The sequence below is a fragment of the Mus musculus genome, chromosome 11, assembly GCF_000001635.26.
Source record: "Mus musculus strain C57BL/6J chromosome 11, GRCm38.p6 C57BL/6J".
NCBI lineage: Eukaryota > Metazoa > Chordata > Mammalia > Rodentia > Muridae > Mus > Mus musculus.
The window spans coordinates 4,871,037-4,940,890 of record NC_000077.6 but is presented as its reverse complement, the minus strand read 5'-3'; the positions used below and the strand labels follow the sequence as shown (position 1 = coordinate 4,940,890).

At 47.6% G+C, this 69,854-nt stretch overlaps 3 protein-coding genes, 1 long non-coding RNA gene, 1 other non-coding gene and 1 pseudogene across 11 annotated transcripts in view; 1 reads left to right on the top strand and 5 right to left on the bottom strand.

The window, feature by feature from the left end:
* The window catches only part of Nefh (neurofilament, heavy polypeptide), a 9,311-nt gene extending 7,174 nt beyond the window's left edge, over window positions 1-2,137 (top strand). Inside the window, exon 4 of the mRNA NM_010904.3 lies at window positions 1-2,137. This exon is cut by the window's left edge and continues 525 nt beyond it. Coding sequence (NP_035034.2) covers window positions 1-1,546 — 1,546 coding nt within the window. The 3' untranslated portion in view covers window positions 1,547-2,137.
* Gm35321 overlaps window positions 1-7,049 on the bottom strand; it is a 9,396-nt gene extending 2,347 nt beyond the window's left edge. Inside the window, exon 1 of one of the 2 annotated variants that reach the window (XR_872231.3) lies at window positions 3,770-7,049. This is a non-coding gene — a long non-coding RNA (predicted gene, 35321). The remainder of the gene's footprint in view (window positions 1-3,769) is intronic. The other variant, XR_381020.2, reaches the window with a different exon arrangement.
* Window positions 7,050-12,023: 4,974 nt separating this feature from the next.
* Thoc5 (THO complex 5) lies at window positions 12,024-45,608 on the bottom strand. Of its 2 annotated transcripts, XM_006514448.2 has the most exons (21): window positions 45,513-45,608; window positions 40,985-41,100; window positions 39,596-39,739; window positions 38,692-38,805; window positions 38,459-38,556; window positions 36,650-36,796; window positions 35,136-35,250; window positions 30,132-30,264; window positions 29,421-29,456; window positions 28,033-28,110; window positions 26,581-26,621; window positions 26,270-26,369; window positions 25,294-25,402; window positions 22,666-22,767; window positions 21,062-21,158; window positions 20,400-20,514; window positions 18,866-18,969; window positions 18,665-18,752; window positions 16,028-16,143; window positions 14,655-14,845; window positions 12,024-12,216 (listed from the first exon to the last, which is right to left on the bottom strand). In XM_006514448.2, the coding sequence occupies exons 2-21, from the start codon at window positions 41,078-41,080 to the stop codon at window positions 12,153-12,155; spliced, it is 2,088 nt and encodes a 695-aa protein (XP_006514511.2). In that variant the 5' UTR covers window positions 41,081-41,100; window positions 45,513-45,608; the 3' UTR covers window positions 12,024-12,152. The 2 variants fall into 2 exon arrangements, with proteins under 2 accessions (XP_006514511.2, NP_766026.1); NM_172438.3 differs by lacking the exon at window positions 29,421-29,456 and having other exon boundaries at window positions 12,026-12,216; window positions 45,513-45,548.
* AA413626 (expressed sequence AA413626) lies at window positions 21,973-22,375 on the bottom strand (annotated as a pseudogene). The gene has a single exon (NR_102683.1). The product of NR_102683.1 is annotated as an expressed sequence AA413626 (transcript).
* A 1,081-nt stretch (window positions 45,609-46,689) lies between the features above and the next one.
* On the bottom strand, window positions 46,690-66,940 carry Nipsnap1 (nipsnap homolog 1). 4 transcript variants are annotated; one of them, NM_008698.3, is made up of 10 exons: window positions 66,788-66,940; window positions 57,396-57,523; window positions 57,120-57,165; window positions 56,775-56,869; window positions 51,941-52,011; window positions 51,654-51,794; window positions 51,327-51,358; window positions 50,905-50,999; window positions 49,405-49,488; window positions 46,690-47,771 (listed from the first exon to the last, which is right to left on the bottom strand). In NM_008698.3, the coding sequence occupies exons 1-10, from the start codon at window positions 66,883-66,885 to the stop codon at window positions 47,707-47,709; spliced, it is 855 nt and encodes a 284-aa protein (NP_032724.1). In that variant the 5' UTR covers window positions 66,886-66,940; the 3' UTR covers window positions 46,690-47,706. The 4 variants fall into 4 exon arrangements, 3 of the variants coding, with proteins under 3 accessions (NP_032724.1, XP_006514638.1, XP_006514640.1); XM_006514575.4 differs by lacking the exon at window positions 66,788-66,940 and adding an exon at window positions 57,638-63,568; XR_001779913.1 differs by lacking the exon at window positions 51,941-52,011 and having other exon boundaries at window positions 66,788-66,932.
* Window positions 49,489-49,546, bottom strand: Mir6918 (microRNA 6918). Its single transcript, NR_105883.1, has one exon. It is a non-coding gene; the product is annotated as a microRNA 6918 (primary transcript).
* Window positions 66,941-69,854: the final 2,914 nt, after the last annotated feature.

Sequence of the window (69,854 nt, the reverse complement as noted above, 5' to 3'; positions counted from 1 at the left end):
GTCACCAGCTGAGCCCAAGTCTCCAGCTACAGTGAAGTCTCCAGGTGAGGCCAAGTCACCATCTGAGGCCAAATCTCCAGCTGAAGCCAAATCTCCAGCTGAGGCCAAATCTCCAGCTGAGGCCAAATCTCCAGCTGAGGCCAAGTCACCAGCTGAAGCCAAGTCACCAGCTGAAGCCAAATCTCCAGCTACAGTGAAGTCTCCAGGTGAGGCCAAGTCACCATCTGAGGCCAAATCTCCAGCTGAAGCCAAATCTCCAGCTGAGGCCAAATCTCCAGCTGAGGCCAAATCTCCAGCTGAGGTCAAGTCACCAGGTGAGGCCAAGTCTCCAGCTGAGCCCAAGTCACCAGCTGAGGCCAAATCTCCAGCTGAGGTCAAGTCACCAGCTGAGGCCAAATCTCCAGCTGAGGTCAAGTCCCCAGGTGAGGCCAAGTCTCCAGCTGCAGTGAAGTCACCAGCTGAGGCCAAGTCTCCAGCTGCAGTCAAGTCCCCAGGTGAGGCCAAGTCCCCAGGTGAGGCCAAGTCACCAGCTGAGGCCAAATCTCCAGCTGAGGCCAAGTCACCAATTGAGGTAAAATCTCCAGAGAAGGCCAAGACCCCCGTCAAGGAAGGAGCAAAATCTCCAGCTGAGGCCAAGTCTCCTGAGAAGGCCAAGTCCCCCGTGAAGGAAGATATCAAGCCCCCAGCTGAGGCGAAATCCCCTGAGAAGGCCAAGAGCCCCGTGAAGGAAGGAGCAAAGCCTCCTGAGAAGGCCAAGCCTCTAGATGTGAAGTCTCCGGAAGCCCAGACTCCAGTACAGGAGGAAGCGAAGCACCCCACAGACATCAGACCCCCTGAGCAGGTGAAAAGTCCTGCCAAGGAGAAGGCCAAGTCCCCTGAGAAGGAAGAAGCCAAGACTTCTGAAAAGGTGGCTCCCAAGAAGGAAGAGGTGAAGTCCCCTGTGAAGGAGGAGGTAAAAGCCAAAGAACCCCCAAAGAAGGTAGAAGAAGAGAAGACACTGCCTACACCAAAGACAGAGGCGAAGGAGAGTAAGAAAGACGAAGCTCCCAAGGAGGCCCCGAAGCCCAAGGTGGAGGAGAAGAAGGAAACTCCCACGGAAAAGCCCAAGGACTCTACAGCAGAAGCCAAGAAGGAAGAGGCTGGAGAGAAGAAGAAAGCCGTGGCCTCAGAGGAGGAGACTCCTGCCAAGTTGGGTGTGAAGGAAGAAGCTAAACCCAAAGAGAAGACAGAGACAACCAAGACAGAAGCAGAAGACACCAAGGCCAAAGAACCTAGCAAACCCACAGAGACGGAAAAGCCAAAGAAAGAGGAGATGCCAGCGGCACCAGAGAAGAAAGACACCAAGGAGGAGAAGACCACAGAGTCCAGGAAGCCTGAGGAGAAGCCCAAAATGGAGGCCAAGGTCAAGGAGGATGACAAGAGCCTTTCCAAAGAGCCTAGCAAACCCAAGACAGAAAAGGCTGAAAAATCCTCTAGCACAGACCAGAAAGAAAGCCAGCCCCCAGAGAAGACCACAGAGGACAAGGCCACCAAGGGAGAGAAGTAAGAGAACAAGAGAAACACCCAGAATAGCCAAAGAAACTCAGGACGGTCCCAGTACTCAGGGGTCGGCGTAATAAATTTTATTTCTTCCTTTCCCTCCGTAAGAAGAAACACTGCTTAGATGGTGGGCCTGCCCTCACCAAACAGGAATTTCTATTAAGATTAAGTTAGCAAGAGAAGATAACCCTGAGCCTTGTCCCCCACGCCGAAAACCCTCCCCAGGTGATGGACAATTATGATAGCTTCTTGTAGCCGAACGTGATGTATGCTGAACGCTACGCGTAAAACACGCGTCTAAAAACTGCCCCCTCCTTTCCAAGTAAGTGCATTTATTTCCTGTATGTCCAACTGACAGATGACCGCAATAATGAATGAGCAGTTAGAAACGCATTATGCTTGAAATGTTGTAACCTATTCCTGAATGCCTTCTTGTTTTCCAAAGGAGTGGTCAGGCCCTTGCCCAGTACACGCTCCTGGAAGAGCTGCAGCAGGTGAGGCAGGGCGCTGGCCACTGAACCACGCCAGGGTGTACTCTCCACTGAAGTCCACTTTCAATTGCTTCCATGCAATAAAACCAAGTGCTTCTGAAATAAAACTGTGGTTGTTTTTACTTGTTCTCTTCCTCTGGGAAGGCAAGGGATGGCGGTCTAGACGTCACATCAGATCTGTGCTGGTGGCCTAGGGCATCTTCATCAGCATCACCTGGGAGCCTTATAAACTCACATACGGGGCTGGTGAGAAGGCTCAGTGGTTAAGAGCATTGGCTGTGCTTCCAGAGGTCCTGAGTTCCGGGCAACCACATTTGGCTCACAACCACCTATAAAGGGATCTGATGTCCTCTTCTGGCAGGCAGATGTATATGCAGCAGAACACTCATACATTAAATAAATTAAAAAAAAAAAAAAACAGAAAAACCCACAGACTCCTGACTGCACACCATTGACATCACAATCTGAGGGAGATGTGGGAAAGCACACACCTGGCCAGATCCCAGTTTACCCTAATGAACACTGATGCTGAGATACTGGGAACAGTGAGCTGGGGAGGATGTCGAACGGCCCATGGACTCTGCGTGTTAGATGAGAAAGTACCTGTGCATGAGGGGCCACATGTGGATAATTCATCTGTTGTGAAGACAATGGCCAGTCAACAGTCACCTAATTTACACTCACTGTGCTTCTCTGAGCATGGATTCTTTTTTTCAGTATGCACCCCACTACCACCCCTTTTTTGTGTTTTTATTTTGAGACAGTGTCTTGGTTACATACACAGGGTGACCTTGAACTCATAGTCCTGTCTCTATCACCCAAGTATCTGGAGTTACATGCACATGCCACTATGCCTAGCTCTGGAAGTGGTTTTGAAAGCTCTATGGCCCTCTTACAGGTTTCCATGACACCCTGACTGTTTAGGTCCTTGCTTGTGTGGTGGCACTGCCAGTGGCCCATTCTGTGTGCTCAACGCCCCTCCCAGGAATTGCCTCTCTGCTCCTCCCCCCACGGGTGGCTCTCAGCAGCTATCCTGTCTAATCTTCCTACTTCTGGTCAGAGGATTGGCCAGAATGGCCAGTTAGCTAAGGATGCTCTTTTCTGGGATTTTAAACTTGGGACCAGAGTGACTGGTAGGGGGATTCGAGTCAGGAGCCATGGGCAGCCATGTTTCCAGACCTATAGTAAGACAGTCTGAGACATGGTGAGATGAATAGGAACAAGATACCTAGAGAGCTATGGTGAGCATCCTGATGATCCAACCCACGGCTTTTGGCCGTTCCTCAAAGTGATAAATCCCCTTCTTTACCAAACTCTTCGGGTTATAACACTGATTTACAACAAGGAGAGCTCTAAATAATGCAGTGACTGAAAGGGGAGTTTTGGCTGAGCGGTGGTGGTGCACACCTTGAATACCAGAACTTGGGAGGCAGATCTCTGAATCTCTGGATTTGAGGCCAGCCTGGTCTATAGAGAAGTTCCAAGACAGTCAGGGCTGCATAGAGCAACGGTATCACAAAAAAGAAAAAAAAGTAATTTATGCTTGTGCTAGTGACAGAATGGCAGAATAGTGACACGTCAGGGAGTGAGCAAGCGCCTCTATCTCCATACCCCAAAATTCTGTTCTCCATCTGTCACAAAGATTGAAGTATTAAAAGAATGCCAAGACAGGTTAGGGCGGTCACCTTTAAATAAAGAAGTGTGTGTTTGACACAGACTCGTGTCTAACACGAGATTACCTCTTACTTGACTTGTTCCGAGATGACCTTGAACTCCTGCTCTCCCTGCTCTCCCTGCTTCCACCTCCTGAGGGCTGCACCGTAGGCTTGCACCTCAGCCCCTGGAAAAGAATCACTTAGTTATCAACGTAATCAATCAATGGCTGCAAACCTGATCTGTCTCACCTGGGTCAGACATCCATACGCCCTCGCACATAGCCACATCTGAACATAAAGTGAGGATCTGGAAGGCAGAAAAGCAAAGCCAGTCCTTTCTTGTAATTCTCTTGCCTCAGAGTCCCGAGTACCACGATTGCAGGCATGAGCCACCACACCTGGCTCTCCCCATCTGGCTTGCCTAGAAATGTCAGCCATTTGAATACTCCAAATTGCTTATAAAGATGACCCAGCATGTTAAGAGATAACTATATTATAGAAATGTAACATGTAATCTGTAGTCTACCTGGGCATCTTTCTTTTGAGACAGAGCCTTGTGTAGTCCAGGCTAGCTTCTAACATTATATCGTTGTAGAGAATGCCACAGCTTCTGACCTTTCTTCCTTAACTTTCCAAGGGCTGAGGTTACACGTGTGTCCCACCAACCCTGGTTTATGTAGTCCCAAGGATCAGATCCAGGGCCTGTGCTCTCGATCAACCAAACTATATCCTTAGTTCTATTTTTCAAGATGGGTTAAGATTGAGGAAGTGGAGTGGGAACCCAAAGCTGTTTGGTTTACAGATTAAATGAATTAATCAGTGATTAACTCTGAGTCACTATTAATGCATCTGGGTTGTACTACGGAAGGAAACAAAAGCCATTTAACTGAGAAAAAATCCACATTAACCAAGAGCAGGCTTAAGTGACCCCAACGCTGTATTTTGTGAGATGCTGCCAAAGTTCCAGTCTTAGGATGTGAGGGATATTTCCAGAAGATTGTGGCACCACAGGTAAGGGAAAGAGCTAGGATTTGACTCTAGAAGTAAAAAAAAAAATTACTGGAGCTAATAAAAGTCATTTTCAGATGCCAGGAGTGGTGGCGCACGCCTTTGATCCCAGCACTTGGGAGGCGGAGGCAGGCAGATTTCTGAGTTCGAGGCCAGCCTGGTCTACAAAGTGAGTTCCAGGACAGCCAGGGCTATACAGAGAAACCCTATCTCAAAAAAAAAAAAAGTCATATTCAGTAAAGCTTCAGGGTACAGATCAACACACAAAAAACCCACATATATAAACTGGGTGTGTGGCGTACACCTGTACTCTCAACATTCGAGAGGTGGGGGTCAGAGTATTAGAAGGTCAAGGTCATCTTCGCACTACAAACAAGCTGGATGGGCTGGAGAGATGGCTCAGTGGTTAAGAGAACTGAGTTCTCTTCCAGAGGTCCTGAGTTCGATTCCCAGCACCCACATAGTGGCTCACAACCATCTGTAATGGAATCTGATGCTCTTTCCTGGTGTGTCTGAAGACAGCTGCAGTGCACTCATATAATACAATAAATAAATCTTAAAAAAAAAAAAAAGAGTACTTGTTGCTGTGACCAAGAGCTCAGGTTTGATTCCCAGCACCCACAAGGGGGCTTTTAACTGTCTGTATAGCTACAGTCCCGGGTAATCAGGTAGTCCACAGGTACTAGACAGACATGTGCACAGACATATATGCACATAGAACATTCATACACATAAAATTAAATAATCAAATAATTAAAAATAAAAGTCAGAGACAGCCATCCTGGAAAAAGTGAGATTCTGTCTGAAAAAAAAAAAAAAAACAGCAGAATAATTGAGTCAATTTTGTGTCTCTTGACACTAGTGATGAATGTGGCACAGTGAACACATAGGACACTAGCAGTAAGCAATCTGAACAGAGATCTAGTTTTGTTTGTTTGTTGTTGTTTGTTTTTTTTAGATAGGGTCTCACCAGTAACCCAAGCTGGCTTGGAACCTGCTATGGAAACCAGGTTGGCCTTGAACTCAAAGAGGTCTGGTGCCTCTACCTCCTGAGTGCTGAGGCTAAAGGGCTGGGCCACCACATCTGGCTGAATGGAGAAGCTAAAAAATAATGTATAATAAATAGCATTAAAAGATCCACTTGCAGAGGCAAGCAGATCAATGTGTGAGCCAGTCTGGTCTACACAGTGTCAGTCTCCAAAAAGAAAATCCACATGAATTGAAGTTCGGGCACCTTGTATTTGTGGGTTGCAATACTTAACCTTGGTTTTTTTGTTTTTGTTTTTGTTTTTTTTTTTGAGACAGGGTCTCACAGAGGACACTTTGGTCTCACACTGCATTTACAAAACTGACACCTGCTTCCTGGCCTCTGTTCCCCAAGTGCTGGGATTCCAGTGTGCACCACCGCACCCTACTCTTTGCTTTGTTTGAACAGCAATCCTGCTAAGGGCAGATTACCAAGTCACCATGATCCCTATCAAAATTCCCATGCCCAGGCCAGGGACATGGCCTAGTGCTTGAAGGCACTCACAGCCAAGCCTGATGACCCAAGTGACCCAGGGACCATGAGGTGGAGGGAAAGAACCAAGTCTCAAAAGCTGGTCCTCCCCATAGGGCTCACAGGGACTGAACCACCAACCAAAGAGCACACAGGGCCCCTACTCATCTGTAGCAGATGTGCAGCTTGGTCTTCATGTGGGTCCTGAACAACTGGAGCAGAGGCTGTCTCTGATTCTTGCCTGCCACTGAAGAAGATGTGATGTAGAACGGGTGATCAGGATGTAAAGGGAATAAATAAATAAATTAATTAATGAAAAACATTTTTTAAATTAAAAAAAGTTGTTCTCCTACTTACAAACATAAAAACACACACGCGCGCATGCATGCACGCACATGCACAAATTCAACAAGAGTAATTAAAATTTTATTGCTGGGGCTGGAGAGATGGCTCGGTGGTTAAGAGCACTGACTGCTCTTCCAGAGGCCCTGAGTTCAATTCCCAGCAACCACATGGTAGATCACAACCATGTGTAATGGGATCCGATGCCCTCTTTTGGTGTGTCTGAAGACAGCTACAGTGTACTCACATACATAAAATAAATAAATCTAAAAAAAAAAAAAAAGAGCAGTGAGGTTAAGCATCTCAAGATGTGAAGCCCTGGAGTGTCTGGGTGGAGCCCTGGAGCGTCTGGGTGGACCAGTTCCAAGCCATCAGGACTACAGGGTGGGACCTGTCTCAACAAACAAACTATGAAGAGACAACAGTGACCAAAGCAAACCTTATAAAAGCAAACATTTATTGGGGCAAGGTTACCATTTCAGAGGCTTAGTCCATTATCATCATGGTGGGAAGCATGGCAGCGGACATGATGCTGGAGAAGGAGCTGGGAGTTCTACATCTTGACCAAAGGCAGCCAGAAGGAGACTCAAAATTCCACACTGGGCAGAGCTTAAGCATAGGAAACCTCAAAGCCCACCCCACAGTGACACACTTCCTCCAACAAGGCCACACCTCCTAATAGTGCCATTTCCTGTGGGCCAAGCATTCAAACTCGTGAGTCTATGGGGGCCATACCTATTCAAACCACCACAGTTACATATATTTACTTATTATGGTGTGTGTGTGTGTGTGTGTGTGTGTGTGTGTACATGTGCAGGCCCATGTGTGTTGCAGTGCTTGTGTCTATCGACAACCTATGGCAGTCAGTTTTCTCCTTCCACCACATGCATCCTAGGGATCAACATTTAGGTCACTAGACTTGTGCACCAGACATCTTTAACCCCTGAGCCACCTAGTCCTTGTGTGTATGCTTGGTGCATGGGTTTCCAGGCATGGGGAGGTCACAGGAAACTTTGTGGAGTTGGTTTTCTCCTTCCACCTTTGCATGGGTTCCTGGGACCCCTTTACCCATTGATCTATTTTGGTGGTCCCCAAGAGTGGGTTCTTAATCCCATTCTATCCAGTCCCATTTGGAAAAGATTCATCCCAATACCAAGGACTAGTCAAACAACCTGTCCAGGTTGAAGCAGCTGCTCACAGGTGGAAAAGGATCCAGTGGGTCACTAGGACACTAAAATGCAGTTCCTTGTGACCAGGCTTCTCTGAGTATACAGACATGAACAATAATGTTGCTGAAATGGATGGCAGCCCAGAAAAAGTGCTATCCCATATAGGCTTTAGCCGACAGCTACTGTGTAAGCCTTAGATGCAGACAGACCTCTCAGTTATAACCTGGGGCAGCTCCAGAGACACAGGAACATGGTTGGTCATTGCATCCTGAGCCAGATTCCTCTACTGTAAAAATGAAGGGAGCAGAGCTGGATGTAGTGTACAGTGTACTGTGAGGAGTCCCAGCAGACAAAGGCAGGAGAATGTCTGGTTCAAGGCCAGTAAGGCCTATATATTGAGACTTCTCAACCCACCCCAACCATGCCAAATAGAGAGTCTATGCATCCTGGCAGCAGCTGCAATTAAATAGGCCAGAAACGTGAGATTGTGATACGTTCAGGGCCTTACCTAAAGAAAAGGCTTCATGTCTGCTCTGGTCAAAGGCTGCTGAGCAGTTAGGGTGCAGACAGGGAGAGAGTTCCCGTGGAGTGTGGTGACCGCACCCTTCTCTGGAGAGGGGTTTGTTCCATCAGCATGCTCAGTGAGAATGCCCTTGAACCAACACAGGTCATTTAGATGGTAGAGAAAACAGCAGAGTGTGAGCTGTGAAGAGAGTGAGGGAGAAGCTAGGTATGGTGGTGAACACCTACAATCACAGGACTTCGGAGGCAGAGGTGGGAGGCTCAGCAGTTCAGGCTCATTTTCAACCATAGCAAGAAGAGAGATCAAGGATATGGAGGTTAGGTTTTAGAAAGACAAGCATGGTGCCCTGGCTGACTTTTTATGTCAACTTGACATGGGCTAGATGAGGGAGCTTCAGTTGAGAAAATGCTTCCAGAAGATTGGCGCTGTAGATGGGAAAGCCTGTAAGGCGTTTTCTTAGTGATTGATCTCACTAAAGGGTATGTTCGGCCCATCGTGGGTTGACGGTCCTGGGTTCTATAAGAACGCAGGCTGAGTAAGCCATGAGGAGGGAGCCAGTGAGCAGCAACACACACACACAGACACACACAGACACACACAGACACACACAGACACACACACACACACAGCACACGCCATGGCTTCTATATCAGCTCCTACCTCTAGGTTCCTACCCTGTTTGATTTGCTGCTCTGACTTCCTTTGATGATGCACAGAGATGTGGAAGTGTGTGTGAGACAAATAAGCCTTTCCTCCATAACTTGCTTTTGGTTGTCGTATCTCAACACAGCAATAAACATCCTAAGGCTGACGGGCCAGGGGCTGCATCTCAGCGGTCCTTGCGGAGCAAGCATGCTGCCCTGTGTTGGATCCCCAGTACCGAAATAAATAAAGTCAAGGAACGCGAATGGGGTTTTCTGGTTCAGGGCAAGTGCTGGCAGGGGCTGCATCTTGGGATGTGCCCTAGCTCAGAGATTATAGACAGTTCCGGTAGAAGCAGCTGTGAGGTCTTTCCCCTATCTTCCCACCCTAGGCATGGATGGCTCCGCTAAGCATCCCAAAGGGTCTGCACTGTCTTTTGTTTCTCATTTATGTTACTACCTTTCTCCATAAGGCCAAAGCTTCTTTTGTTCTGCTTGCTCTTTGAAAGGAAAAACCCTCTTCTGATGGGGACAAGCTGTACCTAGCAAGCAGAGCCTCTCCCAGCAGTGCAACAGTCCCTGCTTCTTTCTAGAGGTGAGCTTTTGAGCTAAGTCAGTTTGGCTCTGTGCCAGCCAAGACCAGGGGCCATTAAAGGAACTATTTTTAGCCTGCTTTAATCTTATTCAGCACAGGCAGTGAAACACAGGCCTGAAAGTAGCCAGACTAAGAAGATGCTAGCAGGGACAAAGTCCCAGACAACTAGGTCAGGAAAAAAGACAAGATTTTTCTGTGTGCATGGGGAAAAAAAAAGTGCTTAGATGCTCAGGCTTCGTAAGACAGCAGAGAAGGAGCTGGCTCTCCTGTGCTCTGTGTCACCAAGAAAAATGAGGGATGAGAAGGGACAAACAATTCAATGCCTTCAAAGAGCTAGGGCAAAATGCATTTGGGAGATTGTTAAAAAATATACTTCCTTGGCCCATCTTAGGTCAACTGAGTTGGAAGACTTGGTGTAAGCTTGGGATCAGCTTATGGGGAGGTAACTCCTGTGTAGTTTGAGGGCCTCTGGTTGAAGAGAGCCTGCCTCTGTGAGCCAGAGGAATGGGGCAGTGTGGGGTGAGATATGGACATTTAAGGCTACCCTAAGGTACAATTCTCCTCCCGTGGGACTTTACTTAGGCAGGTACTGGTGTTTACCAGCATCTCTTAGCAAGCATTGTTTAAAGTCAAGTGTGTAAGTGGTGGTATATGCATGAATGCGGGCGCTATGGAGGGGCCAGGTGCATTGGATCCCTGAGGCTGAGTTAGGGGTGTTGTAAGCCACCCGACATGGATGCTGGCTCTTAACCCCTGAGCCATCTCATCTTCACAGCCTCATCTTCCCCCAAATCCTCATCTTTAAGATGCTCAGCTGAAAGGACAGAAAAGGCAGTTTCCATGTGAGAGGCCCATGCTGTCACGGGTCATCTACTTATAGAGTAGATGTCTTAGTCTGTGAAGAGACACCATGGCTGAGACAACTCTTAAAAGGGAAACATTTAATTGGGGCTGACTTAGTTTCGAGGTTTAGCTTATTAGCATCCTGGGGAGAGGCATGCCATGCAGCAGACATGGTACTGGTGAAGGAGCTGAGAGTTCCACATCTTAATTCGCTAACAGGAGAGTGTTACACTAGGCCTAGTTTGAGTTTACATGAGGCCTCCAAGCCTGCCTCCCCAGTGACACACTTCCTCCAACAAGGCCACACACACCCTGCCTCAGGCATTCAAACGGGAGTCTATGGGAAGCACATTCCTATTGAAACCACCATAGATGTGTTTGCAAAGTGCTCTTGCAACGTTCTACAGGGAGAATAAGCTTGAAACAGCTTCCCCGGAACTATAATAAAAGTTATATAGTTAGCAAACTAGACTATACTTCCATAATAGACTTATTATTTATTGCTGAGATAAGCTCCCCTCAAACCTCCTGCGCAGCAGAAGGTGATATTGAATTTGTGATCCTCCTGACTCTACCTCATGCTGGGATTATATGCATGCAGCACTAAGGCTGTTTTAGGTAGTGTAGGAAATCAAACCCACAGCTTCATGAATTCTAGGCAAACACTCTAGCAACAGAGATATATCCCTAGTCTGCAGACACAGACTAATTCTTACTTTTCTGATTTTTGAGACAGCATCTCTCTACATAACCCTGGCTGTCCTAGAACTCACTATTTAGTCCATGCTGGCCTTGAACTCACAGAGATCTACCTGCCTTTGCCTCCCGAGTGCTAGGATTAAAGGCATGCTCCAAAGTGCCCTTCAATAATTGTGAAATATTTTGCACTTTGTATCTTGGTTCTCTCATTATTTGTTAGTGCTGAGGAACGACACCACCTGCATGTGCTCCACACTGAGCAATGTTCTCAGCCTTATCTTTCACTTAAGCCAAATTGTGAATTTAATACTGGTTGGGGTCAGAGAGCAGATTTTCCAGACAAACGTCCAAGGATCCTTGGGACAGGGGGGGCTCTTCTTTTTGTGAACTCACAGAGATCTGCCTGTCCCCTGAAGTCCTGGGAGTAAAGGCGCGTATCAAGTCACTGTCTCAAAGACCCTCAAGTGTTAAGGTCTCACTCTCCTATCCAAAAGGGAACCCTAATGTGCTTACCTTCTGTGGTGGTTTGTCTATGCTTCGGCCCAGGCAGTGGCACTATTAGAAGGTGTGGCCCTGTTGAAGTAGGTGTGTCATTGTGGGTGTGGACTTTAAGACCCTCATCCTAGCTGCCTAGAAGCCAGTATTCTGCTAGCAGCCTTCAGATGAAGAAGTAGACCTCTCAGCTCCTGCACAATGCCTGCCTGGATGTTGCCATGTTCCTGCCTTGATGATAATGGGCTGAACCTCTGAACCTGTAAACCCCAATTAAGTATTGTCCTTATAAGAATTACCTTGGTATGGAGTCTGTTCACAGCAGTAAAACCATAACTAAGACAGAAGTTGGTACCAGGAACTGGGCTATTGCTGTGATAGGCCTGGCAATGCTTTTGTTCGGAAGAATGTGAATGAGCAGGCTACAGCCTACATTATCGGCCACCCTTAAAAACAGCATCCAGAAATTCTTCATGCTACCATGGTCCCACCTGCTCTTCCAGACTGCCCAAGGAGCTACAAACAGAGTCCATTTGTCAGATGACATTTTAATTAGCTGGTGTCTTTGGAAAATATCAAGAACCACATGTGGCCAAAGCAAAAAGCAGATACCCAGGAGCCAGGACAGGGCTTTGGGGAATGACAAGTCGAGGGGAGTCAGCGGTGGCTGAAGAACCCTTGGGGATGGTTGTATTTAAACGGCTTCATCCTACTCGGACCCCTAGAGAAACAAGAGGGAGAGCAGTTAATAGCATGCCTTCTGGACTGATAAAATAAATTACAGTTCACTCACAAGAGAAGGTCGCGTAGCTGTCATCGGGGGAAAGTTAGAGCTGCATAGTTCAGGCCCAGGGCACGGCGAGAAAGCAGACCACACTGGTGAAGGAGTGATACCACCTTTGTAAAAGTGTCTCTATGTGCTTACAAATGTGCGAACCTGGAGGATCCCTTAATCAGACATTTTAGGGACAGTGCCCAGTGCCCAACATGTTTTGGATCATTGCTTATAACTTTATCAGCAAACACTTAATTTCTACAACTGCAAAGGAAGCAAGACAGTGCACAATAGTGCATGGCCAGGAAGCAACAGATCAGGCCATGATCTATGTTCAAACTTCCTTCCTAAGATTTTAGCAGTAATTCTGTGTCCTCAAGCAAAAACTTCACAGAGGGAATGTTACACACAGCTCCATAAAGACAAACATCTACAAAAAGGGCTCCGACAGCAGTAACCGGTGACACTCTGGGACTTGGTCTAAGGACTATGGGGACAGGGTAGTTTTTCCTCAACTTAACACAAGTCAGGGTCACATGGGAAGAAGCAAGTGGAATGAGCAAGCCATGGAGAGCAACCAGTAAACAGCATTCCTCCATGCCCTCTGTTTCAGTTTCTGCCCCTCCTTCTCTTCAAGAAAGACTAACTGTAAACCGGGATTAACCCCTTCATCCCCAAGCTGGTTTTGGTCATGGTGTTTTTAATCACAGTGAAAAAGGAACTGCAGAGAGTAGGAAAGGTAAGGAAAGTTTACTCTTCTCCAGTGGCTGAAGGGTATAAAACCTTCTTTCCCAGCCTGTACTGTGCTGACTTCTCGTCTCAGTGTCATTTTTCCATAACACAGGAAACATAAGCTGCCTGGAGGGTGAAATACAGAGACTCCCTCTCAGGTGGAAGGAAGCTGGAGCTGAGAGTTATTCACGGCATTAGCCTCCAAACAGCAGAGGGGTACACCGAGGCAGAGTGCCCAAGTCTCAGGCCAAGCGGCAGCTAGGGCCTGCCAGCTCACAGCAGCACTCTGCCCTCAGTCTCCTGATGGTCCGAACCCCAGCAATCAGCTACACTCCAGGCCACCCATCAGCTCTGATGCTAAGTCTTGCCACAGCACTGACACAGCTCAACACATAAAGAAATGAGTCTTCCAGGAACCATTTGGGAGAAACAAGCACAGGCTGTGTGGGCTCCCATCCTGCAAATGTGCGGGAGTGGGAGGAGAGGTGAGAAGAGCTGAGACTTCACACAGACCACTGCAGAGAGAAGACTCAGGCTGGCATTGGGCAGTCAGCTCTGCTTCCTGTAGCCACTTGGGGCATTTCTGGTTATTATTAACAACACCATGAACCAGGGCAGCAGAGGTGCCAGACAAGAGGGAAAATGCTGGGACACCTCCCTTTACGTTACAACTGAGAGCAAGGTGAGGAACTTTTTTGGTTTTGTTTATTCTGTAGGCAAGGTTAGCCTTGAACTCATGGCAATCCTCCTGCCTCCAGCTTCCAAGGGCTAAGATTATAGGCATCAGTTGTAACACCAGGCCTGATAGATTATAAAGATAATCCAAACACAGTTCTTCTTTACCCCCTTGTCTAAAACAGAAGGGAGACTAAGAAGTAATCTCTAGGGTTTTGAAAAGAAAAAACAAAACAAAACAAAACACATTAGGGGATGAACAGGAAAGAAGCCCTAATACCCATAAAGATGGAAAACTGGTCTGAGGCACTGCGAGCCCACACACTATAAATAGCAAGTTGCCAAGAGCATACCCTGAGCCCCAAACATGGAGCAGGAATCATCTGGGAACTTTACACAAATGACCTGAACCTACCTGGGCTCTCTACAAGGTCTCAGTCCCCCACGTCGGCCCTAGGCTCAGTGCTGGCTGCCGTGGACTGCTCGCTCCTCAGCATGCACACAGCCTGCCTTCTACAAGAGCTGGGCTTTCTTTTGTTCCCTATGCTGCCTGACTGCCCACTGTCCTGAGTCACACCAAGGGACTTAGATGCCAGCACACTCACTAGGGACAGTGGGGATGCACTACCTTAAGTGCTCGCTTGGAGACTAAAAGTAAACAGGCCCTGCTGTTTCCCACAAAAAAAAAACAATCAAAGTTCAGTCAAAGCTTTGTAGCATGGCTCAGTCAGGGCAGTCTCCTTGGTTGCTTGATCCATGGGCTGACAAGAACAGGTGAGCCAGGCTGCAGTTGCAGGGAAGTCTCAGGAAAGAGAAAACAAGTGTTTCCTGGAAATCTGGCTGCAGAATTGTCTGCCACAAAGACAGATGCCCTCTCTGTGTGCCAGGTCCTGTCCAATGAGACCTAGTCTTCTAGAGGACTGCGATCTCTGTTCACATCCTTGAGGAAAGTCACAAGAGCCCAGCCCTCTACTCACCTAAAAAGCCGCAGGCACATCTTCTCCTGGGGAAACTCCTTGGGGCCCTCGAAGCTGTCATCGTGGCTCTCGGTCTCCAGGTAGACGTCCAGCAGCACACACAGTCTCTGCAGCTGGTTGGTCAGGAGCTGGTGACTGGGCCGAGGGCCACACAACTCCTTATAGCACACGTTGACTTCACTCTCCATAGCCTGTGTGGGTGGGAAGCCAGACCCTCAGCATTTGCTTCCGCAGTATGGCCGAGCACTTTTACCTCATGGCTGAGCCTGACGGTACCACAAGATCTCCTGCTGATGCCTGCACAGGATCTGTACACAGCTGGGCTACAACCTCGTCCAGAGACCCCGTCTCCTCAAGACAATGGGCCCCTCCTGATTATCACCCACCTCGCCACCTCCAGCAAGGACCATGGACATGTAGAGGAAGACATGTTCTGTGGCCACCAAGAGACTTGTCCTTGACAGTAGCTACAGCACTCACTCTCACTACAGCACTCACTCTCACTGAATTTGAGTTTCTATAATACTTCTGAGCTTATTTACCATCACACAGAAGCCCAAGGTGACAAGAAACCTTTTGGGTGTTTTTGGAGGCAGGGTCTCACTAGGCGGCTGGCCTGGAACTTACTATGTAGACCAAGCTGGCCTTGAGATTAGAGATCTGTCTATTCTGTCTTCCCAGTGTTGCGATTAAAAGTGTGTGCCGGCACACCTTGCTGAAGGGAGTGCAGGAAACCCTAAGTGCAGGAGACCCCGAGTGGATGTGTGTTGTTGACATGAACTGGCCTATCTAGGACCCTAGCCCCAGACCCACCAAGTACAGCAAAGCCTCCCCCTGCCTGATATGAGGCCAGGAGGAATGCCAGAGCCTTCTCTTCTCATCTGTGTGTAGATGTTGATGGTGTGGACACAAAGTGTCCACCACAGCTTTCTCCTTCTGGGTAGTTACAGCCTGGAGATGGCTCCCTACAGCCTGCTCCTGTTGAGGTTGGCTAAGCCTGCCTCCTCGATCCATCTCTGTAGCCCTGCTTCCCTATGCAATCTTACGTAGTAAACATGCCGGGCCTGGGGGTGGGCTAAGGGTTCTCCAGCCGAGTCAGACACTGGACTGCAGCTGTCTGTGTGTCTGTTTTTCCCTCGTCACCCCCAGTCAGGTACTGGAGTGGTACACAGACACTGCCAGTTAACAGTGCTAACAGTACTACATGGGAAAAGCTGTGGGTCAGGGAAATTAAGCGGTGAGCACGTTCTGTAAATCCTGGTAAGGCCCTGTCCTGAAAGTGACACTGCCCACAGCCTCAGCAACTGCAGGCTTGGCCACTGCTCACCTCTCTAGGGCTCTCCCTGGTCTCCTGCCACCCACGTGGGCCTTACCCGAATATTGTCATCGTTGCTGTTGGTTTTCTCCCCTTTCCAGTTTAGACAGAGTCGGAAAACCGGTGGGATGGAGGAGTAGCCAGGGTTTAGTACCACAGCAGCCTGAAGTTTAGCTGAGAAGAAGGGAGAGGCAGACATTCAGTGATTACCCAGCATTCCATGGTGATCTCCACACGTGTCCAGAGCCAACACAAATGGCTCCTCTAACTGAAGTGCTGCTGAGTATGCTGGTATAGACTGCTTTAGGATGCAAGCTGAGCTGCCAGGTCCCCAGTGTAAGGCACAACGACTCTGGTTCCCCCAAAGAGCCTGTTCTACTTGCTGGGGTTTGTCAATGGATTAAAAACCCTGCTACTTCGAGAACGTCGTGTGTGCATGTGTGTGTATGCCTGTGTTTGGTTGCTTGCCTCCATGTATATTGGCACCAACATGCATACATCACCTTTGGGATGCAGAAGAGGGCACTGGACCCCTGGGACTGAAGTTACAGACAGTTGTGAGCTGCCATGTAGGTGCTGGGATTGACCTCAGGTCCTCAGGACGAGCAGCCTGTGCTCTTAACTACTGAGCCATCTCTACAGCCTCTTCCTTCCTCCCTCCCCACTTCCTTCCTCCCTCCCTCCCTCTCTTCCTTTCATTCCTCCCTCCCTCCCCCTCCCTGTCCTTCCTTCCTTTTCTTTCTTTCAAGAATTTGTTGTTGTTGCTGTTGAGAGTCTCACATAGCCCAAACTAGCTTCAAGTTCAATCTATAGTCAAGGATGGCCTTGAATTCCTGATCCTCCTGCTCTGACTCCCACCTAGGACTAGCGGCAAATGGTCCCAGCTCCTCATATCACATCTGTCACTGTGAGGCTCTGACAGAAACTTCTCTACCAGTAAGGAGCTGCAGAAGTACAGGACTGAGCTCAACCGGAACAGCCTGGCATCAAATCTGCTTTCATAATCGGTGAATAAACTATCTCCATATAGTAAGTTCCCCTCTGGCGACAGCCTTTGACCTTTCTTCCCCCAGGAGTGCGGGGATTAGAGCTGCACTGCACTGCACTCCACATGCTGACGTGGCTTCTGAGAATCAAGCTCAGGTCATCAGGTTTGTGCAGCAAGCGCTTTAACCTCGAGCCCTCTCCTGGCTCCCAGACGGCTTTGGATTGGTCCTTCTGATTTGGCTCATATGCATTACCCAAAGATATTTATACAAGAAGCTGGTAGCTCTGTGCTGCTGCCCAGTTGAATCTGAAGACTCGGGCTCTCGTGAGAGGTAGCTGGGTTTTGGATGAGAGGGAATTGCCTTCTAAAAGGATTAAGGGCCTTGGGACTCTGCTTAGTGTCTAGAACGCTGCTATAGAACAGAATTAGCTCCCAACTCCCTCTGGTTTCCTTTTCACCTGTGCCTTCTTCTCCACATCTCTACATTATCACCTGCCACGAGGCTGTCATCAGGTCACCTGGGACTTTCAGCCTTCAAATAGTAAAGCTAAACCAGGCATGGTATCTCATGTGCGCAATCCCAGTGCTCTGGAGGCTAAGAAAAAAGCAGATGGGGAGTTCAAGGCCAGCCTGGACTACATAATGGATTCTGGCCAGCTTGAGCTGATCTCAAGGACAAAATTAAAACAGAGTTAGACAGATCTCTGTGAGTTCCAGACCAGCTAGAGCCTCATGAGACTCTGTCTCAACGAAACAAACAAAGAAACAAACAAAGCGGGCCAGTGGGACAGCTCAGAAGGTAACAGTGCCTGCTCCCACACCTCGACCCGACTTGATCCTTAGAACCCATAAGGCTGAAGCAAAGAAGTGATTCCCTCAAGCCGTCCTCTGATATATAACTCGTGTGCATACGTGCGAGTGTGTCTTACATCTGAGTGCACACACGTACATTATAAATAAATTTAATAAAAATTGTAACAAGCAAACCCACAAACTTTTGAGCTAAATAAGCTCTTCTTTATAATGCTTCCAGCTTTGGGACATTCTGTTTAATTTATCTTTTGTGGTACTGGAAATCATCTAAGGTCTCAGGTATGCTAGGCAAGTGTTTTACCCCTGAACTATATCCCCAGCCCACAAATGCTATTACATCACTCAACCTATCAAAGAATGAAGGACATTCTCAGCCCAGTGTTTGTTGCTGTGAGGCAGGGGTAGGATAACAGCCTAACGCCTGTGCATGATGTCAGTGACCCCTGTGGAAGGCCCTGGCAGGATCAGATGTCAGAAGAGGAAGGAAGCACAGAGGTCCATGACTCCAGAGGGACTGTGGAGAAGGGAGGGTCTCTGTTATCCAGTCTTTACCATCTAAGGAACAGCTCTGCCCTTCTGTTAGCCGGATGAAGGAGAACTAAAACAAAGCAAAGCCAAGCTGAAAGCTGAGGTGGGACCAAGCTCTGATCCGGCCAGACTTTCCTCAGCTAGTGAGTGGGATAAGGCCACCACCCGGTGACCGTTGTGAGGATTTAATGACATGAAACTATGGCCATGTTACAGAACAAGTCCTCACTGAAAGGGGTGATCCCCTAGTCACTAGTGTGTGTAAATTCCATGGAGGATTCTAGGACCTTTTTGCTTTTTTCGGGCAACTTCCAGGCATGTGTGACACTTGAGAGGCTGCCTGTGATCAGCAGAGCCATCACCTACCTGTTCCCCTTTCAATTAGCGCCAGGTAGTAGAGATTGGTGTCTCCGGCCAGTCCTGCCTCCACAATGTCCTTAGTGAAGTGCAGCTCCTACAACAGGAACCAGTGTGAGCTGCTGCTCCTTTAAAGCCTCTGCACGGATGGCAGGGGCTGGGGACAGGAACCGAGAGGTGACATGATCATAGGACTACAGTTCTACCTACCATGTAATCTTCATGGGTAATTATCACCCACTTTACCAGGCGAGAAACAACCTTGGCAGGGAAGAGGTCCTGGCAATCGCTGGTGACGGGCACAATGCCATGTTCTAAGAGAGAGTAAAGCAGGGGCATTACTGGTAGAAATCGGGAGCCACAGTTGGGGACTAGCATCTGCCTGTGGCTTGCTGCAGGGCTGAGGTGGCCTCGCCACTTGTCCAGTACATCTGATGCTCAAGAAGTACCTGCTCATCACACTCCAGGGACAGAGGCATCTCAACCTGACATCCACTGCACGCAGGGCTTATGTGCCTGGGGTCAGACCCAGCATCTGCATTCATGGTGCTTTATCCTTAATGCAGACAACTGTAGCAAAGCAGAACCCTGAAGCCATGACTAGCATCAGTGTCTCTGCGGCAGGAACTGCTAATTAGATCAAACAGCCAGAGGGCTGTGATTTCTTAGCTGACCTTGACAGAAAAACCAACTGCAGTGTTCTGTGTCAGTTCCCTGCTGCTGTTCCAACAAACAAATCTGCTAACACAGGGACACTATCTGATGACAATCATCCAACCTTGACAATGCTGGCAGTGCTGAGTGGGGAGCAAGGCCTGAGCAGTGCCTCACTGGAGATCAGCATCCACATGGAACCAAAGAACTGGCTTGAAGCCAGGAAGAGGGCACCTATGTCCAGATGGGCCCTGGAAATCCAATGCCTCGCCTAACAGTGAGTCTTTCCATTTACTTACTTAATCTTATTTTTGGCTTTTTTGAGACAGGGTTTCTCTGTGTAGCCCTAGATATCCTGGAACTTGCTCTGTAGACCAGGCTCCCCTCAAACTCATAAGAGGGCTGCCTGACTCTACCTCCCGAGTGCTGGGACTAAAGGTGTGGGCCACCAACACCCAGCAGACAGTAATTCTTTAATACCAAAAAAGATCTGACACCCTCCAAAACCTTACTCCTACCCTACTAGTATCTTGTAGATACCCATCAAGTTTTTATTGAATGACCTAAAAGTCATGTGACTACTAGGTCAGTGGTTCCTCGCAATCGCCTGGGAGCTCAGAAGTGCTTAGAAGCATTTGCTCAGCAGGTCTTAGGGAAAGGATAATGGGGTGACCCTGCATAACTACAGTCAGTGAGCTGAATGTGAGCTCAGTGGATACAGGGTCCCATTGTTCCTCCTCTTAGGCTATTGGGTGCCAGCATGAATTAGACTCACTAAATACCTACCAAGTGCATATGGATCTGTGATGCATGCACCTAGGAAATGCTGCCTTGTTGAGCCTGTCAACTTGTGCCAATGGCTTTGGGGTCCTCTGGAAGGGCTGACACAGAACCGACCAGTCTGCAAGGAGCTCAGACCTGTCTGAATGGGCCTGCAGCTCTCCCCACCGGCCCTACCATCCAATGCTCAGTAAGGCCAGGAACACAGGTCTCTTTGATCTGTGATCAGGATTTACAAGTTCTGAGGAAAAGGTTTCTGTTTGTATGTTGAAGAAGTGGCTGTCAGGCCCTAGTCCCTGCCCCAGCTTACCCAGAGATGCAAACTGTTTGTGGAGAGCCAGGCGGGACTGTACCCTGGTCTTCAGCAGTTTCATGGTGGTCTCCATGTGGCTGGCGCTCTGTGAGTGGTCAGGCATCACTGTTTGCTAGTAGTGAATGACAATGAAGGATACATGTAAGAGCTCCCTTCTTCCTTCAGGGACTGCCATCTCCCCCGGGACCAGCCAGACCATGTCCTAAGACAAGTGCTGTTTGGGAATGGCAGAGTTGGCCCACTAGATCAGGTAAAATGCTAAGCCCTGGCAAAAACACAAGATTCCAGGGTTCCCATGAATCTGTGGCCAGCTTCTAAGAAAAGGCAGGCTTCGAAGGTGTCTGCCCCAGAATTCTGCCCATCCTCATTTGTAGCATCCTTGTACATAAGTCCAAGGGCAGCAAAGGCTGTAGCTGTGCCACATCTGGCATCTTTGGTTTAGATGACTACAAAGCTTCCAGGGAAGGCCAAGTCATCTCAACACTTGAAGACTAGGTAGGGTATTTTAATGCCCTGAGGCACTAAGTGAGGTCAGATCATAACCTCAAAAGAAGATGTTCTACTAGATCAAATGCTATGAAGCTCTCAGAGGCCTTTCTGTGTGTCCAGGGAGGACAGGTACAGCGTCTCAGCCAAGGAGGCAGGGTCAGAATACACACCTGGGGCTGCTCTTTGGGGAAGTGGAGGCCACCCAGCTTCTGTACCCACAAGTAGGGGTGACCTAACTCAAGTACATAGTCTCTCAAAGTCAGGATGCTGGAAAAAAAAAAAAAGCAAGACAGAATGAAACAATTTTATGAGTTGGGAACGTAGCTCAGGAACAGTGTCCTCACATCAAGACTGATGCTCATCCTGAATGCTGCATGGCCCTAGGATACAATCCTTCCTGTATCCCTACAGTCCTCCCTGCATCCCTACAGTCCTCCCTGCATCCCTACAGTCCTCCCTGCATCCCTACAGTCCACCCTGCATCCCTACAGTTCTCCCTGCATCCCTACAGTCCTCCCTGCATCCCTACAGTCCTCCCTGCATCCCTACAGTCCTCCCTGCATCCCTGCAGTCTTCCCTGCACCCAGCCTCACAAGCTGCATAAGATCGCTCCCTGGAATTCATCTCCAGTCTTTACTTCTTTTTGCCTTGGAACCTTTCTGTCATAAGACAGATCTCAAACGGCAGTATACTGACCTCCTCACTGCAATACCCACTTGCAAAACAGCTTTTAAATCTCAAACACTCAAGAGAACTAAAATGCAGACTTTTTTTTTTTTTTGGTTTTTCGAGACAGGGTTTCTCTGTGTAGCCCTGGCTGTCCTGGAACTCACTCTGTAGACCAGGCTGGCCTTGAACTCAGAAATCCGCCTGCCTCTGCCTCCCAAGTGCTGGGATTAAAGGTGCGCACCACCACCGCCTGGCCTAATGCAGATATTTTATTGTTTTCGTTTGTTTGTACTTTTATTTGAACTTTTTGCTGGATTTATTCCCGTGCCTTAAGTTTTTGTTTCTCACTGATATCTTTTCTTCTGTGCAGCATCCTCTTCTGGCTTTGGAACTCAGTTCCTTTTCTTCAAGGATCATCACTGCGTGGGGAGTTGTGCACAGGTTAATGTGGCCATGAGCTCTGTAAGGTCATCTGCACAGCTTACGCACTTTGTTCAATGACAGAGAAACTACGTCCAAATCCCGATATTCAGCATTATTCTCTGCATTTTTAAGCACGTGGAGCAAGAATTCAACACTCTTATTTTGGCCACTGACCCTGTGTCCCCTGCTTGGCCAGGGCACACCTACTGACTCCATGTTATACAGCCCAATGGCACCCATGGCTCATTTAAAGTGACATCTTTCAGACACTTTCCAGATATGTATACCCTTGATGGTGTGGACAGCCTCACAGGTCTTTGTAAAGGGAACAGGACAATTTAAACGCCTTGATTTGCATGATTTTGTAAGGTTTCTGGGTCAAGAGAACAGTGACCCATCTTCACCTCAGGTCGCTTCCATACATTTTATTATTGATATTGGTTTGCTTTTGTTTTTGCTTTTGTGGTACTAGGGATCTACCCCACCATAGTACCACAAAATCACCTCCCTAACACTAGTATCCCTACACTTCCCAAGCTTTCATCTTCCCATGGCATCCCTTTGCCTTCAATGTAAGAGCAGGAAGACGTCCCTCCAGCCCCATGGTCTCCAGCCTGGCCCAGCCTGGCCTGAGCGTACAGATGCAGCCACAGGTCAGGAGCAGCTGCACACGCTTACTCACCCAACTTTGTCAAACTGATACTGATTGGCTGGATTTGGAGTTTTTTTCCCATGATCTCCCGGATACAAGCAGCTCAAGACCGAGTCAGGAGACAGTAAGTCTCTGCAGAAGAAAAGACCGCAGTGAAAATGCCTGCCAACCTGGAGTGGACCTGGGCATTGGAGAGTGGCAATGTACCACTCAGCTCTCAGGATGTCAACCACCGTCTTTCTGTTGTTGTTGGTGGTGGTGATTTCGGGGGGAGGGGGGAGGGAGAATAAGGTTTCTCTGTGTAGCCATGGCTGTTCTGAAACTCACTCTGTAGACCAGGTTGGCCCCAAACTCAGAGATCTGCCTGCCTTTGCCTCTGAGCGCTAGGATTAAAGGTGTTCGCCACCACTCCTGCCTCTACTGACATCTTTCACTGAATGCTTCCTGTGAGTCAAAACATTTATGTGCTTCAAGCTAGTGGATTCTTCCCAAGCCTTGTGAACAGAAAGGACCATTATCCCATTTCTCAAGATACAAACTCGAAGCTTTAAAAGGGGGACACTGAAGCTCAGACCACTCTCTGATCAGAAAGAAGAACATTTTTCTTTATTTTGTGCGCATGTGTGCACGGTGGCACACAGAGGACAGTGTTTAGTAGTCACTTCTTGTGCTCTATCTTATTGAGGAAGGTCTCTCTGCTTCTGCTGGGTACGGTCTACTCCAAGCAATCCAGCTGAGGGAGAAGAGATCACAGCTGGCTGTGTACAGGTGCTCTGGGAACTGCGCTCAGGTCACTGAGCTAGGGTACCAAGTGCTTTTATCTAAGAAGCCATCTCCCTGGCCACTGAGAACAGGATCCTTTAGTATTTTGTTTTGTTTGGCTGTTTTTAAAGTGATCCCTTCCGGAATTATACTGTGGGGCTGAGTACATAAGTCAGTAACGTGCTTGCTGCACAGCACCATCGCCTGAGGTCAATGTCCACCATCCAAATAAAACCCAGGCACAGCAGCACACACCTAGAACTCCCGAGGAGGGGGACCGAAGGATCCCGGGCTTTCTGGCCAACCAGTCTAACTGAATCTGCAGGCTTCAAGTTCAGTGAGATTTGTTTCAAAGGAAAGGTGGAAGAGTGGCTAAGGAAGACCCTCATGCAGAGCCTCTGGTCTCTACACACGTGCATCTGCACACACACAGAGACACACAGACAAGTCATCTGGTGGCCAGACAATACTTTGGAGTAGGAAAACCACATGAAGTTATAATACTTCCAGAAATAATTACCGCAATAATTTTACACGAGCAGTTAAGTTTTTATAAGTGATCTGGCCATTGAGTACAGGTCCTTGGTGTATACAATCTCTCTATATTGTACATATGGAAAGATAGAACATCTGTAGGGTATGGTGTAGTAATTTGACAAACAAATTCAATAAGTAATGATCAGAGTACTTAGCATTTCTTTTGTTTTTGGTTTTCTCTGTGTAGCCCTGACTGTCCTGGAACTCACTTTGTAGACTAGGCTGGCCTCAAACTCAGAAATCCGCCTGCCTCTGCCTCCTGAGTGCTGGGATCAAAGGCGTGCGCCACCACGCCCAGCATGTACTTAGCATTTCTACCTCTCTAAAGTTACTTACTCTTTTGTAGATAGGGTCTTACTATGTATTTTAGCCTGGAACTTTCTACACAGCCCAGCTAGAACTTGAATTCAAGAATTCAAGAAGCAGGAGGATCACTGTGAATTGGATGGTCTTCATAGCAGGTTCCACGCCAGCCAAGACTACATAGTGACACCCAGAGAGAGAGAAAGAGAGAGAGAGAGAGAGAGAGAGAGAGAGAGAGACAGACAGACAGACAGAGACAGACAGACAGACAGAGTCCTAGAAGTGCTCAGAAGGAAAGACCTGGCTAAGATGTGGACCTTAGAAGAAACAAGCTCTGGGCTCCCTCTGCTGGGAACAAGGTTAACTGCACCCAGCATGCCCTAGGAAGCCCAAAACTACCAAGGCCGCAGAAGCCTGAACAGAAGAGGTAGACACCAAGTGCAGGCTCTAAAGCCAGGACCTCCTTCCATCTGGCAGAATGGCAAGAGCTAGGCAGAGCTCTACTGCAGGAGGCACCACACCTGTGCCTTCCTGAGCCTCAGGACTCCCTCTCAGGCTGACAGCAGGGCCAGGAATGCTAGGAGAGGGCAGCGATCCTCTAGGTGCAGGCTGGTGTACCCCTGTCCTTTCTGTCCGCTGTTCTTCCAATCTAGACTGCACAACAAGACTACCAATGCCGGGACTGAGCTGAGTTGGGAAACGATATCCTGGCAGCTTGGGACAAAAACAAGAAAAGGGCCAAAATGTGTCAATTTGGTCATGTCTCATACCTCATTCATGCATTTACATGCATTACTGGCTGTAAAAAGCCTGCGACTCTGCTCTAAACAGCAAATGTAATGTTATCGCTTGTTTTATCTGCTGTGTAGTAAGAAGTTTCACAAATGCAAATCAGAGAGCACTTCTAAATTTCAGTGACCATCAGGATTCCCAAACTCTGGGGACACAGTAACAGAAATCAGCATGGCAAAGGATCCTCTGATAGCCAGCAGGAGGACTAGTAACCAGGGCTCTCGGCACGCAGGCCCCTCCCACCCCCTCCTCCCATCCCCATACCCTGCACTGATGGGGGTGATCAGCTCCACGGCGGTCGTCACTTTGGCTTTCACTGTCATGATGTTGAGGTTCATGAGATAGTAGAAAGTCAGATGAAGCACACTGTTGTCTACAGGACCAGGAAGAGAAGAGCTCAGTTATGAATCAAGCACACCAGAGGGCAGGGGGGTGCTGCAAAGAGGCAAGGGGATCTCTACGTTCACAGCCACCTGGTGTACAAGCAAGTTCTAGAACAGCCAGGACTACTAAAGTCCCCATCTCAAAAGAATAATAAAAACATAGGCGGGCATGGTGGCACACGCCTTTAATCCCAGCACTTGGGAGGCAGAGGCAGGCGGATTTCTGAGTTGGAGGCCAGCCTGGTCTACAGAGTGAGTTCCAGGACAGCCAGGGCGATACAGAGAAACCCTGTCTGGAAAAAAAACAAAAAACAAAAAAAGAATAATAAAAACAAAAATGGGCTGGTGAGATGGCTTAGTGGTTAAGAGCGCCAACTGCTCTTCTGAAGGTCCTGAGTTCAAATTCCAGCAACCACATGGTGGCTCACAACCATCCATAATGAAATCTGATGCCCTCTTCTGGAGTATCTGAGGACAGCTACAGTGTACTTATATATAATAAATAAATAAATCTTAAAAAAAATTAAAAAAACAAAAACAAAAAACAAAAACAAAACACCACACCATGTAAGATGAAAAATGGACAGAGTGACAGTTCAGAGGGTAAAGTCACGTGCCACCTGATGGTCTCAGCTCAATTCCTGAGACATACAGTAGAGAATTAGTCCCCAATGTTCTCTGACTTCCATATGCCTGCTGCAGTGGTACACGCGCACACACACACACATACACATTTTTTAAAGGAGGAAAACCTGAAATAGGACACTGAAATATTAGAGTCTCTAGCTTACTAGAGCTTTGTACCAACAACTGACCAGGCTCTTAGGTACTATGGAGGTACGTGAATACAGTCAGACCTTTGCACTTCAGATCCAGCAGGACAGACAGTGGGTGCCTTTTTAGCATCTCCTTGCGCTTGTCATCCAACTGAACCCCGAGAGTGGGCCGCCGCCGCTTCTGGACAAAAGAAAAACCCAAGCATGAGTCATGTGACTCTCCCCTTTCCATCCCTACCTCCCATAGTCTCAGCACAGCTGCCTGGGACCCTCTCCCTCAGCTACCCTGCTGCCAGGTCCTTGTCCCAGCAGACACGTATTCAGCCCTCCTCCTTTTGCTTGAAAACACCAGCATGGCTGCATAATATTCCCACGACAGAAAGTGGGCTCACCGTCGTCTGCTCCTCTTCAGCATCTGAGTCGCTCTCATCATCTGAAGCCACAGAGAAGGCAATGAGAAATGAGGTCACTGCAGAGGTGCCCTGATGAGCCTCAACCTCAGGGACTGAGTGAGGGGCCATCCACATGGTCCTTTGTATGAGTTAACTAGCTACTTCTTGGCATAGAAAACACCATGGAAAGAATGACTTATAACTCCATCAGCCCTGGTTCTGTGCACGTGTGTGCTCATGTGTGTGCGTGGGTTTGCCCATATGGGCCAGATATTGTACTCCAGACGTACTCATCAGTCACCTCTCCACTTCATTTTTGTTTTTTGGAAACAGAGCCTATGTAGCCCTGACTGTCTGGAACTCACTCTATAGACCAGGCTGGCCTCAAACTCAGAGCTCTGCTTGCATCTGCCTCCTGAGTGCGCCCAGCTGTTTGTTTATTTATCTTGAGGCAGTCTTTCACAGAGCTGGACATTCCAGCTAGAGGGGCTGGCCAGCAGCTCCTGGGATCTGCCTTTCTCCCGCAGCATTGAGGGTAACAGCACACACCGTCATAGCCAGGTTTTTGTGTTTTGTTTTATTGTGTTTTGTTGATGTGGGTGCTAGGGATCAAAACTCAGGTCTTCATGTTTGTGCAGCGAGGCTTTACCTACTGAGCCACCTCCCCAGCCTCCAGGCCTGGTGTTCAAGGGTCTTTTAACTGTCATTTTTTATGGAGCATAAAGCTCTTTGTGGTTTTAAGAGCAGCGTATGGGCTGGAGAGATGGCTCAGTGGTTAAGAGCACTGACTGCTCTTCCAGAGGTCCTGAGTTCAAATCCCACCAACCACATGGTGGCTCACAACCATCTGTAATGGTCATCCAACGCCCTCTTCTGGGGTGTCTGAAGACAGCTACAGTATACTCATATACTTTAAATAAATAACTAAATGAATAAATAAATCTTTTTTTTTAAAGAGTAGTGCTGGTACAGTTAGACGGTTGCTGTGTGCATAAGACAAGACCACTCTTTCATGTAATCCACACAATGATTCTATATAAAAATATTGTCTCTCTTTTTGGGGGCAAAAGGGGAACACTGAAACATCTCAATATGTCACCCTGGAAGTTGCTTTATTGACCAATCTGGGTTCAAATCTGTGTAAATTTTCTCACCGCTACCTCCAGAATTTGGGGGTTACGGGCATTAACCTATAACTAGCTACCAGCTACCGTTTACAGGGAGTCAAACACATTACCTGCCTTCCTCAGGGTCAAAATGCTCCTGGGAGCTAGTGGGTGGCAGGGCTGAAACCCAAAGGCTGCATGTGGTGATTCTGGGAACTGAGTTCTCTTGGGCCTACCCTAAAACTGACCTAAGGCCAAGCCTCCAGCTATATTACACCAGTCCAGCTATTTCTCAAAGGACCAAGACCTCAGCAGTGACTAGTGAGTACCCCATTCACTAGGTTACCTTGGGAGTCCTCAGGGGGCTTGAAAAGAGCTTTGGCTTCGTCCACACTGCCTTCAATTGCCACGGACAGCGTCTTATCTGGAGGTGAGAAAAGGCCTCTTGGAAAAGCTTCTGGAGAGGTTGCTGAGTGCAAGCCAACTCAGCATACTCCCCCCAGCTCCGAACTGACTGAGTGGGAGGGCACGCACACTCCACACAGGGCAGACAGCACCTAAAATCGTTTCTCTATGGCTGCTTCCCTGCTAAACATCCCTGAGACTAGTGCAAAGTCCAGGAACATAGACCCGGGGTTTGTCACCCCACAGGACCCTTTCACCAGCCGTCCTGAGAAAGTCTGCACCCAGAAGCCAGCACCCATCCACATCCCAGAGATGATGGGTTACCCTCTGTAAAAAGTTCTGTGTTCTGCATGTCACCAAGCACCTGGTCTGCCTGTCCCATCTTTACTGGGCGCAGAGAAGAGCAGATAGGAACATGGGTGCTGCAGCCCAGTGGCAGACCCGAATGAATTCCTGTCCCACACATTACTGAGTTTGTGACCTGGAAGATAAACTTACTGACGTGAGGAGGCTCAGTTCCCACAGCTATAAAAGAGAGACTGGGGGCAGGAGACCAGTGCACTAGGCTGCATCCTTACATACAGTAGACTTGGCTGAGGCATGCAGCCCTGAAGAGTAGAGTTAGCATGCAGACGGCTGCGGCTCTGGTCCCAGCACCACACAAGTGAACCTACACACTCTAAAGTCTCACAACCGTATGCAGCATACTAGTAGTACAGACGTGTAGAGAAACTTAGTGTCATGAAGTAACAAACCACACTCAGGACACAGAGCACAGTCCACTTCAGGCTGACTGGAGTGAGCTTGTCTCTCAAGCACTCAGCAACAATCTGCTCCACTCTGCCTATGTGACATGAGTCGTCCGTCTCTTGGTATGTTACTGTGGAACTCTGGGATCCTACTGCGGTGAGCAAGTAAGACACTCTGGTTTCTCTGCCTTTTTCTTTCCTGATGGTAGTGGGAGATGGAACCAGGGCTTAAGCTACACCCCAGCTCCTCCTCCTCCGTCCTAAGGGTAGGAATGCCACAGATCCCGGATACCATTTGCCTGACTACATATGAAGAAGGAAGGACAACTTTTCCAACAGCCAACTACTGCTTTATAGCTGGAAACAATGGTTAAATCATCCCATCCCAACCAAGCAAGCTGGACCCCAGGTGAGCGCTCTAACTGCCTTGAGGCTCCAGTTCACCCCACATGCCAGGCTGTCACGCTACCAGAGTCACAGTCCTTACCTACAGCAGTCTTTTTAATAGGTTAGTCTGGAATTCTACAGGAAAATAGAAGTGCAAACAGTAGAACTTTAAACACAAAAGAAAGTTACTCACCCTGTCTAGGGGGCTGGGAGGAGGATTTCATATGAGCTGATGATGGCAACGGAAGAGAGCAAAGGGGGAGGAGGAGACGGAAGGACCAAGGAGACACAAGAAAAGACACAGTAATGTCCTGGTGCCATGGCTGGGACGGGGCATGCACAGGAACAGTGTATGTCTGTCTGATGCCATGGGATAAGGTGTGAACAAGGAAGAAAAGTTTAGTGCTAAGTGAGAGCTGAGCAGGCAGAGCAAAACCCTTAAAATCCTTAGCAGAGTCAAGGCTGGGCTGAGCAGCCAGGGGTCCTTCCTCTCACCTGGTGATGCTCTAAAACCACGCAGGCTGTTTCCGGCACAGGAAAGCCTGGGAGTGCTGCCTAGGACCCGAGTTCACCAAGCACCCCACCCCCAAAACACAACAGGAGGCACTGGTCCACCTGCCAAGTGTATCTGATAGAGTAAGCATGTGAGAGCCAACACAGGCTGCCCCTAGGAGCTATACAGCCAGGTTCATGAGAATCCAAAGCCGTCCATTCTGACACGTCCGTCACATTGCTCAAGCCTCAGGCGAGCTGGTGCAGCAGCCACGCTGAAGGTGCAGAGGGGAGGCAGCATCTGCCACCTGAGGGCTCTGGGCAAAGCTGGGGTGCTCTCCTGGCAGGCAGCCCTTCCTCACTATGGCTGCTTCTCCCATAGCCCCCCTCCCTGCCCAGCCCCCATACTCACCACAGGCCTGCCCGTATGCAGTGGCCTGCACAAAGAGCACATAGAGGGGAGGCGGCAGGTGCCTGGCAGTCTCATACTGTTTGTGCGCCTGGTCAAATGGCATGAACAGGTATTCTTGCACTGGCAGGGAAGCCTGCAAGCAACAGAAGGTTTTTAGCCTACCCACATGGAGGCTTTGTGACTATTGCTTTCCTTTTTTTTTTTTTGCTGAACTGGAGATTGAGTCCAGAGCCTTGAACACGTGAGGCAAACATTCTGAAACTGAGCTCTGTCACCCAGCAGCTAATATTCATTTACAAAGATGATATATAATAAACTAGTAGAACTATGGCAAGACAAAAGCTCAGTATAAAAACATGCATTTTGTAAAAGCAAGAGAGGGGCTGGAGAGATGGCTCAGAGGTTAAGAGCACTGATTACTCTTCCAAAGGTCCTGAGTTCAAATCCCAGCAACCACATGGTGGCTCACAACCATCCGTAATGAGATCTGATGCCCTCTTCTGGTGTGTCTGAAGACAGTGTACTTTTATATAATAAATAAATAATTAAAAAAATAAAAATAAAGGCAAGAGAGTGAGAAAATGAAATTATGCGATGTCACTTGCACATTTCTAATGGAATCAGAAAACATTAAGGGGGGGGCTGGAGAGATGGCTCAGAGGTTAAGAGCACTGACTGCTCTCCCGGAGGTCCTGAGTTCAATTCCGAGCAACCACATGGTGGCTCACAACCATCCGTAATGAGATCTGACCTCCTCTTCTGGAGTGTCTGAAGACAGCTTTAGTGTACTTACATAAATAATAAATAAATCTTTAAAAAAAAAAAAAAAGAAAACATTAAGGGGCTGAGAGTGTGGCTCAGTGGCAAACAAAACAAGAAAGGGGCGGAGGGAGAGCAGGAAGAAAGGAAGAGTCATGTATTGTGCTCACCATCACAAGACCCTGGTGAAATGAAAAATACAAAACAAGAAGCAGGGACATCCAGATGGGTCAGCAGGGAGAGGCACTCGCTACCAAGCCTGCTGGCCACAGGGTGGAAGGGGAAAACAGATTCCTGCAAGGTGTCCTCTGACCTCCACTTTCATGACATACACATACACACGTACAACATACACACACATACATGCACACAAACATACAAATAACAACTTTAAAGACAACCAGAACCAAATGAGAACCTCCGGACTGGCTAAGACTACGAGCAATGGCAGTTGCAAGCACTGGCAAGGACACTGACGGATCTCAAGCTCCATGCTGCTGATCTGTGTGGTCACCTTAGGAAGCAGTATGAGAGGCAGAATGCATGGCCCAGCAGTTTTGTGCCTAGGTTCACATTCCACAGAAATGGGTACGTTTGAGGACCACGTATAACAATACTCAAAGCTACATTATTTATAACAGACCCAATCTGAAAATAGCTGAAATAAAATTATTATAAACAAAAAAAACAAACAAACAAAAAAAATTGACACTCAGAGAAACACAGATAAATTTTAAAAATACCAATGGGCAGCCAGGCGTGGTGGCGCACGCCTTTAATCCCAGCACTTGGGGGGGGGGGGGCGCGGAGGCAGGTGGATTTCTGAGTTCGAGGCCAGCCTGGTCTTCAAAGTGAGTTCCAGGACAGCCAGGGCTACGCAGACAAACCCTGTCTCGAAAAACCAAAAAAAAAAAAAAAAAAAAAAAATCCAATGGGCAAAAGAAACTAGACACCAAAGACTTTATATAATTCTATTTACAAAAAGTTCAAATCCAGAGAAGGCTAGTCTATGATATTAAATCCAGAGAAGGCTAGTCTATGATATTAAATCCAGAGAAGGCTAGTCTATGATATTAAAAGCCAAAATAATGGTTACCGAGGGGCAGGAGAATATAGTGTCTGGGAGCTGGAAATAAAAAGACAGCACAGGCTAGACAGACGGCTCAGCAAGGTAAGAGCACTGTCTGTCTTCCATATGTCCCACATGGGTTACATGGTGGCTCACAACTACCTGCAACTCTAGCTCTAGGGACTCCAGCCCCTCTGGTTTCCCAGGGCACCGGGCACACGTGTGGTGCAAACGTTAATGAGGCAAACATTCACACACATAACATTTTTTTAAAAAATGAAGTTCTTTCTCTTGATTTTGAATAGTTATATAGATGTGTTCACTTAATAAACAGTCACCCGTGGGCTAGTGAGATGGCTCAGTGGGTAAGAACACTGACTGCTCTTCTGAAGGTCCTGAGTTCAAATACCAGCAACCACATGGTGGCTCACAACCATCCCTAATGAGATCTGACACCCTCTTCTGGTGTGTCTGAAAACAGCTACAGTGTACTTATGTATAATAATAAATAAATATTTTTTAAAAAGTCACCCAGCTGTACATAATGAGTTGTATGCTTTTCTATATGTAAAGTTATTGGTATTATTTTTTGGTGATGGGGAATTTGGTAATTTGGTTCTGCATACTAAGCATGCAATCTATCACTGAATTGCATCCCAAGCCTCCAACAATTAAGAATTTTAAAAATATTTTTTTTATTTTAAGCCAAGCAAGATGGCATACACTTTTAATTCTAGCTCCTAGGAGGCAGGAGAATCTCTGTGAGTTCATGCTGTATAGTAAGACCCTGTGTCAAAAAAAACCAACCAAACAAAAAACAAAAAACCCAAAACCACTAAACTGTTTTTTAATTTAAAAATGTATGCTTCTTTTGTGTACACGGATGTCTTGTCTGCATGTATGGCTGTGCACCACGGGCATTTCCAAAGACGCCAGAGGAAGGTGCTGGATCCATGGGGCTGCAGCTACAGACAACTGTGAGCCGCCATAAGGGTTCTGGAAGAGCAGCCAGTATGTTTAACTACTGAGCCATCTTTCCTGCTCCAAAACTATGGCTTTTTTTTTAGGAATCAGGTCTAGCTATGTTGCCCAGCATGGTCTCAAATTCATGGTCTCAAGTAACCCCCCTTCTTAGTTGTTGGGGCTACAAGCATACATACCCAGATTTTTTTTAAAGTAATGCATACATGTATGGATCAGAAGTGAGTTCAAGGGGCTGTGAAGATGGCTCAGTCAGTGGAGTGCTTGCTGCTCAAACATGAGGGTCTGAGTCCGGGTCCCAGCCACACATGGTGACAAGACTGTAATCCTGCACTGTGTGCTGGAGGACAGGAGAGACCTGAGGAGTCTTGGCTTGCTGGCCGGTTAGTCTAGCCAATAGGTAAGCTCCTATCTCATGAGGCTGACAGAAGACACGGGTGTCAACCTCTAACACACATGAACACATATACAGATACACACCAATAGAAGACACGGGTGTCAACCTCTAACACACATGAACACATATACAGATACACACCAATAGAAGACATGGGTGTCAACCTCTAACACACATGAACACATATACAGATACACACCACATGCAAGGATAGAAAAGAGCTGGGCTTGGAGGGGCACATCTCTATCCCAGCACTCGGGAAGCAGAGGCAGGTGGATCTCTATGAGTTTGAGGCCAGCCTGGTCTATAGAGCAAGTTCCAGGACGACCAGGGCCACACAGAGATAGCATGTCTTAAAAAAAAAAAGAGGGCTGGTGAGATGGCTCAGTGGGTAAGAGCACCCGACTGCTCTTCCGAAGGTCCAGAGTTCAAATCCCAGCAACCACATGGTGGCTCACAACCATCCTTAACGAGATCTGACTCCCTCTTCTGGAGTGTCTGAAGACAGCTACAATGTACTTACAATAAATAAATAAATCTTTAAAAAAAAAAAAAAAAAAAAAAAAAGAAAGAGAGAAAGAAAGAAAGAAAGAAAGAAAGAAAGGAAGAAAGAAAGAAAGAGAGAAAGGAAGAAAGCAAGAAAGAAAGAGAGAAAGAAAGAAAGAAAGAAAGAAAGAAAGAAAGAAAGAAAGAAAGAAAGAAAGAAGAAAAGAAAGGAAAAAAAGAAAAGAAAGGAAGGAAGGAAGGAAAAAATAAAAGATATATTCAAATTTATTTTATAAAACAAAACCTCCCAGTTAGCAAGGCAACTATTAATGGTTTGGTGTGACTACAGGCTTTTTCCTAAGCACACACAAAACTCACACACACTGCGGGGCGTGGTGGAGCACACTTTTAATCCCAGCACTTGGGGGGCAGAGGCAGGCGGATTTCTGAGTTCAAGGCCAGCCTGGTCTACAGAGTGAGTTCCAGGACAGCCAGGGCTATACAGAGAAACCCTGTCTCGAAAAACCAAAAAAACCTCACACACACACATCATCTCCATACAGACACACCAGAAGCCAAGGCACAGAAATGAAAGTGCACTGTAACTGTTTCATAACAGACCTTTCCCTCTAGTTATTCTGATCTGTGTGCCTATGCCCTGAATGACCTTTAAGCAGTAAGTACCGGACACGTAACAGCAATGCGGAGGGCCTGGAGGATCAAATGCAGCCAGGACTGCCTAGTCCCACTCCCAGTCCCTCGTCTCTGCTCTCCCTTCATCTCCCTCTCTCCCCCCTGTGTGATTATGAGATGGGATCCCACTCTGAAGACCTGACTAGTTTGGAACTCCTATGAGGTCTAGGCTAGCCTCAAGGTAAGTATGTACCAGCAATTACAGCCGTAGTTATGTAGCCTGGGTAGGACAGAGTCTACCCTTCACTCAGCGCAGGCTGCCTCAGATCCACAACCTTCCTGCTGCAGCTTCCCAGGCCCATCAGCAGCCCAGCCCCAGGTTCTCTTCTCTTCTATTATGAAGTCCTACTAGAAAAATGTGTTTTTGCTGACAACTCTAATTCCATGTCCAGAGCTGAGAGGAAGAAGTGAAGACCTTGCCAAGTCCTAGAAAAACAGATTTAAACTTCTCTCCATTCCTTTTACAAAGTTCCTCCTCATTAGCCATTTATCTTGCTTCATAAAACTATAAGAATTTAGACCAAATCTGGCATCACAAACAATAAAAAATCAGGCCACATACTCACACACATGTGTGGTGGACTCTGGCTGGTCTGTGGTGAAGCGGAGCCACACTCACCTGCATGATGCTGTTGAGGCGAGGCTGGAGGCTGCTCAGATAGTCCCTCTTCACCTCAATCTCCTTCAGGATCTTCTCCTTGTTAGACAGACATTCTCGGTACTTTTCTGCCAGCCTAAAGGGGCACATAGGGCACTGTCAGGCATGCCTTGCAGGGATAGCGCACACACCTGTTCCAGCACTGACTATGTGCCAAGTCCTTTAGTAAGCTCCATACAAGCACTATTATTCTTAGTAATTACATAAATCCTCAAATACATTGACTTAAAACTAGTTTTTAACATTTATTATATTTTTGTGGGGGTGGGGCAGGGAGAGGATTCTTGTGTTATGGCACGTGTGGAGATCAGAAAACAACTTACGCTAGTCAGTTCTCTCCTACGACCTGGTTTCCAGGGATCAAAGTCAAGTTGTAGCTAGGATGATAGCAAGCCAAGGGGAAGGAGCCAGTACACAGCATCCCTTCACTGCCTCTGCTCCAGGTAAGGACCCCAGCTTCCTGCCTGGCTTTCCTCAGTGGTGGATTGTGAGCTGAGGGTTCTAAGCTGAAATAAACCTTTTCTTCCCTAAGTTGCTTTTGATCACGGTGTTTTATCACCGCAATAGAAACACACCCTATCTAAGACAAGCAACCAAGGTATTTAGGAGCTTAAGATTTAGCTCAGTGGGTAGAGTGCTGGCCTAGCACCACATAACGATGTGATGGTGCATATCTAAATCCTAGCACTTGCTTGGCGAGCCTAATGGCCTGAGATCAACCCTGGGAACTCATGGAAGGGTGGGAGGAGAGAACAATTTTGTCAGAGTAACAAGGAAAGTAACTAATACAGTTAGTAAACAACAAAGTTTCACTGTGACATTTTTCTGAATATTTATCATTTTATCTTGTTGTTTGTCACCCTGACTGCTTTCCCCTATCTCTCCCCATTTCTTACTTCACTCTATAATGTGTGTGTGTGTGCATGCATGTGCGTGTGTGTGTGTGTGTGTGTGTGTGGATACATACACTCATCCATGAGTGCACACGCAGAGACGGCAGTCAGTCCAACTGTCCTTCTTCATTACTCTCTGCTAGTTTCTGAGGCCAGGTCTCTCACTGAACCTGGAGCTCACGCTTAGGCTGCCAACGTCGGGGATCTACTACTACACCTCAGATTCATGCCATTCCACCAGCTTTTTCACATGTACCTGGGATCCAAATTCAGAGCCAAAGCCTTGTACATACAACAAGTGCTTTATCTACTGAGCCACCCTCCCTTGCAGTGCTGGGCACTGAGTCAAGAGCCTTGGGCATGGTGGGCACACATACCACCACTGAGCCACATACCATCACCTCCAGCTTCCTACTGGTAACCTTAGCAGTCATCAGCCCACCCTGAAAGAGGTCAGTCAGGTTTGAATAATCCAGGGTGAATTAATAAGAAAGTGAGACTTGGTCCTGGAGAAAATGGCTAATCCTGGGTCATGACCAAGGACTGTCACTGTGTGGTTAACCAGGTCAGGAAGGTCACCACCTTTTCCGCTGCTCCAGCTCCCAGTCCAAACGTGCCAATGTTTGTTGGTGAGGGTCTCCCATGGTGATCTCGGCCTTGCTGATGCTTGGTGGAGCCTCTGAATAAAATTCCTCTAAGCTGACCAGATCAATTTCTTCATGCTTTGACCTATAAGCAAAATGAAGTTCTCAGGCAGCCATTTTCAGAACCCCAAGCTGTGGATTAGCAGGGGCAATGGTTCCATTGTCTATGCAGCCCCAGCCTATGGCTACTGAAAATCCTGGAATTCAATCTCAGTCAATGCTCAGTGACAGGCATTTCAGTGTGATGATAGTTATTAGTGACTTACCACAGAGTCATTTGCCCATGTTGCTCACCCTACTTATCCACAAATCAGCTGAAGGCTGGAGGAGGATGCTCAATGACCTTGCAGGCCTTTCCTAGCTGAACAGAAGTATCAGCTAAGAGACTCAGAGTCCCTGCAGCCTGGGCTTATGCCATCATGATGAAACCAAGACACGTCACCAGGAAAGATAAACCTAAGAGTCTATACATAACTTTAAAACATTTTCCCTTGGGGGCTGGAGAGATGGCTCAGCGGTTAAGAGCATTGACTGCTCTTCTGAAGGTCCTGAGTTCAAATCCCAGAAACCACATGGTGGCTCACAACCATCTGTAATGAGATCTGATGCCCTCTTCTGGTGCATCTGAAGACAGCTAAAGTGCACTTACATATAATAATAAATAAATCTTTAAAACAACAACAACAAAAAAAACATTTTCCCTGCACATGTGTAAGACAAGAAAAAGCCAGTTTGGCCGAACTAGAAGTAAGCAAAATCTAGAGGCTTTAAATTTTGCTTATTTAGAGAAAAGAATTCTCTGCAGGATTAATGGCACAAGCGCTCATGCCATGGCCACATAGGCATCACAGCTACCATAGTCAATACGCTCCTACACATGCTGGCTCACCTCTGTCCTCCTCACATTGTTCTTAGGAGATGGGGGCTTTAGCTCCATTTGAAACCTATTACGCTTTATTATTTATATTATAGTATAATTTACCTATACTCTATACTCTAGTCTTCTTCCATTTTTCATTTGTTTGTTTGGGTTTCTATTGTTTTTGTTTTTTCAAGATAAGTTTTCTCTGTTAGTCCTGGGTGTCCTAGAACTCACTCTGTAGATCAGGCTGGCCTCAAACTCACAGAGATCTGCCTGCCTCTGCCTCCCAAGTGCTGGGTTAAAAGCGTGAGCCACCACTTTTTCAAATGTGCCCAAGATTACACAGCTAGTGAGAGGCAGACCCTGTGTATTAACTGCAGAACCCACGATCCTTTTTTGTGGCCACCTGCCTGAGTTCATTATAGCCTGACTTGACCAACTTGCATTAAGCAAAGATTACAAGGAGGGAGTAACGTTCTTTTATGCTGTTTTTATACATTCTCAACCGTCATACTTTGAAAAAACAGCACTGGAGCGGGAGATGTTAGCCATCAGGCACATTATTTTTTCAATGGGGCAAGTAGGTACTGGTATTCTATGGCACAGAAGGTGAATAAATAACAATACATGTTGAGGAGAAAAACTGCTTTTACCAAGTGCTGAGCTCAAACCTCAAAAGGGGCCGAGGGGCTTCCACAGTTCTCTGTGTGGTCTGAAATGACCGCTTGAGGTTCTCTATTTGAAGTGATGTCCTGATCTCTCCCCCAAATCCTGTAATCTTGTAAGCCCGCCCATTCTCCTTCAAAGGGATGGCTCACACCCAGCCATGGAAGAACAGGCATTACCACAGACTCGTAAGTCAAAGCCCCGTCCTCCCACACTCACTTGAACTCCAGACATTTGGTGATCTCCTTCTGCAGGTGCATCACTTCGTAGAGCAGGTTCTGTAGCTGTAGGTGGTAGGCATCGACTTTCTGCTTGGCCTGAAGAGAGGATGAGGTGAGCAGGGCAACATGGGGTGGGACTGACCATCACCAAAGTCAGAGAAGGGCAAAGGGAGAGTTAAAGTGGGCAGAGGGAGGGGTGAGAGCCCATGTTATTAAGCCTTTCAACTCTACCTCGTGGGTCTGGTCTCTTCCTTTCTTTAATCTGATGTGGGCTAATCGGTTAAGCTTCTTTAGAGTCATGAAGTGCACACAGCTCTGGATCCTTCGTTCTTCAATTTCAATGGCCTGTTCACAAAGAGACCAGTAACGACGACTAACAGATGACAGCTCAGTTTTCTCCAGACCCTGGCTGCCAAGCCAACCCCATGCAGGGCCATAAGCAAAGTCTAAAGGGAGCCTGGGACAGTGAGAAATGTCATAAAGGAAGTGAAAGAGTCAGGCCAAGCATGATGGCACTCTAAGGACTTTAATCCCAGTAATGAGGAGGCACAGTTCAATGCCAGCATGGTCTACTCTGGGAGTTTCAAGGCTAGTCAGGGCTACACAGTCTCAAAGCAAGGGGCGTGGGGGGAGAAGGGAAGGAGAAAGGGAGGGAGGGAGGGCGAGCAGGCTGACTGTATAAAGCTTGGTTATAGTGCCAGAGCTATAGAATATAACTATCTTAACAACACTGGTCAATATACATGAAAATAAGTAAGACTGCTGAGAAAAAAAGTGAATTCCTCTTTAAATCACCTTAGTTTTTAGACATTGTTTAGTTTTATATCTGCCTGAGTAATGCATTTAACATCCATGATAACTTTATTTTGAGCTCTATGATTTATTTGCATATACTTCTAACACTTAGCAAAATGACTGGCATGTAAAAAATATTAAATCAATAATATCACATTATAGCTATAGGAAAAAAGATATCTTGTACTTTCATTACTATAATGGAAGATGGGGCTGTTATGGAATTAATTAACAAGTTAATAGACAGGTCTCTGGTGCTTCCGGACCCTACCCCCTAATAGCAAAAGGAGCCCCAGCCTGCAAACATGCCAGGTGTAGCATCCCTGGCCTTTCTCCTTACCAGGTCCTTGCTGCCCTTACTCTTCAGGTCCTGGATCTCGGCCATCAGCCTTTGTAGCTCCTGGCAAGTGTATTTGTACAACTCATAGTCTCTGCCAGGGTCCCGCAGGTCAACTTCAGCCTCCTCACTGTAGTATTTGCCTTCCTGTGAAGGCAAAAAGAGAGGTCCTGGGTGAGGGTCTCCCTGACAGGATCAGGGACAGTAAGAATAAAAACCTTCATTCTATAAGGACATTACAGTTGCCAGTGTATGGTCAGTCTGGGCTACACAGTGACTCCTGGCCCACTAGCGGCACAGTAAGACACTTACACACATGTGAACATAAATACACAAATGTAAAAAACACTATTAGCCAGGCATTGTGACTTATTCCTGTAATTGCAGCACTTGGGAGATGGAGACAGGGTGATGTTGACTTCAAAACAGGGCTGTCTCAAAAAACAAACAAATTAGCAATGCTGTGATCAGTGCCAAAAGAAAAAAAAAATCTCTACATTAATCTTGATTTCCTGGAACTATGGAAAATGCTGTTGTTTCATTTTTCTCTTTACTTTGTTTTGTCCATAAATTCCCATTTATGTATACAGAACTAATCCTAATGGTTTGGAGTAATCGTGCAGACAACCAGCTTCAGTCTCCAACAACACAAGAGGAACCAGCGCCCTCTTCTGGCCTCGGCAGGCACTGCACACAATGACGTTCTTAAAACGCTAGAAAGGCAAATACACACAAAAACAAACATTTTTATAAAAAATGAGCTCTGGGTTGTAAAAGAGGGCTTATTTCCTGCACTTGTTTAGAAATTACTGCTTAAAAGTTAAACAAATAAACAAGCACTAAAAGTAATGTCTCTTGATATGAGGTTCTAATTCAGGGCCTTGCAGGATCTGAAAACAGGGGTAAGGGTGGAGGAAAGAGGATCAGAAACTCAAGGTCACCCTCAGCTATACATCAAGTTCAAGGCTACCCGGGCTCTCTGAGACCCTGCTTCAACAAAAAAACAACAAACCAAAACCTCCTGCATGTTACACCACAGATCAGCTTGACAGACTCCAAGAGAAAACAAGAGAAGACCGTGCTGGTGACAGAGCTCCTGGACCACAGAACTCCTGGGGGCACGTGCCTCTGGGACCAAAGATGAGTTCTCTTGGAAGCTCTAGAGCCGTGCAGTCAGTGCATAGGCAAGCTGGGAACAGCGCGCTGGGACATGCTCTCTGTGCAATACCAATAGCCAACAGGCCAGCACCGGATGTGAACACTCATCTTTTGTACAATTGTGGGAATTCAAGTCGTCTGGTCTAGTGTGGGCACCCAGAAGTGCGTCTGTGGCACACATGCCGCTGAGCTCCTCCACACTCTCAGTCTGCAGTTTCCCAGCAGCGTGCTCACCTGCTCCGTGTCAGACCGGTTCCGTTTCCCTTCAGTTGGGGTTCCATCACTCCGGATCACTTTGGGTTTCCGTTTTTTGCTGGATTCTGATGACATTGTGCTTCCAGGTGAAAAGGCTGTTAGGAGAGAAAGCTTTTCAGGGTTTGCGACCGAGAAGCTGAGAGATGACTCAGCAATGGGAGCACTCGTTGCTTTTCCAGAGGAACCAGGTTAGACTCCCTGCATTCATCTAGAACTAAGCTCCAGGGCACCTGATGCCCTCTGACATCTGAGAATACCAATCACACATGTGGCGCACAAATATACATGTATGAAAAACATACATACACATGTAGGAAAAACATATATACACATAACATTGTACAAAAAACAATTTAAGCCGAGCTTGGTGGCGCACGCCTTTAATCTCAGCACTCGGGAGGCAGAGGCAGGCGTATTTCTGAGTTAGAGGCCAGCCTGGTCTACAAACTAAGTTCCAGGACAGCCAGGGCTACACAGAGAAACCCTGTCTCAAAAAACAAAACGAAACAAAAAAATTAAAAATACACTGTATGAAAAATTCAAAGAATTAATAAAAGTATTTTTTTTTAAAAAAGAGAGGAAGGGCTGGAGAGATGGCTCAGGGGTTAGGAGTGCTGGCTGCTCTTCCAGAGGACCTAGGTTTAATTCCCAGCATCCACATGGCAGCTCACAGCTGTCTGTAACTCCAATTCCAGAGGATCCCACACCCTCACACAGACATGAATGCAAGAAAAACACCAAGGCACATAAGATTAGAAGAAATAAATCACATGTAAAGAGACAAAAAAGAAATGTCAGCAAAAGAGCTGGTTCTTAGCAAAGACAGACAGACAAACTCATAACCAAACTAACCAAGAAAGAGAGAAGACCTAAATTAATTGACATTAGAAACAAACATACAAAGTCACATGGATGCTAATGAAATTCAGAGGCTCATTAGGGAACACTTTAAAAGGAAAATAAGCCGGGCAGTGGTGGCGCACACCTTTAATCCCAGCACTTGGGAGGCAGAGGCAGGCGGATTTCTGAGTTCGAGGCCAGCCTGGTCTATAGAGTGAGGTCCAGGACAGCCAGGGCTATACAGAGAAACCCTGTCTCAAAAAAACAAAACAAAACAAAACAAAACAAAACAAAGCAACAAACGAAAAAAAGGAAAATAAACAAAGACTTTCCAGGGTCAGGGGTTGAAAGGTTGACTCAACAGTTAAGAGCATGTACTGTTTTGCAGCAGACCTGAGTTCCTCTCCCAGCACCCACATCAGATAGCTCACAACCATAATAATAAAAAGAAAGCGAGCTTTAAGATGTTTCAGAATTCAGCTGGGTGTGATGGCGCACAGCTTTAATCTCAGCTCTCAGGAGGCAGAAGCAGGAAGATCTCTGTGAGTCTGAGGCCAATCTGGCCCACACGGTGAATTCCAGGACAGTCGGGGATATATAAAGATGCCCTATCTTAAGTCAAAACAACCAACCAAGTTCCTGCCAAGACTATGAGCTCTGCTCTTACTCATGAGCCTGGCAAAGCACTTCATAAATTTAGATTTAATTCCTGTCTGGTGTATAACCCTATTCGAAATACTTCTGACTGGCCACTGAATAGTAGACTTTGATTGAAGCACTTGATGGATATTGCATTAGTTAGGGTTCTCTAGAGTCACAGAACTTATGGATAGTCTCTAGATAGTAAAGGAATTTATTGATGACTTACAGTCGGCAGCCCAATTCCCAACAATTGTTCAGTCGCAGCTGTGAATGGAAATCCAAGGATCTAGCAGTTACTCAGTCTCACACGGCAAGCAGGCGAAGGAGCAAGAGCAAGAGCTAGACTCCCTTCTTCCAATGTCCTTATATTGTCTCCAGCAGAAGGTGTAGCCCAGATTAAAGGTGTGTTCCTTAAACTCGGAGATTCAATCTTCTGGAATCCATAGCCACTATGGCTCAAGATCTCCAAACCAAGATCCAGATAAGGATCTCCAAGCCTCCAGATAAGGGTCACTGGTGAGCCTTCCAATTCTGGATTGTAATTCATTCCAAATATAGTCAAGTTGACAACCAGGAATAGCCACTACAGATATGTTCACACTTGGTTACTTTACAAAGCCATTCAGATAAGAACCACTACCATCTCTATCATCTCAAAGATGAGAAAAGCAAGGCTTAGAGAGGTAATGGTTTTTCAAAGCTGCACAGCTAGAATGGGCCCATCTGATGCTACTCCAATGCTTACACACCTGCAGTACTGCATCGCCCAGTCTCACCAGCATCCCTGCCACCTCCCTGTCCGGCTCTAATATTCAAATGAAGAAGAGCAAGGCAAGGTGGCAGGCGCATGCTTTTAATCTCAGCACTCGGGTGACAGAGGTAGGAAGATCTCTGAGTTCCAGGCTAGCCAAGCTTAAATAATGAGACTCCGTCTCAAAAGAAGCAAAAATAAGTAAAGACCAAAGCCTACATTTTATGAGGTTCTGCCTCTTATCGTCCCCCCAACAACCAAGGGAGGGTAGTTTTGTCCCTTATTTAATTTACCACCAATACTTGTAGGAGAAGCCTGAGTCAGAACCTCCATTTGACTGTTCTAGACCCATGGGCCCCTCAACGAACCACTTCATTATTGTTTTCTCTCAAATTAAATGCACAATAGTCCTTCTGGGATTGAAGGGGCGCAGACACGCAAAGCACATCCCCGAGGATGAGGAACTCGATTCAGGGTGGATCTGGAGTGACTCTGCATTATGCTAAACACCAGAGGACAGGTCAACCTGCCCGCCGTCTCTTTGGACAAGTCTATGTAGCTCACACTGCTTCCAAACTGGAGACCCCTCTGCCTCAGCCTCAACAGTGCTGAGATTATAGCTACGGGTCACAGTGCTGTGCTGTCATTTTTCTGGCCAGCTGTGAGGGCGCATGCCTTTAATTTCAGCACTCCAGGAGTGGAGAGCAGAAGCAAGTGGATCTTTGTGAGGTTGAGGACAGCCTGGTCTACACAGTGAGACAAAAATCACAAACGAAATGTCTAATTACTTCAAGTTTCCTAGTTTATTGTTAATATTTACAAACACCAAGGTTCTTGTGAGAAATAGATTCTCAAGTTGGAGAGATGACTCTGAAGTTAAGAGCATCATCGACTGCTCCTCCAGAGGATCCAGCTGCAATTCCCAACATCCACGTGGCAGCTCACAACTGACTGTAACTACAAGATCTAACACCTCACACGGACACGCACGCAGGCAAAACACCGATGTACATAAAATAAAAATAATTTAAAAAGAAATGGATTCTCTCTCAGAATCTTAGACAAGGAAACCAAGACAGAATTTATTAATAAATGTTTTCATCATACTATGTATACTATGCAGTTATATCAATATCATAAGACAAGTGGAAGCCATTTCCTATTTATGGCATGCAGACCAGACCCAAGTTTTCTTCTACCAAAGTAACTATAGGTTTAAAAAGTGACTGTGAAGTTGGGAATATTACTCAGCTGGTAGAGTGCTGGCCTAGCATACTCAAACGCCTGTGTTTGATCTCCTGGACTGCATAAAACTGTGTGGCGGGACATGCCTGCAATGAGAACAGGTCAGACTGAGAGCTGGCTGACGAGATGTTCCAGATCAGCTTTTGCTATATAATGTGTTCAAAAGTCAGTTTGGGCTACATAATAAAATCTCGTCTCCAAGAAAAAAGGGGGGAGGGGCGGATGGGCTGTGAGACAGGATAGTGGTAAATATCAGGAATCACAGAGCTTGAGTGACTGAGGCAGAGGGATCTTTACCAATGTGAAGCCAACCTGGACTACAGAAGCTGCCAGACAGACAGGACTATAGTGACTGCATTTAAAATCTTCATTAAAACGGAGCAGGTGGCACCTCTTCTTACTGCCCGAGCCCTTTGCAGTATAACTTAAGAAAAAAAATTCTTGTTTTCCTTTTCTTAGAAATTAAGATAAGCAAAATATTTAATGAAGCAAATACACTAAGTCCAGCCAGCTAGCTAGGAAATAGAGCGGACAACATAAAGAAAAGCCAAGCCAAGCTTCTTTGCCCTTGTAACGTCCGCACTTCGCGCTCTCAGCCTTTCTGCTCCAGCAATAAAAGCTCTTTTCTGCGACTCCTTGGAGTCTGGTGCGGCGCGACGATGGTAACGCCTCTCTCAGAGGACCGCAGGAGGCTGCCGGTGACAGGTAAACGAGTGGCGGACTCATCTGACAAAACCCACAAGGGTGGCACGGAAAACCCGGGAAAGCCAACCGCCACCCAGGAGCGTTTGCCACACGCCCAAGAGGACCATCGACGAGGGTCACCACCAGCAGCAGCACTCTCGGGAGACTACAATGGGGACAGAGGATGCTGCTCCGGTTAGTTCCTAGAAAACCGCCACGAGCCTGGGGGACCCCGACAGGTGAGGACCCCAGCCCGCGGACACGCTCCGTGCCGTCTGCACATCAAGCCCGGATCGCCCAGCGAGGACCTGCAGCCCCAGCCAGCAGCCCTCTACCCTCGCTCACCAGAATGCTCCTCACGCCTTCCAGCCGGGTAGCCACTTCCGGCTCGCGACCATAGAGAAGCGGAAGAAGAGAGCCACAGGCCGGAAGTGAGACACGAAGGCCAGATGCAGCTTGGGAAGCAAGGAAGGGGCGAGTCTAGTTCTATTAAGTTGGGAAACTGGGGCGATAATGTCCAAGTCTGTGCTTCGTGCCCCTTCACCGGAGTGTGAATTAGTGGGCCCTCCGCCGACTCACTCGAGTGAGTTTGTGGTATCTCAAGAAAGCACAAGTGTCGCTGTGCTATCATTTGAACAGGAGTGGATTTTGTCTTCTGACTTTGTTCAGGGCCTCACTACATAGCACACTTGCGGGTCTTGAACGCTATATAGATCAGGCTGGTCACTACGATCCGCCTGCATTGGACTCGCTGGACTTAGGCAGGTGTCACCATGCCTGACTCTTCTTTAAATTTTTGTTTTGTTTTTTTTAGATTTATTTATTTATTATATGTAAGTACATTGTAGCTGTCTTCAGACACTCCAGAAGAGGGAGTCAGATCTCTTTACGGATGGTTGTGAGCCACCATGTGGTTGCTGGGATTTGAACTCTGGACCTTCAGAAGAGCAGTCGGGTGCTCTTACCCACTGAGCCATCTCACCAGCCCTTGTTTTTGTTTTTTGAGACAGGGTTTCTCCGTATAGCCCTGGCTGTCCTGGAACTCACTTTGTAGACCAGGCTGGCCTCCAACTCAGAAATCTGCCTGCCTCTGCCTCCCAAGTGATGGGATTAAAGGCGTGTGCCACCACCGCCCCCCCCCCCCACTCTAACTTCTTGATACTATCGGAGTCACTACACCCAGAAAGGAACTGAGGCAGGGGCATAATCCTATATTACACCTGCTTCCTGCTTCACTGTTTTGTTTTGTTTTGATTTTTTATTTTCCCCCAAGACTCTAGTGCAGTACCTGTAAGCTTCAGATGTTTCCTATGCCTGGCATTTCTGGAGTAAATTCTGGTTGTCTGCAAACATGAACATTGAATACCTTGTGGCGCCGAAACAGCTCCTTTTCTTGCTCTGGGACGAAGATGAAGACGGTCTCCCTAAGAGATCAAAGCCAGTGTAACCCTCAGCCAACTGGAAGCTGCCCTGCCTTAGACAACTACTGAGATTCCTTGTAGATGAAGACAACACCACAACGTACAGTAAATATTTAATTTGGTTCCATCAACATTCTCCTGGATGGTAGCACAACCATGCTAAGCAGGGGTTCATGAGGTACCGGGGTCATTGAAGAGACCCCAGAATCACAACCTACTCCACAGACCTAGTGTTTCTGCAAAATGAGGGTTTGGGGGACAATGTCAAGAAGGGAAAGAAAGAATTTGATGGAACTATAGGTCTCAGCCTGTGTTTTTGCCTGTAGGAAGGAAGAAGTACAGAAGAGCTGAAGCACAAATTCAAGTTTTAACCACATTATGTAGGAAAACATGGATACGCCTCTCCATCTGTCTAGGAACAGGGTGCTCCCTTAAGATCCTCTGTCACCTCTGTCCTGTCTTCCCAATTCTGTATTTTAAATTCTGAATCCTATGTGCCCACTTGTGAAGGGTTCCTGCTTCAAGGCTGTCTCATGTACCCAGATCCTTCCCACTCCCACCCTTTTCCTAGCCCTTTAAGTAGACTTCTGGACCACCTACTGACACTGATAACTTCTGGATTTCCTCCTGACTGTCACGACTTCAGACTTTATGGCAGTTCCAGGATTTTTATTTATTTTTTTTTAAAGACTCAGGCTTGCTTTTTTAACAAGTAGACACCAGAGAGTTCCCGGGCCATACCTGGACTGATACCCTTTCACACCATACCTCCTAACAGCCAGTCATGCCTGCTTTTATGCAACTAAGCCATGGCCACAGTTGGGAGCTGGGGACTTATGTCCTGGAGATGACGGATCTTAAGAGGAAAGTGTGTGAAAGCTTAAAAGGTTGCTATTCTGCAGCTTGGGAAGTTAAGAACTTCTTCATCCAGCATGGGAGAGAGGTTAGCTGGGTACGGACGGACTAAGTTCTCAGAAAACGTCATCTTTGTCGAAGCTGAACACCACCCATCAGAAGTCTTCCAGAGTTCAGAGAAAACTGTGCCAGGTGGCCTAGAAGCGCCTCCTTTCCAGGCTAGTCCACAGGAGAAAGGGAAGGAGGTGGAGGCAGTGCCAGCTTCACTGGAGAGGAGAAATCTTCAGAGGAATCATGATTCGTGACTCCATGTGTCGAACCAAGGGGACTACAGGGAGGAAAGCAGAGGTTACAGGGTGCCCGGGGCAAGGGAGGTACCCTTGGTCACTGACCCAAAACTCACAAAAGCCTGTGACAGGGAGGGCTCCCTACTATCATCTGAGAGAGGCCCATGGTTCCCAAGTTATGAGACAGGATTAGGTGGTAATAAGCCAAGTATTTTGGAAATTTTTATTCACCTTCTATGTATGTGAAAGTGAGATAGCTCAGTGGTAGTACACTTCCCTAGCATATATGAACCCTCGCATCCTATCGTCAATGCTTCCAAAACAAGCAAGACATACAAAGCCTAATGCTATGAAAACAAGGACACAGAGGTCGGCTGAAGCAACAAGATCGATCCTACGGGCAGGGCTGCGGTTCTGTGGTTAGGTGTATGCTGATTAGTGTGAGTGAGATCTCGGACTCGATCCCCAACACCAAAACAGCAAGCAAGAGAGAACTATAGCGGTATATACCGGCAAGGAAGAGCTGTAAGGCCTGAGGTTTGACTTGGTGCAACTGCCCCCGTACAGCTTAGGAGGCCATGCCAGTGGGGGGACGGATGTCAGTGGAGAGCCCCCAGGAGGAGAGATTTTTTTAAAAAGGATTTTCTATTTTTCATGTGTATATATCTACATGTGGGTATATACACATGAGTACAGTGCCCATGGAGGTCAGGAGATAAAAACGTCAGATCCACCAGAGCTGGATTTACAGGCAGCTGTGAGCCTCCCACAGTGAGTACGGAGAACTGAACTTGGGTCCTCTCTAAGAACAGTATAATGCTTAACCACTGAGCCATCCAGCCTAGAGTTTAGTTCTTGCTTCCTGTGTTTAATCTCTCAGACTCTGATGTGGATATAAACCCCTACAAATCTAGTTCACAGACGGTCAGGAAACACTAAGTTGGCATTTTTCTGAAGTAACCAGTGGATGCCGGTGCTGTCCGCTGGGACCACACTTGGAATAGCAAGGCTCATGCCACTCCTTCAACACACATGCTCTTGCCCACCCAGTAGACGAGTGGAAGACTAAAGGCATCAAGGGCGGGACAGACTCATGCTTCTCACATGCTCCCGCCTGTCCAGCATGTAGTGAAGGCTCGGTCAGTACCTACTGACCCTGTGTGCATCTTTGGGCTTCTAGCAGTGGCAACAGTTTCAGGAAAAATACACTCAAAAAATTGGCTGCATGTTTTGATGTTATCAGGGCAAAGCACTTTCCATAACCTAACTCCCTGTCCTCTGAGAGGTACAGAACTGACCCAGGGTTATATGTCACCTCTGTATTAGAATCCTAAGGCCTCAGGACTCATCGGAGCGTGTGGAATGTCACACTCATGTCAGAGTAAGTTCCCACCTGTACCCAGTGGCACATGCCTGTAACCCAGCAACTTGAGAGACTGAGGGAAAATGTCTACTCAGAATGAGCGTGGGCAACACAGCAAGACACTGGCTCAAAAGGTGAGGGGGTAGGGATGGGGCACATGACAGAAGACAAATAAAACCATGAGTTCCTACACTGGAGGTGACCACGTGATGTTATCTGTCCTTGCAGAGAAACTTGCAGAGCCCTGCATCCCCAGGTCTCCTAGCAGACCACTTGCAACGGTGCCACTAACCCCCAGAGGGAACACTCACCTGTGTAGTAGACATTTTCATCCCAGCCCCTCTTTCTCCAGGCCGCATTTCGAGTCTCCTCCCGAGATTGCAAATCTTTGTAGGCTGTGAGAAGGGCACAGGCTCATTCTTCAGAGAACCTAATCCCGTCCTCAGCACAAGAATCCTGCATTGCCCCAAATCCCTACTCTCTTCCTCCCCAGATCCCTGTGCCTTAGCCTGTCAACAAACACTGCTGTGTCAATCATCCAGTCACACATATTAAAAAGATCAATTCCAGATGATTACAAACAATGCTTATAAAAAAAAAAAAAAAAAAAAAAAAAAAAAAAAAAAACAAGTGGGAAAAGAGATGACAAAAGATCTTGGGTAACAAGAAAACAATGACTCTAAGGAATTAGATCTAAGTACCAGAGCTAGCAGGTGAAAGCAAGCCAAGTGTAGACTGTTGGGAAAAAGCATTGGGGGGTGGCAGGGAGGACTGGCATGTAACAAAGGCCCTGTGGTAGGGCTTAAGGGTTTGGAAGCATATACATATGTTGGCAACTCCCTTCCAGTCTCAAATTCTCCCATGGACTCCTATATTCACTACCCATGTGATAGTTCTAGTTGGATGCATATGTATCTTATAATTATCTTACTAAATTTACATATTCATTTATAGTTAGGGGGGAGTGTGTGGAGGTCGGAAGATAAGTGGCAGGAGTCAGATTCCAGTGGATCCTGGAAACCAACTCAGGTTGTCAGGCTTGGTGGCAAGTGCCCTCACCTACTGAGCCATCTGGCTAGCCCAGCATCCGCATCCTAAATATATAATACTCCCCGAATTACACTCCATCCCATGACCTTGCTCCTCTCCTAGACCTCCTTGCCACAGACAAGGGCACACGGCTGCTTAGGGATGAGCCTGAGTGCTCCCTTAGCCTCCCCTTCCTCCTCCAGCAATCTGTTCTCATGTCCCACTGATCACAGAGCAATGGGTCTGTCTGAGCACGCTGGTACCACTACCGGAAGTCAGCCCATGTCACCTGCCTGGTTTCCTACCACCACCAGGCACTCTTGACAAAGAACATGGTAGCTACAGAACTCATACATACTCCTCCCACCACAGCCTGATCTGTAGCTGTCCTCCAGCCTGTCTTCACTCTTCCCAGTTGCTCCCCACCCATCTCTCCTCCCATCCACTCATCGACAGCCTCCCCACTCCACTGCCCCTCCTTCCACTGGAAACCTCCCCTCACACTCCTGCCTCCCACAGTTCCTAGCTGGTGTTCTCACCCTACAGCTCAGGATTTGTATGTTATCCTTCAGAATGATCTTGCCTACTCAAGCCAAAAAAGTGCTTGTTGTCTCCCCCTGCCTAGTCTTCCCCAGTATGTCTCACTGTGAAATGGGTCCTTTGTGCTAGTTTATGTCTGAGAATGCAGTCTCCCTCTGCTAGGACGTAAGAACTATCGGAACACAAATGCATCCACATGTTTTATGAAGGGACAAACAGAGGCTTGAGTGCCTCCAACCTACCCCATAAGTGGTGTACCACGTAGAGCTCTCCTATTTGTGAAAAGAAGCCTCCCACCGCCTCCTGGTTCTCCTGACGGTACTTGATGGCCCGAGCCCTGGAGATGGCAGAGAACAAGGGAAAGAAGCTCAGCCAATCGTCCCCCAAGGTGGCCCGGATGATTCCTTGGCCACATTTTTTTGGAAGGGGTCCAAAGTGGGGCCAAGGGAATGAACTCTGGGAGTGCAGCTGCTGGCTGGTTGGCAGCACTTTCCTCTAGAGAACTTGTCCTGCTCAGGTGGAAACTTCTCTGAGCGCTTCAAGGACCAGAGCATGCTGGGCTCCTGGGTCACAGCCCAGAACAAGCCCACTAGGAACCTAATGGGTTCCCTAATGTCCCAGGACAGCAGGGACTGCCACATTCCCAAGGCCAGTGCCAACTTACCAGTTGTTTCCCCATTCAATCATGGTTCCTGGCTGAAAGAGACCCAGAGAGAGAAGCCAGTGAGCCCCACCAGGACTCCCAACATCATAGGGGCAGAGATGGGAAACTAGCCTTTCCCTGACCCCTGACCTGGAGGGCCTCTCGTTCCTGGGCCCTGACTCACATTTGATGTCAGCTATACACACCAATGCACACATCTCAGCTCTGAGCTCATAAAGCTGAAGAAGCATCAGGCCACCCTACCCTGAGCTCTTGCAAAGCAAGCAACACAATAGCAGAGAAGATAGAGGGCAGGGGGAGGGGGCAGCTTTGTTGGAAGTGAGGTACCTTGAGTTTATATGTCCTCAGCTCATAGATATTGGGGCCAGCTCGGGGCTGTGGCTCATTCCAGAAGCTGAACTCCAGAAGCAACTGGTTTCTCCTGGACAGCAGCATCTTGCTCCGTTCCTTCCGGAACTCCAGGTACTCCTGAAGGAAGAGCATTACAGGCACCATAGCCAGGGGACTGTGCTACCCTGTCAGTGTGCCCTATGGGTGGCAGGGGGAATTTGTCCCACACTCCCCTCCACACAGGGCTGGGCTGGAAGCAACATGCACACAGGATGCTGGGATACCTTGTTGTTTTTTAGCTTGTTCATGCAGTCCATGAGGGCCGGGTAGCCACCTGAGAACCGCCATAGGTGTACTGTTGGGGATAGGAATACAGGTGAAGGAGCTACAGGGATCCTGCCTGCCTGACACCAGGGCTGGACTGTATGTGGCAGCAGAGCGGAGGTCTCCTAGCTCCATCTGTCTTGGTGAGGCGTAGCACTGGGTGGAGGTGGTGGGGAGGTGACCTCAGTGGCAAGCCCAGGAGAGCACTAGCTCTGCTCAGCTTGATGGCCTTTGACCCCTTCAAGGACTCAATGCTCTCGTCCACAAAATCCTACTCACATTCCTTAAACAGCAGCAACAAGAGGATCAGATGAGGTGAGGGGTGGCTACTGATAAAACACACGCTTGGCATGCAGAAGGACCTGGCTGTCATCTACAGCATCACAAAGAAAACTAAGCAAAAGATGATCAGAGTGTCTTCCATCCTAGGAACAGCAGTGCACACACGGACAGTAGACCATGAGGGGCTGGACGGACCGGAGGAGTAAGTCTGATGAACAGACACAGGACACTCTAAGAGGCTGGTGCTGTAGCTCAGGCTAGACCACTCACCTAACAGCAGGAGACCCTAATATCCATTATCTCTGCAAAAAAAACCAAACAACAATAACAAAACAGGAACCTTCCAAGGCAATGAACGTAAGAAAAATAAGCAAATAAAAACAGTTGTGGGGGCTGGTGAGATGGCTCAGCAGGTAAGAGCACCCGACTGCTCTTCCAAAGATCCAGAGTTCAAATCCCAGCAACCACATGGTGGCTCACAACCATCCGTAACGAGATCTAGCGCCCTCTTCTGGAGTGTCTGAAGACAGCTACAGTGTACTTAAATAGAATAAATAAATAAATCTTAAAAAAAAAAAAAAAAAAAAAAAACAGTTGTAACTACATATGGAAACAGGGAGCTTGTGGTCCCAGCCACTTAGGAAGCTGACGCAGGATGATATATTGAGCCAATGTCTGGGTAACAGAGGGAAACCCCACCTTAAAAAGAAAGGAAGCAGGCTGGGGATGTACCTCAGCTGGTAGCCTGAACAAAGCCCTGGGTTCAAATCCCCAAACACTGCATAAAACTGGACTGGCTGGCGACACACAGGAGACAAGAGGATCAGAAGGTTCAAAGCCAGCCCAAGCTATATAAGACTCTGTCAAAAAAAAAAAAAAAAAAAAAAGGAACGAAAGGAGGAATTAAGGGAGGGACAGACAGAAGGAAGAAGGCACCAAGGGAATGGGGAAAAAAATCAAACTAAGGATTAAACTGAGATACCAGGAATGTATCAGCGTGTGGTTAGGGGTAGGAGGATACATACAGAGATGCCAATGTACACAAGACCTCCTGGTGACTCAAGAGACTGACTACAGAAGCCCAGGAGAGGTCCAGGGAGAAGCCAGCCTCTTTCTCTCCAAGAGCCCTTTGTCCTATTAGATTTCCCCATGTTCTCTGCCAGCTTAAAGAGTAGCCCCTCAGTACCCTGCCAGAGCCTCACTGTGTGACCTAGTCTGAAAACATGGTCTCTGTACATAACTGAGCTAAGCCTATATAACACTGGATAGAACTTCAATCCAGTATCTGGTGCCCATATAAGAAGAGAAAGATCACACACAAAGGGGACACCATGTAACCCAGGAAACACAGAACACGCTCAGACTGTTGTGTCCACATGCCAAAGAATGTCAAGGGTTTCTAGCAACCAGTAGTTGCAAGAGGCAGAGGGATCTTCCTTCCCTGCAGCCGCGGAGGAAGCCTGGACAGAGCCAAGCTTGATTTCTGCCTTCTGGCTCCCAATGATGAAGAATGCACTCATGTTCTTTGAGTCTGTGGTATTATGTCAGCCAAGAAGTTCTACTGCCAGTGCTAAGCTGAAGGCAAATGGCTTGTCCTTGTTTATCATGCCAATGCCTATGACCAAGACAGAGTAGAGGGTTACCAAGAGCTGCTCTTCTTTTTGTTTTTGTTTTTGTTTTGAGACAGGGTTTCTCTGTGTAGCCCTGGCTGTCCTGGAACTCACTCTGTAGACCAGGCTGGCCTCAAACTCAGAAATCTGCCTGCCTCTGCCTCCCAAGTGCTGGGATTAAAGGCGTGCGCCACCACTGCCCGGCTGCTCTTCTCTTTAACACATTTCCTAACTTTATTGTTTGAGTCAGGATTTCTCTGTGAAGCTCTCACTGGCCTAAACTTGATATGAACACCAGGCTGGCCCTGAACTTCTGCCTCTGTTTCCTGTATTGGGATTACAGATGTGCACCACCACGCTAGGCTCATAGATTTTTCTCTCTCTTTTTACAAACACATACCTATCAGGATTGAGACGGGTACCAAGTGTCTGTTGTCGAGCGAAGCTGAGAAGGCTGTATCGGCTGTACCATCCCACATCATACTCTACCACGCTGGCAATGTTTACAGCTCTCTGCCAACAGCAGCTGTGAGCCAGGCACACCTATCAGTTAGCACTCAATGTGTGTCAGAGATGACCAAGGAATTGAAACTTTTGGGAGTTTTTTGGTTTGGTTTTATTTTGTTTTTTTTGTTTTTTTTTTTTTTTTTTTTTCGAGACAGTGTTTCTCTGTATTGCCCTGGCTGTCCTGGAACTCACTTTGTAGACCAGGCTGGCCTCGAACTCGGAACTCAAGAGATCCACCTGCCTCTGCCTCCCGAGTGCTGGGATTAAAGGCGTGCGCCACCACGCCCGGCTTTATTTTGTTTTTTTGAGACACAACCTCATTCTATAGGCCTGGAGCTCACTCTGGAGACCAGGCTGTCCTTGAACTCACAGCAGTCCTTCTGCTTCAGTCTCCTGAATTCTAGCATTACAGGATGAGCCAGCATGAACTTAGAAAAAAAAATTTTTTTTCAAGTTAGGCAACGGTGGCCCATGCCTTTAATCCCAGCATTCAGGAGGCAGAGGCAGGCAGATCTCAGTTCAAGGCCAGCCTGGACTATAGAGTTCTAGGATAGCTGGGGCTATACAGAGAAACCCTGTGTCAAAAAAATTTTTTTGTCTTTGTTTTTCAAGATTAAACTTATGTATATGAGTGTTTGCCTACGTGCATACATGCATGTAAGCACACCATATGTGTGCCTGGTGCCTATGGCAACCATCAGAAGAGGATGTGAACTTCCTGGAACTAGATTATGGATGCTTGTGAGCTACCAAATTGGTGCCAAAAATTGAATTCAGGTCCTCTATAAGTGCAATATTGCCTGTAACTGCTGACCTAGCATAAATGTTTTGATAAGATTTTTCTGAGGACTATTTACTTTTTTGTTCTATATCTAGAAATGTTTACATGTTCCTCTATGAACCATGTGCCTGCAGTGCCAGTAGAGGCCAGCAGAGGGTGTGGGATTTCCTGAAGTTAAAGAATTTGCCAGCCATCATGTGGATGCTGGGGACGGAACCTGAGACCTCTGGAAGAACAGCCAGTGTTCTTAACCACTGGGCCATCTCTCCAGTCCCTACAGCATGAATCTTTAAAAAAGAGGAAATATTTTTATTAGGTATTCAATATTACAAAGAGATATAGGCCCTGACCCTCAGAACTCACTACCTATACGAGAAGACAGACAAGTATATCGGCAGCTATAGGGTGCATGACCAAGGAATGAAGAGTCAAGTAGTAGAGATCAGAGAGCCAGGGACAGACCCTGACCCAGCAAAAGTGCAAAGAATCCAGTCTTTCAGAAGGATTCTTGTCTTACACCAAAATACAAAACAATAAGACAGGTGAGAGCTGGTAAAATGGCTTGGCAGGGAAGGACTCTTGCTACACAAGCTCAACAAACTGAGCTTGCTCCCCGGAACCCAAATGACAAAGCCAGGTGCAGAAGTGCACATCTGTGATCTAGACTGGAGTGCACGCTGTGCAGCAGCAGAAACAAAGGAGACCCTGCCTCAACAAGGTGAAGGCGAGAACCATGGTCCACTGACCTCCATGGATATAGCATGGTGCGTGTGTGTGCATTCACACACACACACACAGGCACACGTGCACAGTAGACAGACAGATTGGAAAATAACCTTAAAAGGCAAGTGAATAAGCCAAGCATGGTCACACATGTCTAATCCACTCTTTCTCAACTTGTGGATCATAACCTCTACAGAGGGCAGAGATCTGATATCTACACTACAATTTATAACAATATCAAAAGTACGGTTATCTAGTAGCAATGAAAATCACTTTATGGTTGGGGGAGGGGGGTCACCACAACAGGAGAAACTGTATTAATGAGTAGCAGCATTAGGAAGGTAGAACCATTGCTTTAATCCCAGCACCCAGGAGGCAAAGGCAAGCAGACCTCTGAGTTCAAGGCCAGCCTGGTCTACAAAGTGAGTTCTAGGCCAGCCAAGGTGACACAGAGAAAGCCTGACCCCGAAAAACAAGCAAAAAGACAATCAACCAAAGCATTTCAGCACTCAGGAGGCTGAGGCAGGAACAGTACCCAGTTCGAGGTCAGCCTGGACTACACGGTAAGACCTGTCTCAAACAAGGGAGGAAAAACCGAACGGTTCTAGGTGGGGAACTGAGGAGTCAGATGCAGGGCAGGCAGCACAGTGAGCGGAGGACGTGGAGAAGTCCGGCTGTGGACCCAGCAAGGATGGACTCTCAGACCTCCCGGGCTGCCTGAGAACACTGAGTAGCCAACAGGTGTTTGAGTAGGGCAATGGGGTATGAAAGAAACACACTTCCCCAGACCCTCAGAGATGCTGCAGAGAGAGAGGAGGGCAGACAGATACGAGAGCTTTTAGAGACAAAGGCTGGGTGGCAGCAGTGGCACTGGAGATAAGGGAACCTCACCTGCCTGGTCCTGCTCCCCGTACCACGTGTTCCAGTTGCCCACAAGCGAGCAGGGATAGTCCTCATCCAGGTGCAGCTTGGGCAGTACAGCCTCCCTGTGGGAGGGGCATAAGAAGGGGCAGGGCTCGCACTGGCCACCAAGGGACCACACGGCCCCAGGGCTGAGCCTGTCTCCTCCCTAAGAAGCAGAGGTGGGAAGATACCCTTAGGGCTTCTAGATCTAGAATCTACATCCCTTGACTGTGTCTGGAGAACAGGCAGAGGATGTTCGAAGGCTTTCTTGGGAAAGAGGGCCCCTACCCCCCTACATCCCAGCAGTGACTGGGATCAATTCAAGACACTCACGTCAGACTGTTGTAGGCATCCAGACATTCGGGCTTCACGTTGTGAACTGCAACACAGGACAGAGAGCAGGAGGTGAGGTGCGTGCAATAATTACGTGTGCGTGTGCGTGTGCGTGTGCGTGTGCGTGTGTGTGTGAAGGGTGTCAGAGTGAGCAGGCCCCAAACAGGGCTAAGGCTCTCAGGACAGCATGGACCATCCTCATCCTCTCATCTCTTTGCCCCAGCCCCACCCACAAAAAGCCTAAGGGTGGAGCTCTCCAGTTTAGCAGCTACTCACACTGGATCTTGTAGAGATTACTAGTCTCCTTCTTGGACAGCAGAGTGGAGTGGGCGTCCTTCCGAGGATCCACCTTGTGGACAAAGAGGGAACGGAACCAGCTTCCTTCACTGTCCTTGGAATAGAAGCTGCAGAACAGAGGAGTTGAGAGGGCCAAGTGGAGGCCCGGGAGCCCCAATAACCCCCATGTGGAGGCCCGGGAGCCCCAATAACCCCCATGCTCCCCTAGCCTCATGACCTACATTTCACAGCAGGAGCTTCCTAAGCAACACACCATTAGTGTGCGCTCCACTACCGCCCCCTTCAGGATCAGCAGCAGCTTACTGTTTAAGCAACTTCCAAGGGTCATAAGGACAAATCGGAGAACAGCACTTGAAAACCAGCCCCTCAAGTGGGGCACCGAAGGGTGTGGCCTTTGCTCTGAATGGACACGGCTGCTGTCCCAGGAGGAGGTAGTAACATGCAGAAAAGCGGCTCCACTCGGCCACCCAGACCTTTGCTCCAGAGCTAGGCTCGCAGTAACTCATTAACGTCAGTAGTGGCCAAGATAAATATCCAGAGGCTGCTCCTGAAGAGTGAGCCTAGGACTTCAATGCTGGAGAGGGGAGGGGAAGAGAGGGGAGCTTCCTGGAGCTTTAATTCCTTCAGTCTCTTCCTACCATTCAAACCCTGCCTGCAGGGCTGTTTCCCATGTGTTGAATAAGCAAAACATAGCAGCCCGCCCAGCTAGGTCTTTTCTTTTTTTATTAATTCTTATTTTTCTTTCGGTATATGGATATTTTACCTGCATATATGTCTGTGCACCACTTCCAGGCCTGGCTCCCAGGAGGCCAGAAGATGATAACAGATGCCCTGGAACTATTGTTACAGACAGATGTGAGCTATCAGGTGGGTGCCAGGAATTAAACCCTGGTTCTCCAGAAAAATAGCCAGTGCTCTTAACTGCTAAGCCAGGTAAGAACACTACCCCAGGAAGATCTTTTTTATAGGTAAAAACTTAAAAAGAGACTTGTTCAGACCCAAGGGAAGTCTCAGTTTCAAGTCAACACCTTTAAATACATTTCCAAAAAAGATGCATTTACCTACTGTGTTTACCTGAATGTATATATGTACACCACATGGGTGCCAGATGAGAACACTGAGCCCCTGAAACTGGAGTTATACATGTCCTCTGCAAAAGCAGCAAGCACCCTTAACCACTGGGCCATCTCTCCAGCCCTCCGGTGCACATTTTTAGGAGTTCAAGTTTCACTTTTCCGGTGATATTCTCCTGCCCTTCTCCCTCCGCTCCCTTGTTTCATTCTGTGGGAACATGCAAAGCCCTAGACCTAAACCAGAGATATAGTTCCATGGAAGAATATTTGCCTACCCAGCATAGCATGCTGGGTTCCATCTCCAGCACTGGGAGGAAAAAATGAAACATACCAAAATCCAAAAGAGTTCTTTCTGTTCAGCTTCTCCCTCCCCACCCCACGCCGGATTCTTCACTAGGGTGATGTGGTGGTTTAAATAGGAATGGCCCCCTAGACTCGTGTGTTTGAATATTCGACCCTAGGAAGTGTTGCTATCAGGTGTGACCTTATGGGAGGAAGTGTCGCCCTGCACGGTCTCCTGCTGCTGCCTATGGATGTAAAGTTATCAGCTCTTTCTCCATGGATACTGCCCTACTTCCCACCAAGAGGATAATGCACTAAACCTCCTGAACTGTACACGAGTCCCAAGGAAATGTTTGCCTTTATAGGAGTTGCCATGAGCAGAACATGATGGCGCACACCTTTAATTCCAGCACTTGGGAGGCGGAGACAGGCAGATCTCTGTGAGTCTGAGGCCAGCCTGGTCTACAGAGCAAGTTCTAAGACAGCCAGGTCTACTCACAGAGAAATCCTGTCTTGAAAAACCAAAAAAGAAAAAAAAAAAAGTTGCCATGGTCATGGTGCCTCTTCACTGCAATGAAACCCTCACTAAGACAGGTGAGGACCTGGTGTGTTCTGTTGTCTCCAGTAACTGGAACAAGACTTACATACAGCATATGTTCAATCTGTGTTTAGGAAATGAACGGGAAAGAGGCACAGATGTAAGACGGATGGATGGAAGGATGGATGAATTGATGGTTGATAGATAGATACTAAAGCCTGAAAGTTAAAGAAAAGGGAAACCTTGACCCAGAATGTGAACTCAGACTCGGGGGCCTTTCCATCCCAGCCACCACAGCAGAAGAACAAAATGACTTGTCAGGGTTGCAGGGACAAACCCAGCTAATGCTTCAGCTTTCACTCCTCTGTAAAACAGGGGTGGAGGATGGGACTATTAGAGGAAAGGCCTAGCGTGGCAGACAGCAGCTAACATCACTACTTCTCACTTCCTAATGGCTCTCCTCCTTCCTATTCCCCATTTCCCCCTCTCCTTAATCTGCTCCTTAACTTTTGTAAAGTATTTTGTTTCCTAGAGTGCTAGGACAGAAGCCAGAGCCTGGCATGTGCCAGACAGGCACTCTACCTCTGACCTACACTCTGTTCTTTAAAGCATTATCTGTGCTGTGTGTGTGTGTGTGTGTGTGTGTGTGTGTGTGTGTGTGTGTGTGTGTGTATGAGCCCATGCAGGTATGTGCACGTGTCTGTGAGAGTGTGTGTGTACGTGTACATGTGTGTATGAGCATCCATTATGTGTTAGAGTGTGTGTATGGTGTGTGCATGCATGTTTGTGTGTCTGCATAAGTGCTAGAAATTGATATTAGCTACCTATTGCTCTCCTCAAGTTTCTGCAACATCATCTCTTGCTAACCCCGAGCTCAATGGGTGGCAAGACAGCTAGCTGGTCAGCAGGCTTGAGGAGCCTTCTGTCCCTTCTGCCAGTGCTTAGTCAGAGGGACACACACCTGGCTTTTCACATGGATGCTGGAGCTCTGAAGCCAAGTTCTCAGCTACATGGCATGAATGTTACAGGCTGAGCCATCGTCCCAACCAGAAAGCATTTTTATAACAGGCCTCTGCTTCAGGGTTCTCAATCCGTGGGTCAGGACCCCTTTGGGAATTGTATGTCAGATATTTATGTTACAATTCCTAACAGTAACAAAATCCCAGTTATGAAGTAGTAATGAAACAATTTTATGGTCGGGGTCACCACAGCATGAGGAACTGTACCAAAGGGATACAGTTTTAGGAAGGTTGGAAACCACTGCTAACTCTATGCCCACAAAGCAAAGTCTGAATATCTCTACTTCTCTACTTGAGATTCTAGCTCCCTTTTAAGTTTGCGGATTTTGGAGCAAGTATCCCTCCTACAGTGCTTCCTGGACTAACACTATCAGCACAGCCTAAGAATTTATTCAAAGCTCTCAGGCTCCATCCCAGACTATGGCGCAAAACCTCTGGGGACGGGTGGACCCAGCAATTTAACTTTTTATTGGGGGTGGAGCTCATTATTCAGCCTAGGCTAGCCTGGAACTCCCTAACACAGGCTGGCTTCACACTGGTGATCCTGCCTGGAAGTTCTAGAATCATGGACATACACCATGCATGGCTACAGTCTGCATTTTAGACTCTCTCTGTGTGTGTGTGTGTGTGTGAGAGAGAGAGAGAGAGAGAGAGAGAGAGAAGGGGAGGGGAGGGGAGAGCGGAAGGAAGGGGGGAGGGGAGGGGAGAGGGGAGAGGAGAGGAGAGGAGGGGAGAGGAGGGGAGAGGAGGGGAGAGGAGGGGAGAGGAAGGGAGAGGAGGGGAGAGGAGGGGGGGAGAGAGAGAGAGAGAGAGAGAGAGAGAGAGAGAGAGAGAGAGAGAGAGAGAGAGATACATTTGCATCTGTGCTCATAAGAAAAAGGTAGCTGGTTCTCCCTCTATTCCTTTGGGACAGAGTCTCTCCTTGACCTAGGGGCTTGTCCTCCTACCCAAGTCAGCATGACAGCCAGCAAGCCCCAGTGATCTTCCTGTCTCTGCCCACTACAGTACTGGGGCTACAGGCACATGAGAGACAACACCCATTGTCACATGCTCGCTGGAATCCAAACCCAGGTCTCATGGTTACACTGTTAACTATGATACCAACTTTCCAATCCTAATCAGTTTTTAAAGCCTATTCAGGCCAGGTTTGGTGAAGCACGCCTATAATAGTTCAAGGTCATCCTCAGACACATAGTGAGTTTGAACTATATGAGACCTTGTCTCAAAAAATCCAAACAAACAAACAAAACCCCACTAACAATGCAGGCATGGTAGGGTATGTATTTAATCCCTACCTTTGTGAGTTTGAGGTTAGCCTGGTTTATATAATGAATTTCAGGACAGCAGGGGCTACATAGAGGAAACCCCATCCCCAAACAAAACAGACACACACTAATGGGGCTAGAGAGACGGCTCAGTTAAGATGGCACTTCCTGCTCTTGCCAAGGACTTGAGTTCTGTCCCAGGCTGGTGGCTCACAACCATCTCCAGCTCCAGGGGCTCTCATCCACCCCTCTGGCCTACTGTCTACACGCACATACACAAATCCACTCAGATACACACCTACACACATAATTAAAGATGGAAATAGGCTGGTCTTGGTGGCACACACCTTGAATCCCAACAGTCAGGAAGCAGAGGCTGATAGAACTTTGTGTGGTCTGTGAGAGAGTTCCAGGCTAGCTAGAGTTAGACTCTGTATCTACTAAGGGCTGGACCATCTGTAATGGGATCCGATGCCCTCTTCTGGTGTGTTTGTAAACATCTACAGTATATATATACATACTAAATCTTTAAAAACACACACACACAAACCAAGGGCTGGAGATGGCTCAGTGGCTAATAGTAATTACTGCTATTGGAGTAGACCTGAGTTTGGTTCCTAGTACCCACCAGGCATCTCACTTCTATAATTCCAGTTTCAAGAGATCTGACCTTTGCTGGCTTCTGCATAAACACTTCACATAAACTCATGCAAAACAACACATAAATAAAGCAAGTCTTTTTTTAATCTTAAAAACAAAAAACAGGGCTGGAGAGATGGCTCAGCGATTAAGAACACCAACTGCTCTTCTGAAGGTCATGAGTTCAAATCCCAGCAACCACATGGTGGTTCAACAAACATCTGTATTGAGAAATGACACCCTCTTCTGATGTCTGAAGACAGCTACAGTGTACTTACATATAATAAATAAATAAATATTTTAAACAAACAAACAAAAAAAGCCTAACCAAATAAGTAGCAGAGGCTAGGAATGATAGCAGGGAATAGAGGGCTGGGAAAGCATTTCCACCTCAACTTTCATTTTAAACAGCTCTGCCTTTTTCCACAGCTATAGAGCAAGTCACAGACTATGCAGACCATCACCCTCCCATCCCTCACGAGAACTAACACAATGCCTCTGAGACACAGCTCAGTAATCATATAACCTAGCCTGGAGCATTTCCATCTCCTTAGGCAGGTATTGTAGATGTCACACTCCTATCGACATTGGCACTCCAGTCCGATGCCTCTCCAAGTGTCATGGCTCGAGAACCTCAGAACTTTCCAGACTGGGAAGCTCAGCTCTCTGTAGGTCCTAAAACATCTCGATTTAAACTGGCTGGCTTTAGAAAGGGGCCACATTTCTGCTTGTCATGAGAGAGGTGTTCTCAGCTATAAGAACTAATGTTTGAGGCTGAAGATATACAGCTCAGTGGTAAAATACTTGCCTAGCATGCATGAGGTCCTGTGTTTGACCCCTACAAGAGGAAACATAAACACACAACAAGCAAACCCAGCAAAGCTCACTTTAGTTTTGTTAACAAGATTAGTGCAGGAGCAACAAGAATTTCTTATTTGTTTCTTTCAAAAGAGTCTTGCTGGGACTGAAGAGATAGATGGCTTAGAGGTTAAGAGCACTGACTGCCCTACCAGAGGACCTGAGTTCAATTCCCAGCAACCACATGGTGGCTCACAACCATCTGTAATAGGATCTGATGCCCTCTTCTGGTGTGTCTGAAGACAGCTACAGTGTACTCACATACATAAAAGAAATAAGCTGGGTGTTGGTAGCACATGCCTTTAGTCCCAGCACTTGGGAGGCAGAGGCAGGTGGATTTCTGAGTTCGAGGCCAGCCTAGTCTACAGAGTGAGTTCCAGGACAGCCAGGGCTACACAGAGAAACCCTGTCTCGAAAAAAAACCAAAAAAAAATAAAAAATAAATAAATAAAAGAAATAATTCCAAAAAAAAAAAAAAAAAAAAGTCATGCTATATATCCCAGGCTAGCTTCTAACTCATGATTCCCCTGCCTCTGTCTACCAGTGATAGGAACACAAGGCATTAAGCCTGGCTAATAGCATTGTTTATTGAGCAGCTACTATGTAATAAAAGCTAATCCTCACAGTACTTTTTTTTTTTTTTAAAGATTTATTTATTAATATATGTAAGTACACTGTAGCTGTCTTCAGACACTCCAGAAGAGGATCTTGTTGTGGATGGTTGTGAGCCACCATGTGGTTGCTGGGATTTGAACTCTGGACCTTCGGGAGAGCAGTCGGGTGCTCTTACCCACTGAGCCATCTCTCCAGCCCAGTACATTTTTTAAAATGGATGAATTCTTTGAGAATTTTGTACAATGTGCTTTAATCATATTCACCTCTCCTGTCACAGTACATTTTTTTAAAACAATGAGGGGGCAGCCAGATGGCTCCTGGTGTTAAGGGTCTACCATGAGGTCTCTTTACCGATGGCCCCAGGAGTGACTCCAGAAAGGCAAAGAGCAGGCTGAGGGTCAGGAAAAAGGGGTGGTCTCAAGTCTCGGGTACGACCAGAGCATTAGACCACGAAAGACAGACACTATGGGCAAGTCACTGACAAGGGCTTGATCAGTGTCCAGCCCCTTCACAGCAATCCTGGGGAAAGTGCATAGCAGGGCTCACCATGCCCATTTTACAGAAGGAAACCGAGACTCACCATCAACTAGCCAGGATTGCCAAGTCAGAAGCAGCTCGCCTCTGAGTGCCTGCCACATAAGAGCTACCACCAACTCTCCGCTCCTTTCTCTGCCTCACTGTCTTCATGTGCGAAATGGGTATCATAAAAGATGATCTTGTGGGCTGGACGCCTGGCTCAGTGGTTAAGAGGAGGACCTGAGTTTGGTTCCCAGCGCCCCCATCAGTAGAGCAGCTCCAGTTCCAGGGGATTCCACTCCATCTTCTGGCCTGAGTGGGCACCTGCACCCATGTGCACATTCTCATTCTCTCTCCCCTCTACACACACATAAGTAAAAGTAAAATCCTGCTGGGCGTGGTGGCGCACGCCTTTAATCCCAGCACTCGGGAAGCAGAGGCAGGTGGATTTCTGAGTTCGAGGCCAACCTGGTCTACAGAGTGAGTTCTAGGACAGCCAGGGCTATACAGAGAAACCCTGTCTCAAAACAACCAAACAAACAAACAATAAATGAAGAAATAAAGGAAAAACAGATGATCTTGGGCCAGTGTAAAGGCACTGGCTGCCAAGTCTAACAACCTGAGTTAGATACCTGGGAGCCACAAGGTGACTTCCACACATGTGCCATAGGACCGACCATATGACATGTACATGTACATACACACACACAAATACAAGTGTTCATTTGCATATGCACACAAAGTAGTTTTTAAATTATGTTATGTGTTGGTTTTTGCCTGCATGGGCATCACTTGCACACCTGGACCAGGCCGGAAGAAGGCCTGGAAGTAGAGTAACAGGCAGCTGTGAACCAGTGCATGCGTGAGTGCACATGCGCTGGGAATCAACCTCTGTACTCTTAAAGAGCCAGTGCTCAGAAGTGTGAGCCATGTCTCTAGTCCTCAGAATAACTTTTGTTTGTTTGACTTTCTATGTAGTCCTAACTGTCTTGGAGCTGGGTATGTAGAACTATGAGGGCTTCCAACCCAGAGATCCTCCTGCCTCTGCCTTTTAAGTACTGGAATTAAAGGTGCATGCTGCCACACCTGGCCCAAAATAATTTTTTTTTCCTTTTGGTTTTTGAGACAGGGTCTCTCTGTGTAGCCCTGGCTGTCCTGGAACTCACTTTGTAGACCAGACTGGCCTTGAACTCCAAGATCTGATTGCCTTGAGTGCTTGAATTGAAGTCATGCACCACCTCTAGGCTTAAAATATTTTTTTAAATGTTATAAAAGATTATTTTTCTGGATATCCTTTCTCACAATGACAGAAATTGTTTGAGGCATAAGCATGGTCTCTTTAATCCAATGAGGGCTGGAGATGTCATTGTTTACTTGGTGGAGAGAGCACTACATTAGCCTAGCATACCTAAACTCCTGAGTTCTCTTCCTAGCAATAGAAAACAAGGCTATCAGACACATCCTATTTTCTCCTCCTACCCAAGGTCATCCCTCCAGAAAAGGCTGAGTTTACAAGGTACACTCTAGGCTTTTTTCCCATTGTCGGCTTCTCTCTCATTACCCAGCACGGAAGTGAAGGGCACGCGTCCCAACTCTTCTATCCGTGCTTTCCTAATGTGCACAGCGATCTAACGGAACTCCATGGCCACATTCTTGGGCTGGGGCAGGAGTAACGCAGGTCCCTTTCCACAGGTGTGAGGGCAGGTGTTCCACTTCTTTAGCTAATGCTTTTTGCACAAACCCTGTCCTAAAACTTGTGAGGGTGTGGGGCTGGGGAAACAGGAGAGCAGGGTCAGAAGTGCTCCGGGTGATAGGTGCAGAGATGGGGGTAGCACCGGGCGTGGCATCGAGGAGGGAGGAGCAGCCCAGAGCCAGTCAGGGGAAGGAAGCCAAGCTCTCCAAAGCCAGAATTGAGCCTCTCTCCTAGGAGGCCACCAGCCGTGGTACAAAGTGCAGAGTGCATCGTAAGACCTGGGTCCTAACATCCAGAGCTGCCTCCACATGGCACGGACGCTGACCTTGAACAGCTCCCACCCCACTCTGTTGACCCACCTGTACAAAGCAGGGTGCGGAATCACTTTGGGAATTCCCACCGTACCCCCAGTCCTCCTCTCCTTCCAAAACTTTCTGCTGGCTCAGAAGACCCCAGCGCGTGCTAAACCACAAAGGCCAGGCAAAAGGCTGCCAATATCCTCTGCCTTCGTCCGGGATCCAGGGCTCAAAACCTGTCCCTCCCACTCACCTCATTTTTTATTCTCAGCCCAGATCCAGGTCCCAAACAGGACAAAGAACCTGCCCAGCTAGGCATGGTAGTGCACACCCTCACTATCTGGGAGGCAGAGGCAAGAAGATTCCGAGGTCGAATCACATGTAGTACGAACCTGTTTAAAAACCAAAACCATCCCCATACCTTTTCACCTTCCCCATTCTTTCTCAGCCTCAGGCCTACATCCTGGTAGCTCTCTGCCTCTAACCCCTCAATTCCAAATCCGAGAGTCTGTTTTTCATTCCAGCCCCCTCCCCTGCTCCTGTTCCGGGCACGCAGTCAGCCCCGTCGGCCTCTCACCGCACAGCACCCGCAGCCGCGAGGTCCCCAGCACGGGGTCTCGGCTTCGTGAATAGCCGCCGTGCCGCTGCAGAGATGATGCACAACCGCGGAGCCATGTTGGACCGGAGCAGGTTGGAGGAAAGCCACGCCTCAGCCCAGTGGCTGGGGGCAGGACTAGAGAAAACCACGCCCTCCCCTCGCCAGCTTCCCTTTCAAACACAAGCAGGTGGGAGTCCCCCAACTCTACAGTTGCACAGTCCATACCCACACCTCCGAGCTCTTGAAACTCTGCAGCTAACTAGTTCTGTTCTCTTCAACGACCTTTTCCCCTCTGTACCTGGGAATTCATCTCGATAATCGCAGGGTTGTATGTCCTGGACATTCTGAGGATAAACTAAAGACAGTCTTTATACCCCTAAAATTGTTCACAAACTATGTGAGTTCCCTTCCTCCTTGGGTGCTGGAGGTGGAGCCCAGGACCTCACACATGGCTTGGCAAATGTTCTGTCTACATCTTGTGTTCTTCTGTGTCAAGGCATCAACAGACAATATTTGTCTATTCAAAAGAACAAAATCTATAACAATTTTTAAAAGAGAGAGAGAGAGAGAGCCTGGGGGGGGTCCAGAAGCCTCAAATATCCTGGAACTGGAGTTTAAAGGAGATTTTGAGGCACTCTAATGGGTACTGGGATCCAAACTCAGGTCTCCTCCAAGAGCTTTTAAAGGCAGAACTGTCTCTTTAACCATTTAAAACAGATGGACAAGACTCTGAGCAAGCAGGATGCTCTTTCTCCAAAGCCCGAGTGTGATGGTGCACTTAAGAGGCTGAGACGAACTGGGCAGTGGTGGCGCATGCCTTTAATACCAGCACTCGGGAGACAGGCGGATTTCTGAGTTCGAGGCCAGCCTGGTCTACAAAGTGGGTTCCAGGACAGCCAGGGCTATACAGAGAAACCCTGTCTCGAAAAACAAAATAAAACAAAACAAAACAACAACAAAAAGAGACTACGGAATTAAAACAACAAACAAAAAACATTTTCTCTTCACTGTCTATTCACCTGGAGGCTCTATATTTGCTTTCTCAGCCCACACAGAGATGGATCCCTTCTGATCCCCTGGGGGACACAGGGACAGAGACACACCAACGGGGGAGTGGGGTGGGGGAGGATGCCAAGCCACCGACTGTAATTCGGTGCAGGGGATTTACAGCCGGTATAACTAACTTCCGGAGTGCTTCAAACTGTGAGTCTGGCAAGTTAGGTCTCATCTAAGATCTTGAGACAGCAAAGGTTGGCTGAACAAGTCCTATCTGTACTTCTTGGCAGCCAAGGCCTGGTGGAGCAGACAAATCACTCCAATCACTGCTGACTGAAACCTCCAAGGCAGAGATGTTAGCCATGCCCCGCCCCCTCCATCAGCTAGGCTACTGGCAAGTGAGCCCCAAGGATCTCCTTGTCTATGCTTCCCCAACATTGGGATTACAAGCAACCTCTCCTGCTGTGGTGCTGGGAATCGAACTAAGGTCTTTGGGCTTATACTAACGTGACCCAGTCCGTGGGTCAGACAACAGGGTGAGAGAGAGAGAGAGAGAGAGAGAGAGGGAGAGAGAGAGAGAGAGAGAGAGAGAGAGAGAGAGAGAGAGAGAGAGAGAGAACTGAGGGGGCAAGAGATGTGAAGAATGGAGTGGAGACAAGACAGCCTGTCTGATCAAGTCTCCAGTCTCCAGTCTCATTTATTGTAAGGCAGCTATGGGTATATATAAGCACAAGCTGGGGTGGGGTGCAGCTGGAGACACTTAACCACAAGTCCAGGATGTATAGGAGAAAAACAAGATGTTATCAGAGTGTGTTCAGCTGTGGTGGGCTTCTTGTAAAACCAGCCTGCTAGGAAAACCAGTCTCTTGTCAGGGTGGACAAGCACCACCTGTAGGTAAACAGCCCAAGATGGCTGCAGAGATGGTAGCCGCTTTCTGCTAGGAGTCGGCTTCCAACACTAACTGAGCTATCCTCAACCCAGCCATTTAAATTTCAACTATGTGGGAGTTTGGATGGGAACGACCATCTTAGGCTCACATATGTTTGAATATTTGGTGTCCAGCTGGTGGAGCTATCTGGGAAGGACTAGAAGCGTGGCCTTGGTTGAAGAGCTATGTCATTATGTGCAGGTTTTGAGGTTTCAAACACCCACAGCCATTTCTATCACCTCTCCTGTGGATCAAGATGTGATCTCTCAGTTACTGCTCCAGCACTGCGCCTGTCTTATCTGCTGCCATGCCTCCTGCTATCATGGTCATGAACTCTAAGCCTCTGGAACATATGTAAGCCCACAACAAACTCTACAAATATTGCCTTAATCATGGGTTTTATCACAGCAATAGAAAAGCACCTGAGATAAACTGTGATTCTTTTTCCCCCTTTTTTATTTAATTTTGTGTGTATGTGTGCATGCAGGAATGTATGTATGTGTACCACATCTATGTAGTGCCCAAGGAGGTGAGAAGAGGCACCATGTAGTCTGGAAGTTACAGATGGTTGTGAGCCAGGATGAGGGCGCTGGAAACCAAACGCAGGTCCTCTGCAAGAGCAGCCAATGCACTTAATGCTGACCCATCTCTCCAGCCCTTCCTTTGAGTTTTTGTTTTGTTTTGTTTTGTTTTGTTTGTTTTTGTTTTTGGCTTTTTCCAGACAGGGTTTCTCTGTATAGCCCTGGCTGCCCTCGAACTCACTCTGTAGACCAGGCTGGCCTCAAACTCAGAAATACCCCTGCCTCTGCCTCCCAAATGCTGGGACTAAAGGCGTGCGCCACCACTGCCCAGCAAATGTGTAGCCCAGGCTGGCTTCGAACTCGTGATCCTCCTGCCTCTGCCTCTGCCTCTGCCTCTGCCTCTGCCTCTGCCTCTGCCTCTGCCTCTGCCTCTGCCTCTGCCTCTGCCTCTGCCTCTGCCTCTGCCTCTGCCTCTGCCTCTGCTGCCCTTTGAGTTTTCTTAAGATGCTACTATGAACACACATTATTTTGTATGATTTATTTACAAAGGAAACTGTGTATCAACATGATAAACAGAACCAGAATCAGTTGTCCCAGCAGG

Coding starts and splice junctions, on each gene's coding strand:
- Thoc5 (XM_006514448.2), bottom strand. CDS start 41,080: ATGTCATCAGAATCCAGCAAAAAACGGAAACCCAAAGTGATCCGGAGT. Junction 29,457..30,131: donor TGCATACGGGCAGGCCTGTG/GTGAGTATGGGG, acceptor TGCCATCATCAG/CTCATATGAAATCCTCCTCC. Junction 14,846..16,027: donor GCAACGATGACAATATTCGG/GTAAGGCCCACG, acceptor CCACCCACACAG/GCTATGGAGAGTGAAGTCAA.
- Nipsnap1 (XM_006514575.4), bottom strand. CDS start 57,744: ATGACCCTTGGAAGTTGCTTAAACAGTAAGCTGCTGCTGATCCTGAAG. Junction 51,795..51,940: donor ACAAGCTAAAAAACAACAAG/GTATCCCAGCAT, acceptor CTCTTCCTTCAG/GAGTACCTGGAGTTCCGGAA. Junction 51,000..51,326: donor ATTGAATGGGGAAACAACTG/GTAAGTTGGCAC, acceptor TGCCATCTCCAG/GGCTCGGGCCATCAAGTACC.